The sequence below is a fragment of the Triticum urartu genome, chromosome 5, assembly GCF_003073215.2.
Source record: "Triticum urartu cultivar G1812 chromosome 5, Tu2.1, whole genome shotgun sequence".
Lineage (NCBI taxonomy): Eukaryota > Viridiplantae > Streptophyta > Magnoliopsida > Poales > Poaceae > Triticum > Triticum urartu.
The window spans coordinates 81491162-81563250 of record NC_053026.1 but is presented as its reverse complement, the minus strand read 5'-3'; positions in this window follow the sequence as shown (position 1 = coordinate 81563250).

The following is a 72089-nucleotide window of genomic DNA, read 5'->3' as shown; positions in this document are numbered from 1 at the left end:
GCACAAAACTCTTCTTAAAAGAAGTGACTTTTGTGCTGTTTAACTGGAATGTCAGAATGGAACAGTTGGTTCATTTTGGTAGAACTACACAAAGGGAGATCTGTGTTCCAATCCTCATCATCCATATTAGCGCCATAACCTTCCTTTAGGTAAGAATGATATTTAATGCATGTGTTCATCTCTATTTTCCGACTGCCATGAGAAAATAATGTTGTTTTTTACTAGTACACTTGTACTCCCTCACTAACAAAACCAATTCTGAATTAGAAGGCCAATCATGTACTTGGGTTCACCAAATGGTGAGGAGAAAGAGAAACAGAGCATGAAGAGGAAGAAGAAGAAGAATAAACAGTGTCAAGGCGATCTTGCTGAAGCCAGAGGCCTCAGTCGAGGCCATTCAAAGGCCCCGGCAGCGACTACCTTACATGTGAGACGATCCTCCAGGGAGACCTTCCACTTCTGCTATCTCACTTAATTAATTAGGAGTACTTAAGTACCACTAATTTATTACTACCTAATTTTCCTGTTGGAGTTAAAGAAATCTTTAGTAGGACCCTATGCTAAATCATGTACGTGTGTATGTTTGTCTATGGAGGTGAATCATGTGGTGGAGCAGGGAGGGAATATTATTAGTGTCATGACATAATAGTGCTATTATTTTGCATGTCAATTTATTGCCATTGGTTCAATGAGGCAATGTTTTGCGTATTGTCCATCATGAATTTGATGCTATTGGTTGAGTAATATGCTAATGTCTTCCTATCCTTTCTCACTAAGCTAATGAAGGTTTCACCTTGTTCCTACTTGTGCAAACAGGGACCATGTTGTTCCAATCATACATTAAATGGAACTACACAAGACAATACAATGAACTGTATCCCATCCAGTGCTTTAACTCTGTTGGAAGTTCTTGATAATCTTTCGATATAATCTCAGTACTGGTAAACAAGAGTGATTTCAACCATACATTTGAAGTGCACAAAAATATATACTATTGTGTGATTCCAGTGAGTGCTTTATCATCTCTTATGGGACTACATGAATAAGCTTTTTTCTCAGGTTGGTACGGGCCTAAGGCCTTCATCCATATGAGTTTGCTGTCATCTCTATTTGTATCGTGCTACTGTCATGAGAAACTCCTTTATCTTTGCACGTTAAAATTTTGCAACCTATGATAAATGGCAATGCTTTGAGTGTTGAGTTGAGCTAATTGGCACTGATTAAATAAACTAATACCTCTCTTTAAGCAAGACTACTATGTTGCTAACTTTACCCATTAAGATAATGAGGGTGCTTCTATTTGTTAGTGTATGTTTCATAAACTAGTCCCACTATTACAGTAATCTCACTCTCTCAATATATGTGCCAATAGGGATGCTCGATTTTGGTGGAACTGCACAAAAACTTTGGGTGCTTCATTGCCTCGACATCTTCCGTCCTTTCCTGTCAGTCGCTAAACTCCGCATGATTTCTTCCTTTGCTGTCAGTCGCTTGGCTTATCTCGGCTTCTAGTCAAAGGAAATAGTAATTGATATGCTACCTCACACAGGTTGGTACTGGTCTTTATCCTGATTATTGTGCCTGTCATATGTATTGGTAATTTGGTATTGTGCTACTGTTTGCCAATTTCATAAAGGAGTAATTTGGAGCCTGAACTCGCAGGAAAATCATTACATCGGGTGATTTCAGTAGAACTGCACAAAATGATCAGATGGACAGGTACTTATGCTGCTGCTATGTACTCCAAAGTTCACTCAGACAAGCATCGATGTTGACAAGAAGTGCCTATATTCATTCGAGTATCAACCGGCGTCAACCAATTGTCAAACACCAAGTGTTAGGAGAGTGAACGCCAAAAATATTGCTTGGTGCATATCCTAGAAAAACGCAGTCCAGTCTTTGGTCCCAACTTGTGCCTTTTGGTTATCGGCACATATGGTAGCGAACTATATGGCATGCAGTCTAAAGATTCCAGACAAGTTGGTTGACGCGTATATTCATCTGGCACTTAATCAGTCTGCATGCCAAGGATGCTCCATTTCAGTTGAACTACACAAAAATTTTGGGTGGTTCATTTTCTCAACCGCCTCCTTTCTCGTCTTGAATGTAGAATTTTGGCGAGATACAGGATCAAGATGACCCAGTAAACTGGTTGGATGAAAGTAGTGGCCAAGTTGCTCAAACCTCCCTGGGCATGAGGCCACTATTTGAGGATAAACCTACAAGCAAAGTTCAGATTGTCTGTGCTGCCTCTTATGTACTCGAAAGTTTTACTCATACAAGAACTAATTTTAGCAAGAAGTACCTCTGATTGAACACCATTTACCAGTTTGTATCCTAGGTAATTAAAGTTCGTCCATGGATCATATTGGCTGTGATCTCAATCATTTGGATGCATAAACATACTGAACATGCGTATATCTGAATCTTTTTGTAAATTATGTATGAATATTGTCGTGTGATCTATCAATCATTTGGATGCATAGATATGCTGAGCTTGTGTATATATGAATCTTTTGAGTTGTTGATTGTGAATGTTGGCTATGGATATGAACGTGTCCTGTGAACCTGAGTTTGATATGAATGTTTACCTTTTCTGTTGTATTTGTTTGTGAACTTGTTAGTATGCCTACTGTGGGGTATAAAACGCAGGTCTCTTATAAAAGTAATGCCGTGTCCAATTTATGTTTTCCCTTCTAACCACCGCGGCTGTGCTGCCGCGCACCCGAACCAGTGAAGTTTCCCACTCCTCTCCATCCGCGACTCCACTGCAGGATAATAAATAGTAACATCTTCGGTTTTAGCCCGGTTTTCCGTAGATTAACCAGGCAATTCTCTTCTTCTTAATTAATCGACGAGGCAATTCTTTTGCCTCTGTTTCGAAAAAAATAAATAGTAACGTCTAACTGAGCCAGTTAGTTAGATGCATACACTTGGTGTAGTAGGATCTTTATTTAGTTTGATGCATACACTTGTTCTTTTTTGGTAGCCCTTTTGTAATGATGGCTGATGTTTGGTTTGGAAGAGAGAGCTGCGTCTTCACTCTTCTGGCCTGCTTACTGCTTCTGTTGCACCCCCAGCCCTGGTTGCTGCTACTGCTGTTTTCAATGTACAATCAGTAGTATATTTCGTCTATTGGTTGAATAAATGTGTTGTTAGAACAACAAACACAATGTTTTGGAAGTCGTTGCACAGTTCGATCCATTAGTGCCCTGTACCGTACGTAGCGCATACTATTTATCGTACGAAACACATTTTTTTTCAAACTCGGAACACATTTTCCACTTGTTGATAACATGCAGCCCACTAATGAAGGCCCAATAGAGAAGCCCATAATTAACTGGAAGGGAGGCTCTCACATGAATCTGGCCCAGGTACATGCTCATGGTCCCCTAAACATAAATAAATAAAGCTAAATGCTCATGCACTAGTTCTTTGGGAAAATAGGTAGCCCAGTATTTCTTTTTGAAGAATACCCAAGCTAGGCCTATTTGTTTTCTCTGAATTACTGGGCTGCAAATCTTTCAAGACGAGGAGGGATGCATTCCGGCCTGGCTTAAGAGTATGGTCAATGTCTGTTAAAAGTAATATCAAAAGGGGTTGAAAATTCCAAAAAAATTATAGCAAATGGGATACAAGTTTCTTTTTTTGTTTTTATTCTTCATTGATATCTTATACGTATTTCATTGGATTTAACATGACATAGTACTAATTTATTTTTAAATTTGTTTTAGTATGTCTATTAATTTTTGGATTAAGAATATTTCGTTCCCCAACAAAAATTTGCGAATTTTCAAAATTTCCCACATATTTAGTTAATTTTTTGACCCTAGTACTGACCAGAAAATGGCCAGCAATTCTAAAAATGGAAAACGGGCTGCAATAAATTCCATATGAATTAGAAAATGAGTAAAAATTATAAAAATAATAGCAAATGGGCTGTACACGCCACAGATTTCGAGGCTGACTTGTTTACGCAAGGCTTTGTCAGTGAACACACGATTCTAGCAGCAGTTAGTGTTGGATGTCCATCCAACGGCCGATGTGCTTCTTCAATCTCTGATCTTCCTGCTCCAGGCGCCTAAACTAGCGCCGGCGGGACTGCCTGCTCCCTCCTCTTGTGGCCCGCTGTGATGCCGCGCAGGCTTCCCCGGCCCACCCTACTCCCTCCGCTGGCCTGGCCGCACGCAATCAACTGCCTCCTTATTACGCGAAAAAAATGATTCCTCCCACTGACATCTGGGGCGCACCGGTTGGGAGGCTGACCTGTGGGTCTACTAAGTTGACGCGTACGCAGGGCTTGTCAACTTAGTCAACAAACGATTCTAGCAACAGTAACCATTGGATTTGAATCGAACGGTCATGCTGCTTCTTCAATCGTTGCTCTTCTTGCACCAGCCGCCCAAACCAGCACCGGGGAGACAGCCTGCTCCTGCCTCCAATGGCCGGCTGTGCTGCCGATGAGGCCTCATCGCCCCCTACTACTCCCACCGCTAGCCAGGCCCTGCGGCGACGGCAGCCTCACACCGCAGCCAAACCAGTGAACCCTCGTACTCCTCTCCGCGTGGGCATCCACTGCCGCGTCTTCCCCGGCTCCACGTCGTCCCCTTCCTAGGCCTCGCCGTCGTCCACCGCCTTGGTGCTCTCGGCGCGGCGTGGTCAACATGGTCAACGACATTCCATCGGAAGAGTACTATACGTGGAGAAGCTGACAGCTGAGTCCACGGCCACATCCCAGTTTTTTGTGATTTGCCAAGTAAGTCGCTTTGTCAGGCCTGTTGGGCTGTAAATCTTTCAAGACGAGGAGAGCTTTCATTCGACTGGCTGAGAAAATGGCCCATCAGTAATGAGAAATGGGCTGTACATTTTTAAAACACATCAAACCGACAATTAGTTTCAAATATCTTTTCTTCATTTCGAGATTTGAAATTACATTAATTTTTATGCGTGGAGAATTTGTTGGATTTTATATTGATATACATTTATTTTTAAAATCAGTTTTAATGTGAGTCAAAATTTTGGGATTAAAAACAGTTCGGACCGCACCGAAATATGCAAAATTTCGTATAATTTTTTAACCGTGGCCACAATATGGGCTGTAATGCTAACAAAAAGAATATGGGCTACAAAAAAACCTTAATAATTAGCAAATGGGCTGTAAATTATTAGAAATAATGGCAGACGGGCTGTATGCTATTTTCCACAGATTTGAGGCTTTCCTAAAAAAATGTTGACGCACAAGCAGTGACTGTTGGATGGCCATCCAACGGCCATCGTGCTTCTTCAATCTCTGCTCTTCCTGCTCCAGCCGCTCAAACAGGTGCCGGCGGGACTGCCTGCTCTGTCCTCCCCGCGGCCGGCTCTGCTGCCGCACAGGCCTCACTGCCCCATCATACTCCCATCGCTGGCCTAGCCATCCCTCTACTCACCCACACCTGCTGTTATTATCCGGCGACGGCAGACGAACCAGTAAACCCTCGTACAGTCGTACTCCCCTCCGCGTGGGAAACAACTGCCAAGTCTTCCCTGCCTCCGTGTCGGTACCTTCCTAGGCCTCGCCGTCGTCCACCGTCCTGGTGCTCTCGGCGCGGCCTGGTCAACGTGGTCAACGACCGACATGCATCTGAAGTGGATTTTACGTGGAGAGGCCGACAGCTAGGTCCACGGCCGCACGCAAGGAAATGCCTCCTTATTACGCACAAAATAATGATTCCTCCACCTGACATCAGGGACCCACCGAAAGGGCCTCAGTATTTCGTGAAAAAACGTTACCGCCGCTGACAGCTCGGACCCACCAGCTATATCTTCGCACGCAAGGAAGTGCCTTCTTATTACGCACAAAAAAAATGAATACTCCCCCTATTAGCTGGGACCCAGTATAGTGGCAGGCGGACTTGTGGGCCTACTAAGTTGACGGGGATGGAGGGCTTTGTCAACTTAGTCAATATGCACGATTCTAGCTCCAGTGATCGTATGATGTCCATCCAACGGCCATAGTGCTTCTTCAACCTCTGGTCTTCTTGCTCCAGCCGCCCAAACCAGCGCCGGTCGTGCCTCATGCTCCTGCCTCTCGTGGCCGGCTGCGATGCGGTGGGGGCCTCACCGCCCCCTACTACTCCTACCGCTGGCCAGGCCATCCCTCTACTCTCCCACACCCCCTATTATTAAGCGGCGATGGCAGCCTCACACCGCAGCGAACCAGTGAACCCTCGTACTCCTCTACGTGTGGGCATCCAATGCCGCGTCTTCCCCGGCTCCGCGTCGTCCCCTTCCTAGGCCTCGCCGTCATCCACCGCCCTGGTGCTCTCGGCGCGGCGTGGTCAACGTGGTCAAGGAACAGCTTCCATCGAACGTGGACTATACGTGGAGAGTCTGACAGCTAGGTCCATGGCCGCAGCAAGGAAGTGCCTCCTTATTACGTGCAAAATAATTATTCCTCCACCCGACAGCAGGACCCATCGGACGGGCCACCGTATTTCGTGAAAAAACGTTTCCCCTTGACTGCTGGGACCCACCAGCTACATCTTCGCACGCAAGGAAGTGCGTCCGGGCAAAAAAAATGATTCACCCCCTGACTGCTAGGACTGACCAGCTACATCTTCGCAGGCAAGGAAGTGCCTGACAGTCGGGACCCACCTGGTCGAAGCGTACGTAGCGTTGTCATTCTGGTCGCGAATGTGTACATACATACTGGTCGATGTAGAGGCGCGCACGTGTCGTAGTAGAGGCACGCACGTGTCATAGTAGAGGCGCACACATAGCATGTACACGTACGTACAACGGCCAGGGTGCAAGAAAGAAAATACGGCCACGTATGTGTACATACGGGCGGGGTCTTGAACACCTACTCGCGCATACGCACGGCCAGCGCTCGTGTACAAGGCTGGGTCAGAACGGAGAAATAGCGTCGTCGTCGTGTTCATGGGAGGCAACAGAATGCGTCGTGTTCATGGGGAGGCAACGGAATGCGTCGTGTTCATCGGGAGGGCTTGCACGGAACATGTGATGGAAACGAGGACTGGCGTACCGCAGAACGGAGGAAACGACCTTGTGTTTGACCAGCCACGTTCGAAATGGGATCCTATTCATCGGGAGGGGTCTGGCGTACCGCAAAACGGAGGAAACGGACCTCCTACGGTCGAAACGGGGGTCCTGTTGATCGGGAGGGGTGTGGCGTACTGCAAAACGGAGGAAACAAACTTGTGTTGGAGCGCTACGGTCGAAACAGGGGTCCTGTTCATCAGGAGGGGTGTGGCGTACCGCAAAATGGGACTCCACGAGATACTGTTCATCTCCACCGTCGACCTCCTCCAGCCTCCACGGGCTCCTGTTCATCCAGCCTCCACCGCGCGCTACTCCACCGGCTACTGTTCAACCACCCCTCCACCGTCTACTGTTCATCCAGCCCTCCACACCATGGGGTCCTGTTCAACCACCCCTCCACAGGCACCCTCCACCGTCTACTGTTCATCCAGCCCTCCACACCACGGGGTCCTGTTCAACCACCCCTTCACCGTCTACTGTTCATCCAGCCCTCCACACCACGGGGTCCTGTTCATCCACCCACTACAAAAAATACACTTCCGTGATGATACGTGTTTATCACAGTAGGTCGCTTTTTTGTCATGCATGTACATCCATGGAAAATTTATGACAGAATCAAGATAGTCATACCTGTGCTGTCGTAGAAGTGTTCCATGACATTACCAAAATTATCATCACGGAAGTGTCCACTTCCATGACGATAAATCGTGTGTCAAAGAAGTGCTTTCGTCAAGGGTGAACGACACGTGGTATCCACCATAATGGAACGCCATTAAGCTATCGGGTCGGGTTTTGGATCCGATAACCCGTTAACAGCCCCGACCAATGGGGATTTTCCACGTGTAAAATCATCATTGGCTAGAGGAAACACGTGTTGGCTCATCGTCGGGACGGATGTCATCCACTCACTGGACAGAAGGCGCCTATGATACGTCGACACGTGGCACAGCCCAACAAGTTTAAATGGGCCGGCCCAACTAAAGGCCAACAAGATTTTGCAGACCATAATGGGCCGGCCCAGCTAAAGGCCCACGAGATTTTGCGGACCATAATGGGCTGGCCCAGCTAAAGGCCCACAAGATTTCGCGGGCCATAATGGGCCGGCCCAGGTAAAGGCCCACAAGATTTTCGTGTGCCATAATAGGCCGGCCCAGGTAAAGGCACACGGTGACTCTAGCCCATAATGAACAGTAATTTTCTTTATACCCGTTAACGGCCCGTGATTTACATGGGCCGTTTCCAGCCCGTGTTAGCTTTCGGCCTATTGACGGCCCATACGTTCTTGGGCTCCTTTTCGGCCCTCGATTACTTCCGGCCCGTTACTGGCCTGTTCCCCTAATGGGCCAAATTCGGCCCATGGCAAGAGTCGGCCCGTTACTGGCCTGTTCCACTAATGGGCCAAATTTGGCCCATGGCAAGAGTCGGCCCGTTACTGGCCTGTTACCCTAACGGGCCAAATTCGGCCCATGGCAAGAGTCGGCCCATTTCTGGCCTGTTAACCCGTTGCGCCATTTCCAGCCCGTCCTATATTCTGGCCCATTAATGACCCGTTATGCCTGTGACAGAATTAAGCCTTTGTTGTCCTACTGCCTGTTAACGGCCTGTTACCGTGTTGGGCCGATACCAATTACGCCCGATTATGGCCCATGTAGACCCATTTATCCGACGGCCCGAGGCCCACCGATTACAGGCCCATTTATCGACAGCCCGTAGGAGACCCATGGATCCTACGGCTCGTATATGGCCCATGGTAGTTGCGGCCACTAGCAAACTAGGGAAAAAGAAGACTAGGAAATAAATAAGGCCGAAACTAACGCTAGGCTATTAAGGCGATTACACAGATTACATCCACTTGGCATCAAAGATCGCCACCAGTGCAAATATAGGGAACGCCCTACACTATACGACAATGGCTTGCTGTTTTCTTCAGGCGGTGGCTGCACGTTAAGAATAAATTGTGTATCGCACCAAAACAAATTACAACTATATAACAAAAGGAAGGTTGGCATAAAACTTAATAGTCTAGCAGATAAATGCACCACCAGAAGTTCAGAAGCTCAGTTCATTTGACTTGACTGTTACGTTTTCATGCTGTATTGTCCGATGGAGCACCATAACCCTCGCCTTCATTTCTCCTAGGCTCCTGAACAACATAGCAAATGTCTGATAGTCTGGTTTCAAAACCATGCATATCTTGACGACATTGAGCAATGTTTCTCCTTGTTTCACAAAGGGTCTCTGTTAGGGAATGGACTTGTGTCTAGAGCGCAGATACAACATTGCTTTGAGCTTGCATATCTTGATCATGAGGCAGTTTGGACGATATTGCCTTAACAACCAACCCAGTATTACGCAGGAACATGCTTTTGGCACTGTTAGTGGACAGGTACTGACCCACTGCAGCAAGAGCTAACATTGCGGTTATAGTTGCCTCGCCACCTTCAGAAGGTGGCGGTTCCACCATTTTTCCATAGCTGAAAAGTTGAGGTTTTACATTAGTAGTACCAGAACAGAAGATATTAAGGAGGGAGCAAAACCAAACAAAATAGCTTTGGTCTATATACAGAACTTATTTTGGTGAACCCATGTAAAATATTAGTTGTATTTTATTGCAAAGTACATAATAAAACCAGGTTCCAAACATATGACCATAAAACCAGGTTCCAAACATATGACCATGTACCATCGCTAATGTATTGTCTATTTCTTCACATTGTATTGAGGGCTAAGGATAAAGAGACGAAGTTTATAATACGGTAAGCATAGTATGACGTCATTCATATCACAAAACAACTGAGAACAGACAAAAAGGCAATTGTAACGTTGTGTGGGCAAGTCGAGCACGGAACTAGATTACGGGTCAAGACCAAAGGAACATCACTCCTCTCTTTTAAACCTTGTAAGGTGCAATGATACGCTAAGACAATTGTGTATAAAATTGAAAAGAGTAATAGACATTGGCTGCAAACCATGCAGTTCAAGGTACAAGTCAGAGTAAGTAGTAGTTAAAAGGCATGAGGATTAAGGACTTACAACAGCGGCTTTGACTGGTGTAGTCATGCCCTTCTTCTCGCTGGTGTGACAGTCCTTGAAGATTTCCACAGCATTTGGTTCAGGTACTTTTTGGTCCTTGCGGGCTTTCCTCTGCATTTGGAACAAGTCAATACAGATCTGATAATATGGTACAGCGAAAAGAGTGAAACGGCAGCTAATTACAAGAGCCTTGTAGTGTGCAATATAGCTATGAGATCCTGTTGTCTGTTTGTATTTCACTTTTGTACGGTTGGCCTTGTTCTTTGAACAGTTCACCTACAAGAAGATAGATTTGTGTGGCACATGCGTAAATAGGACTTCAACATGTGATCTGATGACATATATATAACGTACCTGATACTTCGGATCGGACCAGTGTTTAACGAGGCCTCTCCAGTCTTCATCAGATATATTTTCCACTGGAGATGTTTGGGCAAGTTCACTGTTAGCCTTGCTGTCAAAGTGAGTTTTCCTCAGGTTATACCGATACTATCGCAGAGCAGACTTGAAAACATGGGTGCAAGCTTGTCTGGTTGCATCATCTTGGCTACCCAACTTGAACCTCATCTATTGAAAATTATGGGAGTCTCATTATTAGCAACCTAGAAAGTATTGGACAGAGCAAGACGATATTACTAGTTTCCTTACATAACCATACTTCCAGATAAATTGTCGAGGAAGATGTTGAACTGGGTTTCATCTTTGTCATTCATGTACTGAATCCATGTTGGGAGGATACGTACATGACACCTAACAGCAACCGCTGCCTCTGATACTAACTTGGCTGACTCTGTAGCATCACGTGGCCTTTTTAAACCTACCTCAAAACGGATCTCCATTCTTCCTCTAGATTTAGTTAACCTATCAAGCATTATCCCTGATGTTTGTTTCCTCTTGCGCCTAGGCGCTAGTCCAACAACAAACATAGGAAGTGTTAGTGTACATCAAACTGTGACACTACATATAAAGAAACATGCAACTGTAACTTGACTCCAGCAACTACCTTCTTGCTATTGAAGCTCACAAGGTTCATCTGATATTGCCAACTCTTCTTGTGTCAAGAGTGCTTGGGAAGTAGTGTCAGGTGGAAAGGGAGCTTGGGAACGTGCTGCTAGCTCAGTTGACGCACGAGTACGCCGTGCAACTGGTAGTACTGTGGTAGGTGTTGCAAGAACTAGGGCTGTCTCTGCTTGTTTGGTGGCAGCTATTTGTTTCTGTTTGTCTTTTTTTGCAACTCGTGTAGCATGGGATGCCGTATTTGTCGAATTTTCTGCTGGACTTTAACCTTCTATTGCATCATCAGTACCAGCAGAATCTGCAGGATTCATCCGCTTCTCGTTCCCTGCCATTCTGTGTTTCTTCCTCTTTCTCTGTGCCATGTTAAGTCAAGCCGACAATAAAAATGAATAACAATTTAGTTCTTCAGAACAAATTGATGCGTGATGCAGACGAACTGAACTTTGATGTTAGACAACCACATGATAGGAGGATGTAATATGTATGAAAAACAGGATGGAAGAGATAACCAGAACTATGATGTGTAAACTAAGAAGAAGACATTTCACCAAATTAGAAGCAATGCAATGGAAGGTAGACACCATATGAAAGATGCTACAAATATCGCTCTGCCAAGTTAAATAGTTTCTCATCATAAATGGCGTTTAAACAAATGTGAAGTAGTACAAGAAATAAATCATATGCAAGATGCAAACAACATCACACTACCATGTTAGAGGTCTCTCATCATTAGTGCCATTGCATATTCACAACATTGCATATTCACAGCTTATGATGTGTAAACTAAGGAGAAGGCATTTCAACAAATTAGAAGCAATGAAAGCTAGACACCATATGAAAGATGCAACGAATATCACTCTACCAAGTTAAAACTGTCTCGTCATAAGTGCCATTTCAACAAATTAGTAATACAAGCTCGAAAAGAATGTGAGATGTAACCTATATCACACTCCAAAGTCAAACGTGTCTTATGATAAGTGATTGTTGCAGGTTACACAACAGTAGTAATTTGATGTAAGAACATGGTGTGATAGACAGATATTGTATGTTCTAGAAACAGGAACACGTGTCTTATTCAAGTATAATGTGTAAAGTAAGCAGATGGAATTCAACAATATTAGAAGCAATACAAGTTAGACATCACACATAACATGCAACCACATATAACACTGGTGATGCTGCACTAGAGGAGACGTGCTCATCATAAACACAGCTTTGTTGAGTGTCTATGCATGTGTTGTCTTGGAAATCATCTTGGGGGTGTGGAGGAGTAGAAACTGTAGAGGCCCTCTGTTCGGAAGGATCACCTTTATCCGTTGCCTTGCTATCTTCCTTCCGCTTTATTGATTTTGAATTGTCAAGTAAAACCGACAAGAAAAAGCAATAAAATTCTCTCTCCAGAACTCATTCATGCATGATACTGACAATCACTACTTTGATGTAAGGCAAACACATGATACCAGGATGGAATATGTACGAAAAACAGGACGACATGGCATTTTCACAACTGTTTGTGTAAACTAAGCAGAAACCATTCCAGCAAATAAGAAGCAATGCAAGCTAGACACCACATGAAAGATGCAACCAATATGACTCTGCCAAGTTAAAAGCGTCCCATCATAAATGGAATTTCAACAAATTAGAAGTAGCGCATGCTATAAATCATATGAAATATGCAACTAATATCGCACTGCATATACTAAAGGTGTCTCGTCATGTTGATTGATGTGGGATACAAAAAAAACAATAGTTTTATGTAAGGACATGCTTAATAGACAGATGTACTATGTACTAAATACAGGAAGGCATGTCACATTAATAGGTATAATGTATAAGCTAAGCAGACTAGCACATGCAGTTTAACCAGATTGGAAGAATTACAATCTAGACACCATATGCAACATGCAACCACATATCACGCTGCCAAGTTAGAGCAAGCACCTGCGATGCTAGTGTAGGGGAAATGCTGTAATCAACTACAGAGCTACATTCACTATCTTCATCTAGCATTTTTGTTTCTTGAGAATCATGTCTGGAGGCTGACGCTGCATTCTTTAAATGAGGAGTAGTCCCCTTGCCTGCCTGCCTCGTCATAAGTGATTGATGAGGGATACACAAGAACATTAGTTTGATGTAAGAACATGGTTAATACACAGATGTACTAGTATGTACCAAAAACAGAAAGGCATGTCATATTCAAAGGTATAATGTGTAAGCTAAGAGGATGCAATTTAACCAAATTGGAAGCAATACAAGCTAGACATCCGGCTGGAGAGGTGAGCATGATCATCTAGGACCTGAGAGCCTGGTGGGAGGCGGGATGCTTCGCCACCATCGCAGCTTTTTAGTTGGCTTCCAGGTGATGCCTATCTTTGCTGGGCTTGTCACTGGCTCGGCCAGTGCCCTGACTAGCTATTTGTCTTCTAGTGCTCACGAGATGGTGGTTCATGTAAAAAAATATCTTTCCTTATCTTACCGACTTCGGCCTTTCGAATACAAGCTAGACACCATATGGAACATGCAACCACATATGACACCGCGAAGTTAAAGCAAGCACCTGGGATGGTGGTTCATTGCGAGCGAGGTCATCAACTCCAGAGCTACGTTTACCGTCTCCATCTACTGACACTTCACCCATTATAGCCCTGAAACGTGTCTTGCCTACCCGCAGACCAAACTGGAGCGACTTCTCTCTTTTCTTTTTGGCTTCTCTCATGGCAGCAGAGTCTGAAATACCCTTGCATAAAAACACAACAGTGAGAGAAAGGGTGAAGTGTGTGCAGAACTAGTGCACTGTAAAAGTAACAGATAGCAGGTGGCTGAAAAATAAATGACAGGAGACATATGATAGCTCTACAACATTGCATGGCAAACAAAATTAGATTCTACTATGTATGATTTTGTAATATATGAGCACAGGAAATGCAGGAACTCCTCCAGCACACCACCACATGTGGTCATATCTAAGATAACAGTCGATTGAAAATAAATAGGTCAGTCGATTTTTTTAATGAACCGTCCGATCTATAAGGAACGGGCAGATGGCCTTCGTCTACCTTGCGCCAGTCAGTGTTGACGATCTTTCTCGAACCGCCAGCGACCATCGGCCCAAACCCCTGCCTCCGCCGCCCCGCCCTCCCATCGACCCCACACCACCGCCGTGCTTGGCAGCGCCCCCAGGCCATCCCTTTAATCCCGACCGACCTCCAGATCGGGCGCCAGTAGCTCTAGGCCGCACACGCCCCTAAGATAAACACCAAGGCGCTGCTTCCCCGGCGTAATAGGCGTACTAGCGCCTGTTACGCCGGGGAATGCTTCCGTTAATTGGGAATCAAGTGGCCAGAAATTGAAATTCAGGGGGGCGACGGACCTCTAGCTAAGGTGAAATAGTATATGAGGAGAAACCTTGTGCATCGCGAGTTACTAGGAACATCTAGTATCAAGAAGAAGCGGTCAACTAGTGTCTTCTGTGGGATGAATATCGTGCAAGCAGAGACATAAGATTTGCACGAATAAGGGAAGAGGAGTACCTTTTTCGGTTGCCGGTGTGGTCACCTCCACAAGTCGCGCCTATTTTCTTCTTTTCACAGGGGAAACCGATGTTCTGGAGGGTGCAGGCTTGGACAAACCCATGGCCAAATTGTTGACTATGTTGCCGTGGCCGTATGTCGGCGGAGGGGAAGCAGATCCGAGGCGGCGAAGGACGGCGTAGCAGGAACAACTCCGGTGTGGTGGAGGGTGGCGAAGTTGGAGCGGCAGCGGTGAGGCACAGGACGGCGTGGTTGAACTGGCTCGGGTACGGACGGCTCGGCCTCAGCTTCAACTACTAGCCGTGGAGGGCGTTGCGGTTGAGGTTGCGGTGGACGACGACGTCGGGGTATCGGCTCCGGCTTGATGGAGGAGGGCGGCAGTTGATGGGTGGGATGGGGTGGCGGACGGAGGACGCCGGGGTTTCGCGGCTGGTGGAGAGGTAGTTTTGGCGCCCACGGAGTACGAATGGGGAATCGGACGGGTGGGAGGAACCATGTTTCGGTCTGGGACGCGCTTGTTTTTTGCTTTTTTGAACAGAAATGGGACGCGCTTGTTTGAAATTTGGGGAAAGTACAAACTTTGCCCCCCTCTTAAATTTCGGACCTACTGCGGGTCGGGGGTAGGATGGTAATCCCAGGTGTCCCAAATAGTGGGCGGGAGCAATTTCGGCCGCGCGCATGTGTGCTTAGGCGGCCATTGTGTATAAATGTTTTTCGGATGCGGTTGCGTGGCGTCTAGATGAAGCTACAAACCTACCCCGGTTTAGACCTTTGGACGTCGGGTCGGTAGGTTTCACGGGTCAGAGTTATTAGAAAAGTAATTTCCTTGTAATACCAAACATTGGTCTCACGCGGTTTCGGGCGAGTAGAGGCTCTTTTGGCGCTTCGTTCGAAATTTTGAAACACAAGCATTCACGTTTAGAGTACTCCTGAACTATGAGGATTGACCTAAATATACAACGTTATATTTGACCTTGTATGTTTGAAAACCTCATTAAATTATCCGCTTCTTTTTGAAATTTTCACACTTGAAAATCCTATAACTACAATTATTTTGGAAGGGAGGAGCTAAATTTGAATCTATTTTTTACACGACTACATATGCTATTATGTACGAAATCAGAGCAAAGATTGGTGCCCTCATAATTTAGGTATGGTTTACAAATGCCATGATATCAAATTCAAATAATTGAATGGACTTCATGTTGAATTCGATTTTTTTAAACCACCTTAAGTTGAATTCAAATGTATGCTAGTTCATAGGTAGTAGCTATTTATAATGTCCATTGTGTAACTTTCGTTTGTATAATGTGCTTTACACACACAACATGAACTATACTCACGTTTATATTCGATTGCTAAAGCGATGCATTGTCTGGAGTTCAAAATACTAACTATGTGGATCAATTGTGTCGAATAATAACATAGACATGCTCAAATTCGATAGAATCTAGATGTCTGATGGATCAATGACCACTCCTTACGCGAATTGCAAATACCATGATCCCATCCTAATATTTGGATACAATTTATATCTTTAATCAATGTGTAGAGAAGTCTTTTACGTGTAGTTTCACTCTCCATCGGTGGTCTCTCACACATGCTCACACACTCTCTCCCGAGGTGTCTTTCTCGCACACATGCTCTAGATATAACCCTCCCTCCCTCTCGTAACCATTTACAACTGTTTTCACTAACCTTTATCACAAGCACTCTTCCTCTCGCAAACATACACACGCACAATCCTCATCGACCCTTTCTATATACATGGACCTGCCTACGTGTCTCATGTACGCACATTATCTTTACGCCTATCTCTCACGCATTATCTCACACCTCTCTTCCTAATCAACGAGTATGATTCTAGCAGAGCATTCTGTAGGATGCCCCTTAAAGTTAGGTTGGATGAATAGGAATATCAGAGATGAAGGGGTTACCTTAGTCCGAGAACCTAGGGTTACAAATCCTAGCCGTCTTTGTCTGTGGACACAGAGTCCTTCACAATTCTGCTATCTTTGTCTTGTACGACTAGTCATCCATGGGTCTTCCTAAATGCATCACGGGCCGACCAATGTGGCGCAGGACGGAACAGAACGAAGGGTCTCACCTCGACCCACCGGACATCACGCGGTGACACACCCTCTGCCCCCACGCCTCATTATCTTCTCACACCCACACATACCAACACAAACACCACACACATAGAAAATTTCTCCTGGTGCCTCTATTCCCTCCCCCTTGCATATACACACTCAAGGGAATGGAATCTCTTGTCGTGACATCATATTCGTCTCTCTCTCTCTAGACCACTCTCATTTCTCGTGCTATCTCTCCCACGCCCCCCCGTCGGCCCCTCTATCCATGCCTCTCTCGAATACGTAATACACACACATACCTCTCTAGGCCCCGCCAAATGCATCAACTACACATTCACACATGTTACATCACGTACCCCATTGATCTAAAAAGCCCTCTCTTCACATTTATTTCGCATACAAAATTCCTTTTGAATAAAGTGTGGCCAAAAAATTATTTTAGAGTTTCTACATATATACAACATTACAAAATTATATGGAGGAGTACAAACGCTAATTTGCATTGCATGGTGCCCACAATGATATTTATTCTGCACTGTGAATTTGTATATTTTTATACTATACACAAGGTTAGTCATAATAAAGAGAAATGAAGAGCATCTCTCTCCATCGCATACCCCCCTGTACGCCCCTTTCACGAATGCACACAAAACTATCTCCAGGTCCTCTAAAAGTAAGCCCCCAGAAAATTCATGCATGTTTCATCTTTCTCTCGCGATATATGCAATGACGATCATTGTATTTGAAGAGAAAGCACGATACGTACATTGGACTTCAGAATCCACTCATTACGGTCACCATTTACGTTTAGTGGTTATTATGCAGTCACGGGCTGACCGTACAACTCTGTATTTGCTCATGACATGACTAGTTGGCCAGTTAAACGCTCCACGTCGCACCTCTAGGTGTGCATCACATTATCTCACTACCATCGTGCCCACCTGTCGACTTGTATCTACTCTACATCTACACTCTTATAAAATGCATAAAATACACTCTTATAAAAAACAGAGTTGGTGATGATGGTGTGCCTGCCATCCTGTAATATAGGCCGTCCGATTTATATCTGACGGATAGGAAAGAAACTATGGCAATTTTGCAAAAAGGTACCCACACACCTCTCCACATTTGCAAATAAGGCCTTCCCTCGTTCATCCTTTTCTCTCACAAGATAAACAAGTCATACAAATGCATCTTGATGTTACATGCAACGCACGGGCATCTTGCTAGTAAGAATGAAAACAAATGGCAAAAAAATATTTGGACGGTGGTTCGAAGTCATGACCGCGGGCACAGCGGACAAGGTGGCCTTGTATTGGTATGCTGAGCCGTCTGTTTTAAAACACAGGAGCTGGTGTGGTGATTATACACACACGCACGCATGCACACGAACTGCATCCACACAACACTCACACAAACACATGCACCCACGCACGCACGCAACACTCACGCGTACACACGCAGCCATGCATGCACGCACGCAACACTCACACGCACACACGCACGCATGCATGCACACACCAGTACACCACACGACCAACACACACTCTCATGCTCAAGTGCTCAACCTACACGTGCATGCGCACACATCAGGCCCTGACAGACACATACACAACTAGGTGATTCCCGCGCACGGGTTGGAGCCTTGTCACGCCTGCGTAAATTTGTGTTTATCTGACCTTTTGCCTATGCGAACTGACAGGTGGGAACCACAACGAACGTGGTCAATTTAACTAGTCAACATGGCGCCATGCAGACTATTTGGCCAGTCAACAGAGTGCAATCCGATGCTGAGCTGTGAGCAAGTGACCGTATAATCACCGCAAAACGTATATAGTGACCGTAATCAGCTTATTCTGAAGTTCAGTGACCGTATTACGCTTTTCTCTCTATAGGCCCTCCAGAACTACATCTCTACACGTTCTCGCATGTTACATATAACAACTATGCAATACAGCACTACTACTACACTCTAACACAATAAATCATATGTGTTTTTAGTTTTACTAGATATCATATTGTTACTTATAATTATTCAGTTTGCATACATTAAAATTGCCTTTGACATGTATGGCCAGTATCATCTACCACGCGGGAAAAATCCCGCCCTTTCCTGTTTAATCGGGTTTGTATCGATGGATCGTGCGAAACAGTAAAATTATAGTACTATACAGTACAAGTGACAGTTCACTGGGCCGTCGTGTCGTCTACTCCTCCGTCGTAAGAGTGGAGCGCTCGCTTTCATAAATCTTCTAGTCCCTTTCGCCGACATGTGGGACATCAAGCTACCGGGTCCACGTGCCATACCGGAATATAGTGCAGAGCAGCCGAGGTGAAGCACCCCAGTCATGGAGCCGGCGTAGTAATGAGCAATGAGGCATCAAATCACAAAGCTGCACCTTTCCCGCAGTTAAGTTGGAGGGACGAAGCAACCATCATTTCACTCGTTGCTAAATCCTCTTCTCCCTCATCTTCTTCAACTTAACCATGTGTTGCTTCTGCCGTTGTTCTACCTCATGTGGGCCGCGGATCGGCTTGGTAAAGCACTGACACGTGGGACCGCATGTTAGCAAACCGCCAGGACAACGTCCTCCGAAAATAAGAAACCTCCCCCGCCATCCGCGCGGCAAAATCACCTCCTTTTTACTAATCTCGATTCTATAATTTTTTAGATCAATATAATTGAGATTTGTATAGATAGCACACAAGAGCAAAACCAAGTGGTATGGTTAAGGGCATCCACAATGTGTAGCCAAATGTGAAAATAGCTTTTGGCATCATGGGAACCATTGTGGACGGTGTTGCCAAAGCCAAAAAGATGGAACCGAAGCTCCCTTATTGATTGATTGAAGGAATAGAAAAATGCAACGTCTCTCCTCTTTCTCCCATGCTTGGACGCATGTAGTACAGTATAGAGCACAGAGTCTACTCCCCTGTCCCTTCTATCACAAATCACAAAGCAGTGAGGCGTCAAATTACAAAAGCACAGATGAAGCAACCATCATTTCACTCTTCGCTGACTCCGCTTCTCCCTTGTCTTCTTCGAGAAGCCATCTCACCGCATTAGTTATAGTAGTACTAGTAAAGGACTTCTGAAAGTGCAACTATCCCTAGGTGGTTTTGGTAATTCATAACAACATATAGCTCATTGAGCTAATGCTATTCCAAGATGACTATTTCAGGAAAGCTCAATGATTGGCATGGCATGGATGTGAAAGTGGAACCCTCAAAATGCTAAGGACAAAGGATTGGCTCAAGCTCAAAAGCTCAAGACTCTTCATTTTATATTTTAGTGATCCAAGATCACACTAAGTCTTTAGGAAAAGCCAATACTATCAAGGAGGGATGAGGTGTTACTTAATGAGCCTCTTGCTTCATGTGCTTAGTGATATGCTCCAAAACCCTCAACTACTTTCCCATATCCACATATGACCTAAACCCTAAGCCAAACTCGGTCCTACCGATTCTTTCTATCCGGCGCCACCGAGTTTCACTTGTCATAAGCCACTGCCAAACCCTAGCAATTCGGTTATACCGATAGGGATCTCGGTCTCACCGAGATGGGATTGCAAACTCTCTGTTTCCTTTTCGTAACTTTTTGGTCTCACCGAAAGAGCGGATCGGTCCCACCGAGGTTGCAATGTAAACTCAGCGTTTCCTTTTTGTAACTTTTCGGTCTCACCGAAAGAGCAAATCGGTCCCACCGAGTTTGCCTGACCAACTCTCTGGTTAGCTAATTACCAAAATCGGTATCACCGAGTTTGTGTAATCGGTCTCACCAAGATTACGTTATGCCCAAACCCTAACCATATCGGTCCTACCGAGTTGCATGTCAGTCCCACCGAAAATCTCTAACGGTCACTAGGTTTACCTTTTCGGTCCGACCGAGCTTGTTGATTCGGTCCCACCGAGATTGGAAAACTGTGTGTAACGGTTGGATTTTGTGTGGAGGCTATATATATCCCTCCACCTCCTCTTCATTCGCAGAGAGAGCCATTAGAACACATACACAATTCCCACACATATGTTCTGAGAGAGAACCACCTACTCATGTGTTGAGACCAAGATATTCCATTCCTACCATATGAATCTTGATCTCTAGCCTTCCCCAAGTTGCTTTCCACTCAAATCTTCTTTCCACAAAATCCAAATCCTATGAGAGAGAGTTGAGTGTTGGGGAGACTATCATTTGAAGCACAAGAGCAAGGAGTTCATTACCTACACACCATTTGTTACTTCTTGAAGAGTGGTGTCTCCTAGATTGGCTAGGTGTCACTTGGGAGCCTCCGACAAGATTGTGGAGTTGAACCAAGGAGTTTGTAAGGGCAAGGAGATCGCCTACTTCGTGAAGATCTACCGCTAGTGAGGCAAGTCCTTCGTGGGCGATGGCCATGGTGGGATAGACAAGGTTGCTTCTTCATGGACCCTTCGTAGGTGGTTGCTTCTTCGTGGACCCTTCGTGGTTGGAGCCCTCCGTGGACTCGCGCAACCATTACCCTTTGTGGGTGGAGCCCTCCGTGGACTCACGCAACCGTTACCCTTCGTGGGTTGAAGTCTCATCAACGTGGATGTAGGATAGCACCACTATCCGAACCAGGGAAAACATCCGTGTCTCCAATTGTTGAATTCTCAAACCCTTCCCCTTTTACATTCTTGCAAGTTGCATGCTTTACTTTCGCTGCCAATACTCTTTGCATGCTTGCTGAATTTGATGTGATGATTGCTTGACTTGTCCTACAATTATCTAAATCTGCCAGAACTAAAATTGGGAAAAGGTTAAGTTTTTATTTGGTCAAGTAGTCTAATCACCCCTCTAGACATACTTTCGTCTACAAGTGGTATCAGAGGCTTTGGTCTCCATTTGCTTGATCTCCATAGCTTTTGGTGGTCATAGCCTTGGTTTCACAACCTAGGAGAGTATGGCGTCTAGCGAGGGAAATTATCACCGTAGAGGTCCTTACTTTGATGGTACTAATTTTGCTAGTTGGAAGCATAAAATGAAAATGCATATTCTTGGACATAACCCCGCCGTTTGGGCTATTGTGTGTGTTGGTTTGCAAGGTGACTTCTTTGATGGGAGAGAACCAAACCGTGAAGCTACCGCGGATGAGTTGAAGATGTTGCAATACAATGCTCAAGCTTGTGATATTCTCTTCAACGGATTGTGCCCCGAAGAATTCAACAAAATCAGCCGTCTTGAGAATGCAAAGGAAATTTGGGACACTTTGATTGATATGCACGAAGGTACCGACTCCGTCAAGGAATCCAAGTTGGATGTGCTTCAAAGTCAACTTGACAAGTTCAAAATGAAGGATGGTGAAAGGTGTCGCTGAAATGTACTCTAGGCTTGCTCTCATCACAAATGAGATTGCCGGCTTAGGAAGTGAAGAGATGACCGATAGATTCATCATCAAGAAGATTCTAAGAGCCTTGGATGGAAAATATGATACCGTGTGCACATTGATCCAAATGATGCCCAATTACAAAGATCTCAAGCCAACGGAGGTGATTGGAAGAATTGTTGCTCATGAGATGTCACTTAAGGATAAAGAGGAACTTCACAACAAATCAAGTGGTGCCTATAAAGCCTCATGTGAAGCCCCTACATCATCAAGTGAGAAACAAAACTTCAATGAAGAATTGAGCTTAATGGTGAAGAACTTCAACAAGTTCTACAAGAGTAGAAGCAAAGATAGAAGCTTCAAGTCAAGGTCCTATAATGACAAAAGATCTTCTAGTCGAGAGCGAAACTGCTACAGTTGTGGAAGACCCGAACACTATTCCAATGAGTGTACGGCTCCCTACAAGAGAAGAGAAGATTCTCCAAAAAGAAGAAGCAAAGAATCACCACCAAGAGAGAGAAGGAGTAGAGATGATCGTTATGAACGAAGATACTCACGGAGAAGCAAGGATTCGGAAAGGAAGGAAAAATCATAAAGGAGCTACACAAAACAAAGACATCAAGCTCATGTTGGTGAATGGGTATCCGGCTCCGACTCTAACAGCCACTCCGAGAGAAGTTATCACTCCGACTCCGAAGATACTCAAGATGAAGGTGTTGCCGGTCTAGCACTTGTGTCAACCAACTCCTACGACATATTTGACTCACCAAATGAAGGAATTGGAAGATGCTTCATGGCCAAAGATCCTAAGGTAACACACCCCGAGTATGTTGATTTCAATAGTGATGAAGATAACTTGTTAGGTGATGATTTGCTTATTGACAACTCTAGTGATGAATACTATGATGAAACGTCAATTAATCATGCTAATGAAGATAAAACGAATGACAATGATAAGGAGAAGATTGAGGCTCTAACTAAAGAACTAAACACTCTTAAGTTAGCTCATGAAACTATCTTCGAAGATCATCGAGAACTTTTAAGAGCTCATGAGAAATTACGCTTTGAAAAGCTCAATCTTGAGCAAGAGCATGAGTTCTTAAAAGCAATCAATGATGATCTCCGCAAGAAAAGTTCTTCTTACATTGCCAAGCGCTTACTCTTATCCACTTACATGCCTCAAGTCAAGTCTAGTAACAAGAACAAGAAAGATTCCTCCTCTAGCAGTAACAATGATCATGCTAAATCCAATATTGTTGCTTCTAGTAGTTCTCTTGATTCCACTAATGATTCTCTTAGCCAAGTTACACTTGAGCAAGAAAATAGCTTATTGAAGGGAATTATAGAGAAAGGAGTGTACAAAAGCCTTGCCGGGAGTAAGCAATTCGAGGAAATTGTGCGCAAGCAAGGAATGCACCGGAAGAATCAAGGTGTTGGTTTTGAACGAAAGTTCAATGCCAATGGAGTTGAGTGGGAAGAAGATCAATACCCCAAGACAAAGTTTGTTCCTCAACAAGAGAAGTATGATACTTCTTTCAAGGGGACACAAGCTCAAGATGATCTTCCACCACAAGACTACAAGCAAAAAGGCAAGGACAAGCTTCAAGAGGAAATTGATGCATTTGAAGAAGCTCCTGAGACCTTAGTCAAGTGGATTCCCAAGACTACTTCAAGTTCCACTTCATCAAGTACGACTACAACTCCAAGGATTCCCATCAAGATGGTGTGGATCCAAAAGAAGAAGAACTAGAGAGTTCTTGAGGGTGACTCCGCCAACATACTTCACTCTTATCATTTTGGCAAGAACAAGTGCAATCAACTTCCACATCTTGCACTAGTTCAAGGAGTCACAAACCCTCTTGTTGGTAAGACAAGGAACAAGGTAACCTAAAAGTTTTCATGGACATCATCTTGTGTGTGCATCACTCTATGTCTATGGATATCCTTGTTTGTTCCTTGTGGGACTAACCCATGTAGGTATTGAAAGTGCAATTCACTCAAATGGATAGCTCCAAGTGATCTACATCAACATTGAGCATCCACATCTTCAACATCTACATGAAGTCATCATCGACAAAACCCGAGGTTAGTTCATCCCTCTAAGGGGGGATATCACATCTAGGGGGAGCTTTACTCTAAGACTTGAGCTAAAGCAACTCTAAAGGTGTGAACACAACAATGCTTTATTTAAAAGTGGTAACCCCACTTGAGCTTAAACGATGAGTATGACCTATGATCAAGTGTTCTCACTTGACCCCTAAGTCAATATACTCATATATAGATGACCTTGTCATCGCAAATTGCTTGATAGATGCTAGAATTGGTTGTGCATGCCTTGTCACATATTTCATTTGCCATCTTATTGTGTGAGCATGCTGGTTGCATATTTTACTCATTCGAGGACATCCACTTGTTGTTTTGACTGTTTGGTTTTATTTCCTTTTGCCAAGTGGATGGACAAGAATGCCTAAGAACCTCCTCTAGCTATCTATGCTTTTCTCGTCTCAAACTCTATTCATGCTACATCACAAAATTTGATCAAGTCAGATTCGAACCACTCTGTGTGAGGAGCGCTCGGAGTCCCCGATTCATCATAGACTTAAACTTCCAAAACCTCTTTATGATTCTCGGTCTGACCGATACCCTACTTTCGGTCCTACCGAGATCATTAAGTTAATCTAGGTTTTTGATCTCGGTGCAACCGATTTGAACCATTCGGTCACACCGAGTTCTTCCACTCGGTCACACCGACAGGGTCGGGCTATATATAGTCACGGGCAAAAATTTGGAAATTTCTCCGAACCCCTTCGCCCGCGCGATAGCCTGCTCTGCCAACTTGGTCTCCGGATCGTCTCCTCGCCGCCAGCCGCCTCCAGTCGCTGGTCTCCGTCACCGTCAACGGAAATTCAACCCTGCCGTTGCCGCCGTAGCGAGTCTCCGCCGAACTAGGGTATGGACTCGATCTTTGTGCTATTCCCCAATCCGATTCTTAGCACATTGTGATCATCATGATTCTTGCCACGTTTGTTAAACTTCTATCCAGTCAATGAACTCGTAGATTAGGTTTAATTCGAAAATTTTAGGGTTAGGTTTCCGCCGAAACCATCTCAGACCCATCGACTTGAAAAACTCGGTCCCACCGATTTGGCTTATGCCATTGCACAAGTGAGACTCGGTCTGACCGAGAATTACTTATCGGTGTGACCGATTTTGGAACTCTGTGAAACCCTAGCAGTCTCGGTGCCACCGAACTGTGACTCGGTCTAACCGAGTTCACTAGTTTAGGTGCCAAAACTGCTTCGGTATCACCGAGTTTAGAAATCGGTAGATCCGAGATGCTTTCAGTGGGAAACTAAAACTAAGTTTTTGAATTATTCTTTTGCAAAAATCTCTGCATTTTGTGATGCTTATCCACTCTATCTCATCTATAACCTATTCACAGGGTCAGCAGTTAGAGTTTGCATCATGTCAGACCAAAGTGATAGCCAGAGCATGTCAGAACATCCAGTGCAGATGAGTGAGGGCACTAGTCCCTCAAGTTCTTCAGATGAAGGCAGCAGGAGCGCCCCTAGCAATCTGCCAAAAGCTGCCACAAGACAAAGGAAGAAGAGAACCTCAGAATCAGAGGATGAGGACTATGTGGCAGAAGAGGAAGCAACTTCAAAGAGAGTAGTGCTCGAGAAGGAACATGGCTCAGCTCAAGGCATAAAGCCAGGATTGAAAATCAAAAGGCCAGTAGGTAGGCAGCCTATGCCAAAGGCCAGAGCCTGAACTCAGATTCCTGAAAAGCCTGCAACCATAGAGCCATTTGCTGCTGAAGGAAAGAAAAGGAAGGAAAGGGTCAAGAAGACCGTAGCCAGAGTGCTTGGAAAGGCGTCCATCATGGAAGAAGAGGAAGAAGAAGAGGTTGCTGCACCAGCACCTAAGGCACCCAAGCTAATGGGTGATGCTATCAAATCAGGGGCTACTGCATCTAAGCCCAAGGAAGCACCCAAGGCTGCATCAAAGGTCAAGACAGCTCCAAAGAAAAATACGAGGAGCATACCTGCAACTAAAAAGAACAAGGCCCCAGTGCCTGAAGCTGCTAAAGAAGATGATGAAGAGCATGTTCTGAGAAAGCTCAAGCCCAAGATCCCAGACCACAATGATGCTCATCCTGTGGCTGAGGACATGAAGCTCAGAAGAGACTCAGGGCTGACGAAGTGGAGAGAAGCAGATCCGTATGCTTCAAGGAGAAGAACTGCTGTTGATTGCAGGTTTCACACTAAGGAACATCAGGACTTCTATGAGACAGTTTTGTTGGACAAGAAGCCCATAGTTTGTGACATGAGATGGGTTGATTGGGAGTACATCAAGGACAATGAAGAGCACTATCCTGGAGTGCAAGACAGCTTCAATGCTTGTGGAGTAGCAGACTTTGTTGGGCAGAAGCTCACAAAGTGGAACGAGGAACTTATTATGCAATTCTACTCCACGGCACACTTCTATCCAGATGGTAGGATAACTTGGATGTCTGAAGGTACGAGGTACCAATCTACAGTTGCTGAATGGGCTCAGCTGATCAATGCCCCAGAAGAGCAGGAAGATGACTTGGATGTATATGCCAATAAGAAGATGGACCACAACTCTATGTCCAACATGTACAAGGAAATTCCAAATGAAGCACTTGATACTTTCAAGTTTGGCTCAGTGCATTATCTTCTGTCAGGGCTGCCAACTATCAACTGGATCCTTAGGCACACCTTGTTGCCTAAGTCAGGTGATCACAAGATGATCAGAGGCCATGCGATCAATTTGCTTCATATATTTGATGTGCCACAGAAGTTCAAAGTGATGAGCCTCATGGTAGAGACCATTAAGAGGACAACAGCTGATCAAAAGAGGAGCTGTGGATATGCCCCACAAATTCAGGAGTTAATCAACTCCAAGATGGGCACAGACATATACTTATTGGACAAGGAACACCTGCCCATCCGTCCAGATTTTGAAGATAATCAAGTTGTCATGAATGAGAATGAACCATCATCTGCACAAGCACAAGCAAAGAAGGAGAAGGCAAGGAAGGAGAAAGCTGCCAAGATGCCAACTCAAGAGGAGGCATCTGAGTATTTCTTGAAAACCAAACAAGAGCAGCTTGGTTACTTGATTGCATCCACCCTGCGGATTGAGCAAGGACTAGCCACCCTAACTCAGAACCAGGCAAGCTTAGAGAGGATCATGGAACAAAAGTTCTATGACTTGGATGTCAAAGTGACAGAGATTCAGACTGCAGTGGAGCAGCTCCAGGATGACATGCAGGAGAGGAGAGGCAAGACTACAACTGATGCCTTTGCTAGGGTGCCACGAGGTCCGAGGTCGTCTGCAGTGCTAGTTGCTGACCCCAGAGCCACCACGTCTGCACCAGCTACAGCCTCAGTTCCACCAGCTCCAGCGTCCACTTCAGCCTCGACTCCAACCATGTCTACAGAAGGCTTCGTCCTTGGAGTGCTCCGGACTCCACCACCACCTGAAGATCAAGCCTGAGTGTCGACTTAGCACTATGCATTTTCTAGGAACTTTTTGGTAACTTGTTGCCAAAGGGGGAGAAAATGTATAGATCATAGGCTTCGAGAGAGAGTGTTGCTTTTATTCTCTCTTGTTTTATTTGGTGGTTTTTCGAACTTTGTTTGCTTTTGTGTGAGATACTATGTCATTGCTCGTGAGACATTGATGATCATGTGTTTGATCATAAGCTACACTTAATGTTTGCTTAATATTATCATCTTATCTATCTTATGTGATCATTCACTATTCTTGGTGATGAGTGCATGTATTTCATTCTTATCATTTTAAGCGCTCCACCAAGATGTATGTGACATGGAAGAGTAACCCATGACTCTAACTCTTTGTGCATTTGTAGTCCAAAGCAAATTTTAAATATGCACAAATTTAGGGGGAGCTCTTACTTATCACATACTTCTCAAAGCGACGATATATTTCATGCTTATTATCATTTGTCGAAGCTTTGATCTATATGTTGTCATCAATTACCAAAAAGGGGAGATTGAAAGTGCAACTATCCCTAGGTGGTTTTGGTAATTCATAACAACATATAGCTCATTGAGCTAATGCTATTCCAAGATGATTATTTCAGGAAAGCTCAATGATTGGCATGGCATGGATGTGAAAGTGGAACCCTCAAAATGCTAAGGACAAAGGATTGGCTCAAGCTCAAAAGCTCAAGACTCTTCATTTTATATTTTAGTGATCCAAGATCACATTGAGTCTTTAGGAAAAGCCAATACTATCAAGGAGGGATGAGGTGTTGCTTAATGAGCCTCTTGCTTCATGTGCTTAGTGATATGCTCCAAAACCCTCAACTACTTTCCCATATCCACATATGACCTAAACCCTAAGCCAAACTCGGTCCTACCGATTCTTTCTATCCGGCGCCACCGAGTTTCACTTGTCATAAGCCACTGCCAAACCCTAAGCCGAATTCGGTCTCTACCGATAGGGATCTCGGTCTCACCGGAGATGGGATTGCAAACTCTCTGTTTCCCTTTCGTAACTTTTCGGTCTCACCGAAAGAGCGGATCGGTCCCACCGAGATTGCAATGTAAATTCAGTGTTTCCTTTTTGTAACTTTTCGGTCTCACCGGAAAGAGCAAATCGGGCCACCGAGTTTGCCTGACCAACTCTCTGGTTAGCTAAACCAAAATCTCTCACCGAGTTTGTGTAATCTCTCACCGACATTACGTTATGCCCAAACCCTAACATATCGGTTACCGGTTGCATGTCAGTCCCACCGAAATCTCTAACGGTCACTAGGTTTACCTTTTCGGTCCGACCGAGTTTGTTGATTCGGTCCCACCGAGATTGGAAAACTGTGTGTACGGTTGGATTTTGTGTGGAGGCTATATATACCCCTCCACCTCCTCTTCATTCAGTGGAGAGAGCCATCAGAACACATACACAATTCCAACTCATATGTTCTGAGAGAGAACTACCTACTCATGTGTTGAGGACAAGATATTCCATTCCTACCATATGAATCTTGATCCTCTAGCTTTCCCCAAGTTGCTTTCCACTCAAACCTTCTTTCCACCAAATCCAAATCCTATGAGAGAGAGTTGAGTGTTGGGGAGACTATCATTTGAAGCACAAGAGCAAGGAGTTCATTACCTACACACCATTTGTTACTTCTTGGAGAGTGGTGTCTCCTAGATTGGCTAGGTGTCACTTGGGAGCCTCCGACAAGATTGTGGAGTTGAACCAAGGAGTTTGTAAGGGCAAGGAGATCGCCTGCTTCGTGAAGATCTACCGCTAGTGAGGCAAGTCCTTCGTGGGCGATGGCCATGGTGGGATAGACAAGGTTGCTTCTTCGTGGACCCTTCGTGGGTGGTTGCTTCTTCGTGGACCCTTCGTGGGTGGAGCCCTCCGTGGACTCGCGCAACCATTACCCTTCGTGGGTGGAGCCCTCCGTGGACTCGCGCAACCGTTACCCTTCATGGGTTGAAGTCTCCATCAACTTGGATGTAGGATAGCACCACCTATCCGAACCACGGGAAAAACATCCGTGTCTCCAATTGCATTTGAATTCTCCAAACCCTTCCCTTTACATTCTTGCAAGTTGCATGCTTTACTTTTTGCTACCAATATACTCTTTGCATGCTTGCTTGAATTGTGTGATGATTGCTTGACTTGTCCTACAATAGCTAAAATCTGCCAAGAACTAAAATTGGGAAAAGGTTAAGTTTTTATTTGGTCAAGTAGTCTAATCACCCCCCGTCTAGACATACTTTCGATCCTACAACTTCCTGGATGCAAATAAGGCAGTTGTCTCGGCTTGCAGGCGGCACTTGCGAACGACTTACCGTGGTCTCCCTCAATGGTGTTCTCCGTCGAATGCACTTCGCCAAACCACCAAAAAAAATATCGTTGACGTCACCGCAATGGGGAAGGAAGTCAAATATAGTTACTCGTACTACCTACATTTTTTTGTACACAAGGCCAGTATATCAAAATTACAATTTGCAAAGGGCCACTAACAATAATTGAGGCAAAATTGATGGGGTTAGCAACCAAGGACATTAATATCCCGTGCATGCATGCGGAAGTGAGAAGGTTGGTTTGCATGGCCGTGCATTAATCAAGCGATGAGGAGTGAGATGGTTAGCTCTTTGGTCTTTGGAGAAAAAAATACGCATTAATTGACACATGAAACGAGGATTTGTATTAATTAAATCCCGCGAAGGAAAACCCCGCCTTTCTTTTTTAACACTAGTACTCCTAGTACGTACGTACTTATCCTGTTTGGGTCTAGGCCTTGCATTGCCAAACTTCGCCACAAATTTTTTCCAAGCTTGCCTAAAGTTTTCAAAATGAGGAGGTACACTTGCGCACGGCTATCGTGGTTGCACCGCACCCTCACACGGTCGCTCCTGCACGCCGCGGTCGCACCGCACCCTCACACGGTCGCTCCTGCACGCCGCAAACCCAACCAAGGGAACGCACCCTCACTGACACGTGCTGTCGCATGGGAACACACTAAACTCAGCCATCCTATCACTGACACATAATTTTCGTTCATAGAGTATGTTTATCCAACCGCATGTTGGGGAGTATCCGTACGGCCCGTGCGGTGGTCTGTTGGGGAAGAAGAAGAGGTGAGGAAGAAGGAAAGGAGGGTTAGGAGACGTAGGATATTCATCCAACCGCCTGAAATGGTAGACTGACCCAAGTCAGGCGACTTGCATAACAAATATATGTTTTTACACAGCAAAAGATCCATAAAAACAACAACATAAAGAAAAACTATCACTGCTCGCGGAAAGAGACGACCTCGTCATCTTTTGCTGCCGGCGCGAACCAGCTGTCGCTGCCGACGTGTGTCTCCGCACCATGGTTGTCCTCGGCCTCCAGCTACTCGTTCAAGCGGAGCGTGCGGGCGCTCTGCACGGACGAGAGCACAACCCGGTTCAAGTAGAGGACCTCCGGTTCCGCCTGCAGGAGGGCCTCGATGGCAGCGACATCCGCGCGCTCCACGTCGAGTCGAGCCACCGCCGCTCGGTTCAAGTCCAGGACGTCCGGTTCCACCTGCAGGAGGGCGTCGATGAGAGTGGCATCCGCGCGCTCTGCGTCGAGTCGAGCCTCTGCCGCCCGGTTCCGCCTGCAGGAGGGCCTCGATGGCAGCGGCATCCGCGCGCTCCGCCTCAAGTTGAGCCTCCGCCGCCCGGTTCACATCCACGACATCCGGTTCCGCCTACAGGAGAGCCTCGATGGCAGCGGCATGCGCGCGCTCCACGTCGAGTTGAGCCTCTGCCTCCCGGTCCTCCTTTAGTATCGCCATGTTGAACCGCTGGTCCGCCTGCACCATGGGGGACTCGGACGCCGGCACGAAGTCGACGTCCATCGTCTCATACCCATCGGGGGCCTTCTGCGCCGCGACCTCCACCATGAACATTGGATTGGCTTCCTCCTCCTCGTAGCTTGGCTCCAGAGAACTCGGGGATTGGCCCGCCGCAAAGCGAGCTTGCGAATGGAGGTCTGTGGCGCCGACCGCCGCCGCGATTTCTGCGCGGCGCTCTGGCGTCAGCATCTTGTAGTAAGTGATCTTGAGGCGCACCATGGCTTTCCGGCGAACTAGGGGACGCTTGATGCGGGCTAGGGGATCGAAAGGTGGGGGAATGGGCTGGAGATTTGGTGTGGTTTTAGGGCAGTGGCTGGCGTAGGCCGAGCAGCGAAGGTTCTGGTGTGAATAGTGGTTCCGGTGACGACCGGTCAATCGGTTTTGACTGTACATCGCTCTTGTCACGTTCACGTTGCAGCCCGGCATGCTGGACCCTCCATGTCGCTCACCGAATGGAACGCGCTTCGTCTTGCGTTTTCGCTCGCTTGTGGGACCGCAGTTGAGAGCAAACCGACGTCCCTCCCCCTCCCCTGCCCGCGTCATTTATTATACCACCACTCCCTCCGTTTTATGCAGAGTAAATAAAAACAAAGGGAGTATACTACGGATGAGGATTCCCTGACGTGGCCGAACCCATTGACTAACTGACATGCAGGGCCTAGCAAGCATGGGGTCCGCCTGTAAGTGACCGAAAGGGAGGGTAAGGCAGGGATACCTACGTCATAGGATCCACTTCCACTATACTACTTTGACCAAATGTTAGAGTAATAATATATGACATGCAACTTACACAAATGTTAGAGTAATAATACTCCTATATGACATGCAACTTACACAAAGCATACAGGGTCTAATGCGTTTTTCAAGGCTAACTTTGACCAAATGTTAGAGTAATAATATATGACGTGCAACTTACACAAAGGATACGGTCAAATTCGTATGTGAAAGGAGTTTCCAATGATATATTTTTCACATTATACGTGTCATGTACTATTAATCTTGTCAGTAGTCAAATTGGAAACCATCTCGAGTACAAATCTAGGACTACGTACGAATCTAACAATATTGATTGGCATTGTTGAATGTTGATTCCTTTTTGATCAAAGTAGATATACTTTGACTACACATAAAACTTATATGTAAACTAGAAAGGATAGGAGGGAGTATATTGTACGTTCAAAAACGAAACGAACATTGAATACCCTTTATATATGATTTGCTGATGCTATGATCACCGGTTCAAAATTTTGAATCCGCCTTAGGTATCACGTGCCCCCACTCGTTCCCTCTCGATTTCATCTCGGGGTATGAAGATCTATTGAAAGAGGACTAGGGTGGGTACATGCGAATGATACTCGGCGGAATGTTGAAATGAGGCATGCGGGAGGATGGACTCGACTGGAGGGCGACATGATCGATGGAGAAGAGGGTTGGAGAGGAATGAGAAATAAGCAAACGCCACATGATTATACTTGAACGACTCAAATAAACAATAAGTTGTCTAGCTTGTCCTACACAGTGAAAGGCCAAATGCGCAACGCAGAGCACTGATGCTCGAATATGGCCGGGAAAACAGGGAAACCGACATGTGGGGCACACCCGTCGGGACGATGTAGCGCAGACTAGTCCAATGGAGGAGCTGGCCCACGACCTCCTTGCCACCGACAACCGTTCATGTGGGTCGTTGGGGCCAACAACAGGGCATAGCTCCAGCACCACCTCTGGACACGGCGACCTCAGTGAGCGACACGCTCATATCATCGCTAGACACGGTTGGTTTCAGTTTGCCAAGGGTGGCGTTAGTGTTGTGGCACGACCAATAGTATGTTTGGTTTGTGCCCAAGGTTGCCCCATCAAAGGATTGGGTAGCCAAAATTTTGGTTGAGGTATTAGTTGCCCATGATTTGGCCGACATTGGCAAGAAAAATGAACTTGAGTTGGCTAGAGTTCTTTGGCATGCCAAAGAAATGGCAACCGTCCAAACAAAGACCAATCTTTGGGTCATGACCAAAATTTTGGTTGAGGTATTGGTTGCCCATGATTTGGCCGACATTGGCAAGAAAAATGAACTAGAGTTTTCTAGAGTTCATTGGCATGCCAAAAAAATGGCAACCATCCAAACAAAGACCAATCTTTTGGTCATGACCAAAATTTTGGCAAGGTGCACTTTGACCACAATCCAAACACACCCCAACACCCAGCTCGTCGAGGATGCACGGGGCGCTGTGACGCGTCCGCGGAGTGGTGTAGCGCGGCCAACTACATCCTCTGGACCCGAGACCATGCCGGGTCGTCTTGCTTTTCCAATGACATGCGGGGATCGCATGTGAGCAAAGGGCATCTCCAACGTTGCCACGACCGTAGCTGACTACCCTGGCACACCAAAACCCTCGTCCCTCGTGCCGTCGCGCGGTGTGTTCCCAGCCGGCGCCAGCTGCCTGCATTCATGCCGTCCGTTCGTATGTTATCATTAAGAGGCTCGGTGCCCGCGGAACCAACTCCGACGACTTAATGACGCACCCGGACGCTTGGCCTCACCGAAATGCGCTACTTAAAGTGGCAATGCCCAGCTAACCTCCACACCATAGCGCATCGTCCTCCTACCTGGAACCACATCCGCCGTGACCGCAAGCGCGAACGCTCTGCGGGAGAGCTTGTCATCGGGGATGGAGCTCGAGGTCGCCGCCCTCGCTCAAGTCGCCGCACAAGCGGTGGCCACGCTGGCGGCCGACGACGGGAGCACTGTCAGCCACGCGTCCTACTTGCCGCCATCCAACGTCCGGCACCGCTGAGGTCGAGGACTCCTCCGAGGATGAGTAGGGCATGGGAGGCGACAGGGCATGGTGTGCCAACTGGCCGGTCCGTCTCCCGTGTTCTACTTTTCCTCGCCGGAGACCGCACCTTCACTTCACGGGTCTTGAACCCTGCCCCCGTACATGGAGATCACAGATGGAGGACGTCGGTCGCCGCCGTAGAATAGGTTTAGGGTCGGGTTTCTTTTATTTTTTGTCCTATAAAATTTCGAAATGTAATGAAAATCTGCCGTGTTTGCATTAATCTCGGCCGGTGTATATGAACTTTCACAATAATATACATATTGTAGGAGTACTAGCAAGATGCCCGTGCGTTGCATGGAAGATCAAGATCTTGTGGGAGAAAAGGATGAACGAGGGAAAGCCTTATCTGCAAACGTGGAGAGGAGTGCGGGTAAATTGTCATAGTTTCCTTCCTATCCGTTAGATATAGATCCGACGACCTATATTGCAGGATCGGACACATCTTTCTACATCTACGGGAACATACGAAAGGGTTAACGTAAATTGCCTCTCTCTCTCCTCCCCTGATTTTCATGGTGGTGGGCCCCTCCCTCCCCCCAATCTACAATCAACAGCTCACACGTTTCACATTGCGTTAATTACGTAACTGGGATTACGTAGGTGTAGCATTACTCGTCCTAAAATACCCAACTAAGACAACCTCCCAGCATATCGCGCGGGAAAAGACCCGGCCGCGCCGTTTTAGTCGGGATTACCGGATTACTAGTAGTAGTATCGATGGATCGCGCGAAGCAACATATTTTTTTAGGGGGCAAAGCACCTAGTTTAAAAGGAAAAAATGCGGTACACTCATAGCTCTCCTGTCGCGGTCGCATAGCAACCCACACACGTTCGGTCCTGCACACGGCTCACGCAAACGGAAAATGCTTCAGCTTGCCTCTTCACTGACACATGGGACTACACTTGGAGAAACTGACCATGCGCCAAACTCCCCCCGCCCACCGCGCGAAAATCCTCCCCCCACACACCCAAAAATTCCCCCCAAATCCGATTCAACTGCCCTTCGACCAACTAGCCAATAATATTCCCCAAACCCCCTCCCCCCTGTCCCCCTCCACTCCATTCGCTCCGCCAAAGATGCCCTCCCCGCCGTGCCGATACGTCGGCGCCGCGGTTCGGCGATCCTCTCGCTCCCACAGTACGCTCTCGTAGACTGCCGTCCTCTAGCCGCGCTGCCACCTCTGGCTACATTCTTGTCGAGGCGCATGGCGGTCAGCGCCGCCACCGCTGGCGACGTTCGTGTGGAGAAGCATGGCGGACAGCTTCTCCCACGGTACACGCATTCTAGACTGAGGCCCCGTTCATGTCGGTGTAGCGCTGAATGTTAGCTGATAGACGCTGTTAATCTCACTGTTTGCCGAAGTAGTTTACTGTCAATATGCTCTGCTTAAGAAGCTTCCTTGCCCTATTCTGCACTCAATCTGCTTAGCTGAGATGGCATGCCAAGGCCGATTAGTTGCTAAAATATCCTGCCATATATTTATTGTGACGTAGATTGCCATGGTCTAGTAGCCAATCTGTTAGCTGAAATAGCTCTACACCGTTTTATACTCGATCTTTGTTGCTGCGATGGCCTTCGATAGTTCGATGGCTGTGTGCTCGGCCTCATTGACTGCTGAAACAGCCTGCCATAATTTGGCACTCAAATATGTTGGCTGAATTAGCTTTACATATATTTTGTTACTTAGATCTGCTCGTCCAAATATCTTGCCATAGGTTTAGACATCGACCTAGGTATTTTTTTCTGGACTTCATAAAAAAGCACATATGTTTTTCCTGTAATATCTAGTAGAAGAACTAATTTGAATGTCTAACAGATGGACAGGACTTGGATAACTTCAGCTCGAAGATTCTCCACCGCATATGTCGAGGGGGTTGAAAACTTCATGCACTTTATCAAAGCTGAGTACGGTGGTCCGAAATCAGATTTGCTCTGCCCGTGTAGCAGTTGTATGAATTCAGTTACAAGACCCCAGTCAACTGTGCAAAATCATCTACACTTGTATGGGATGTCGTTCACATATACTAGGTGGGTTCATCATGGTGAAGCTGTGAACGTCAATGTTATTGACTACGTGGAAGCAGCAGATCACCATCTTGATCTGCCTGATGTTCAGGTGGAAGAGGAGGAGGAGGTGGTGGTGGCGGAGCCAGTGAGTTTGACCAACATTGAAACAATGCTACGAAATGCTTGTGCATTCCATGAACTTTCACCTGCGGAAGAAAAACGATGGGCCCGCATGTTGGAACAATGCAACGTTGCTGTCACTCCAGGAAATAAGCTGTCAGTATTCTCAGCTATGGTCACCTTTTTTCAGGTGAAGACATCTGAGCGGATGACTAAAAAATCATTTGATGCGATGTTGGCTGCTTTCCGTGAATCTTTCCCAGATGCGTTTGAGCTGCCACGCACCTACTGTAAAATGAAGAATTTCCTTCGTGTAGTTGGAATTGGATATGATATGATCCATGTTTGTAAGCATAATTGTGTTTTGTTCCGGAAGGATTATGCCAACTTAAGTGAATGCCCGAAATGCAAATCATCAAGATGGAAAGATGGCGATGCTGTGAAGAGGATTCCTCATAATGTTTTGAGACATTTTCCAATTACACCAAGATTGCAGAGGTTGTTTCATGATGCTGAAACAAGAGAGGATGTACTGTGGCATTCTAGGAACGAGCAGTATAGAGATTAGAATGTAATGAGCCATCCATCTCATGGTAGTGAGTGGAAAAGCTTCAATGATAAACACAAAGAGTTTGCTGCTGACCCGAGAAACATTAGACTTGGCTTAGCTTCAGATGGATTTAACCCATTTGGCCACCAGAGCGCCACATATAGCATGTGGCCAGTGGTTGTTATCCCTTACAACATGCCTCCAAATGTCTGCACCGAAGAATCAAACTACATGATGGCCTTGCTCATCCCAGGTCCAAAAAGTCCTAGAAAGGATTTTGATTTGTTCATGGAGCCTCTTGTGGAGGAACTTCAACAGCTATGGAAGGGTGTTCTCACTCGAGACCTATATAGCAGCCCACCAGCTGATTTCTTTCTGCGTGCTGTTATAATTTGGTGCATCCATGATTATCCGGCTTTGGGCACTATGTCAGGGCGAACGACACATGGTTACAATGCATGTGTTCGTTGTGACAGGAATCCGCTGTCATACGCAATACTTAGCAAGATCTGTTACATTGGACACCGCCGTTTCCTTGCCAAGGACAAGCCGCATCCTAGAAAATACCGAAGACATGTGTTCAATGCAAAGCATGAAAACCGTGATACGCCAAAGAGGCTCACCGCCGATGAGTTGCAAGTGGAATTAGAGAAGGTCAGGCATATTACACCAGGAAACCATCCTGGTAATGGTAGCGGGAAAAGGAAGCGTGGCAGGGTGGAAGAGAGATTATTCTTTACCCGCAGGTCCACTTTGTGGGACTTGGAGTATTGGAAAGATTTGGATCTAAGGCATAATCTTGATGTGATGCACATCGAGAAAAATATATGTGACAGCATTATCGGCACACTTCTTAATATTGAAGGCAAGACAAAAGATACCTTAAAATCTAGGATTGATTTGACACACCTGGGTATCAGAAAGGATTTGCAGGTGCAAGATGAAGGTAAACCACGGGATATGGTACCAGCTGTGTACGTCTTGGACAAGGTAAAAAGAAAAGAATTCTGCGAGGTCCTGTCATGTGTGAGATTCCCACATGGATTTGCTTCCAACCCTGAAAGGAGAGTCAGTGCAGATGGAAACAAGGTACAAGGGTTGAAAACTCATGACTGCCACGTCCTACTTCAAAGGGTTTTACCTATTATCCTTAGAGGATTGGGCTGCCCTGACTTATACAGAGCAGTTGCAGAGTTGGGACAATTCTTCAGGGAAATCTACAGTAGGAATATCAGGATAGATGCTTTGGAGCATCTTAGAGACAAGATACCAACTATCCTATGCGACCTTGAGAAGATATATCCTCCAGCCTTCTTTGATGTGATGGTGCATTTGGCTGTTCATCTACCTGATGAGGCACTACTTAGAGGTCCAGTACAGTATGGCTGGATGTACCCTATTGAAAGGCGGCTAGGCACTTTCAAGGGCTATGTTAGGAATAGAGCTAGACCCGAGGGTTCCATTGCAGAGGCCCACATTGCTATAGAAGCGTTGACATTATGCTCAAAATACATTGAAATAGCTGATCAGCTTAGCAAAGAGGTGGGTGAAGACAATTCCGGGCTCAATGTTTTCGATTATTCTGTGCGAGTTACAGGGAAGAGTCGACAAGAGGACAAACCTAAAGATTTGGACAAAATGGTTTGGTATGTGTTGAATAACTCTCCTCAGATACTACCTTATATCAAGTAAGTGCAGTACTGCAGCTTATACATCGTAATCTACTAAACTTGCAGCACATTCTTATATATTTAGATGTCTGACGTGATCATTATGTTGTGCAGCATCTACAAAGAGGAGTTACCGCCGCAAAATCCAAGAAACATTGACAAACTGGTTATGGCAGGATTTGCGAAATGGTTCAAGAACCATGTAAGCTTTTGAAGTGCATTGTCAGTTTTTTTAATATATTGAGTACATAAGATGATCAGCTTGTCTATTTTATAACCATAGGTTAAGAAGATGCGGGAGGATGGGTAGGCAGTTGATGATGCCCTTTACTCACTAGCAATGGGTCCTGATACTCGGGTAAGACATTATGAATCTTGCGTTGTTGGAGATGTGCGCTACAACACCCTTGCACGAGACGAAGGCAGGAAGACACAAAACAGTGCCATCATGAGCACGGATACGTATGACAAAGAGACAAATGAAATGTATGCTAACATAACAGACATTATTCAGTTGCAGTATATCTCCAGTTTCGAGGATCATCGGTGTGTGGTTCTGTTGTGCTGTCGTTGGTATAACCTGTTTTCCAGGATCGCAAAACCCAGAGCTGATGATTATTTCAAATCCATCAATGTCAAGGCAGCGTACCAGACCAACGAGCCTTTTATTTTGGCAAATCAAGCAACACAGATATTTTTCTTGGAAGACACATTTGCACGTAGTGATGACTAGAGAGTATTGCAAAGGTTTGAGCAGAGGAATTCGTTTAATGAAGTTGCACAAGAAGATGATGCTTACACTGCTCCTGCTGTACAAGATAACATAGATGTTCCTAATATCATTGAGAACCATCACGTCAATGACGCTAGCGAAAAGGTTGCCTGTCGTGCTGTGGACATACAAGAGTTGATCAAGAAGAAGCCAACGTTCGAGGACGTTGAGGACGAAGAAGAAGAAGACACCATGGGGAATTACGATTCAGACTGATACACATGGCGAAGATGTTGACGCTGCTGCTGCAGATGATGATTACATTGCTTTTGTCGTATTTGCCTGTCAGAAGACGTTTTTATCTACTATGTGAAATTGTGTTTGCTATGACAACTGAAACCTAATGAACATGTTGTTTAGTATTTTGCTCTAAGAACATCACTTGTTATGTATGCTGATTTGTGTTTGGTGATTGTATGACAACTAAAACATGATGACATTGTTGTTTAGTTGTACTCATATTTGGTTGTGAAACTTGAATTTGATGATATAGTTTGCTGTTGGACTGCAATTTGCTCGACGTCTTCGAATGAGAATAAAGCTGACCCGACAAGGCCTCTGCTATTTATTTATTTATATGACCAAAAGGGGATACCCCCTGATTTCCGTTAATAGAAATCATTAGATGTTCACAACACTACGCCCAGCCTGCTACACAGGTTTCATTCATTACTAGTTTCAGCAAAGTGCTCATGTCGTAGCCACTGAATACATCATGAGTGCTACATACACTGCAAATAAAGAGACAATCATCCTACAGAGCACATCGATTTTGCCCATTATCTTCACAAGCTCTTTCATCTCCTCATTGCTGTCAGGGCCATTCAGCAGCTGTTGCTTGGCCATGATCAGAGGAACTGCATCTTTAAGCTTCTGCTCTGCATCTTCCTCTTCTGCCGTTCCTTCAGTTACTTGTCCAACACCCCAACCTGCTGGTATTGGGATTCCTCGGCTAACCAAATAATCAGCGTAGTTGCATTCCCCCACATCAGCAACTTCCCAGAAATACAAATCACACGAATCTTCCCTTTTCTGCACGAATCAAATTGGTAGATCATCAACCAAACTATTAAAAAAAATCAGCAACTGAAAGCAGCAGAACAACACTTAAACATATTATTACCCCATGATTCGGGCATTTGTAGAAGACTTGGCCAGGGTTGCGGATTGTGGTTGAGACACGACGGATGAATCTACGTGATTTGCAGCAGTGGCACCACACCAACGGCAACGGGTTGCGATGAGCAATCGGCTGCGGTGCGCGTGCCGGCGAGGGTGTGATGAGACCCACAGGCGATGGTACGGGTTGCGACTTGTCGCATATCTGGTTGTTGCCTGCTGAAGAGCAGGTGGACGAGCAGCCCGCGGACATGGTTGCTGCGGCCAGAGCTTCTGATGCTAGGTAGAGTAAGTAGAGAAGAGGAGAAGCGAACGTTGGATATGTCAGTTTCATTACTTGCAGAGTAGCATAGCACCATATATAGTCATAGTCTATGTTTGGATTCGAACCATCTACAGGAGCACATCTTTATTTTTTCTAAAACTCGGCAACGTCTCATTACTGGTACACTAGCTTGTTCTATACGCCTTCCCAAGTCTTTGATTTTCTTTCCCTTTTTTTGCGAGGAAGGAAGGAGGACAAAATTGAGAGTTCCTGGGACTCGAACCCAAGACCTCTCGGTTGAAAACCAAGGGTGCTAGTCACTTATGTGGCGAACAGTCCCTGTGAGGAGGACGGTAGACGAACGCATTTTCCTCGCAGTTTTCTTCCTATATATAAAAAAGTATGCTACTTGGTGTCCACTTAGTCAACAAAACGATTGTGCCAACCTTGACCTTCGGATTGACATTCAACGTCTGTCGCGTTTCTTCAGTCTCTTCTTCCTCGAGCCGCCAAAGCCAAACCAGCGCTGGCGGGACCGCCTGCTCCCGCCTCCCACGGCTGGCTGTGATCTGCCCCGGCTCCTATTAGATCCCGTCCTAGGCCTCACCATCATCCTCCACCTTGGTTCGCTCGCCGCGGCGCCGCCCTCCGGTGTTGTCAACATGGTCAACAACCGAGAGGAATAAGGAGATGACTATACATGGTTTGGCTGACAGTAGGGACCCAGCAGCGCGCGCAGTAATTTTGTTTTTTCGGGACGCAGAAAGGTATCAACTGGGTTGTGCGGGACCCGTGGCCCGTCTAGCACAGGCTTTTATTTCATATGTTTAGCACATGGTCAGCCCAGTTTGTTTTTTTCCTTTCTGAAAATTGCTAGCAAGCTATTTTGTTTTTTTGCAGAATAACCAACGTAGGCCTACTTGCTTTTCTACGCCCTGGTGGGCCGGAAATCTTTCAAGACAAGGAGGGATGCATTTTGCACAGAAAATGGGCTATAAGTAATAAGAAATGGGCTATAAGTAATAATAAATGGGCTGTAAAATGAAAAAATACAGCAAACAGACAATTTGTTCCAAAATACTGTTTTCTTTCGGATTTTGATATTTTAAATTAAGGTATATTGGATTTAAAATTAATTTGAATCTGGCTAGAAATTTCGGGATGTATGCTGTTTGGGACAGATTTGGAGGCTGACTTGTGGGTCTACTAGGTTGACGTGTACTTTGGCTTTGTCAACTTAGTCCACAAACGATTCTAGCAGCAGTGACCGTTGGATGTTAATCCAACGGCCGTGCTGCTTCTTCAATATCTGATCTTCTTGCTCCAGCTGCCCAAACCAGCTCTGGTGGGACTGCCTACTCTCGCCTCCCGTGGCCGGCTGTGCTGCCGCACAGGCCGCAGCGCCCCGCCCTACTTCATTGCTGGCCTGGCCATTCCTCTACTCACCCACACCTCCTGTTATTTTCCGGCAACGGCAGCCGAACCAATAAACCCTCGCTCTCCCCACCGCGTGGGCAACCATTGCCGAGTCTTCCCCGGCTCCGTGTCGTTCCCTTCCTAGGCTTTGATGTCGTCCACCGCCATGGTGCTCTCGGCGCGGCCTGGTCAAGTTGGTCAACGAACGACATCCATCGGCCGTGGACTGTATGCGCAAAATAATGATTCCTCCACCTGACAGCTGGGACCCACCAGAAGGGCCTCTGTATTTTGCGAAAAAAACGTTCCCCCCATTACATGTCGGACCCACCAGCTATATCATCGCACGCCAGGAAGTGCCTCCTTATTACGCACAAAAAAAGAATACCCCCTGCTAGCTGGGACCCACCATAGTGGGAGGATGACTTGTGGGCCAACAAAGTTGACGGGGACGGAGGGCTTTCTCAACTTAGTCAATATGAACGATTCTAGCTCCAGTGACCGTACGATGTCCATCCAACAGCCGTAGTGCTTCTTCAACCTCTGGTCTTCTTGCTCCAGCCGCCCAAAGCAGCGCCGGTCGTGCCGCATGCTCCTGCCTCCCGTTGCCGGCTATGTTGCCGTGGAGGCCTCACCGCCCCCTACTATTCCCACCGCTGGCCAGGCCCTGTGGCGACGGCAGCCTCACACCGCAGCCGAACCAGTGAACCCACGTACTCCTCTCCACGTGGGCATCCACTGCCGCGTCTTCCCCGGCTCCGCGTCGTCCCCTTCCTAGGCCTCGCCGTCGTCCACCGCCGTGGTGCTCTCCACGCGGCGTGGTCAACATGGTCAAGGAACAACTTCCATCGGAGGAGTACTGTACATGGAGAGGCTGACAGCTGGGTCCATGGCCACAACCCAATTTTTTTGTGATTTGCCAAGTAAGTCGCTTTGTCAGGCATGTTGGGCTGCAAATCTTTCAAGACGAGGAGAGCTTTCATTCGGCTGGCCGAGAAAATGGCCCATCAGTAATGAGAAATGGGTTGTACATTTTTAAAACACATCAAACCGGCAATTAGTTTCAAATATCTTTTTTTTTTCATTTCAAGATTTTAAATTACATTAATTTTTATGCGTGGAGAATTTGTTGGATTTTATATTGATATACATTTATTTTTAAAATCAGTTTGAATGAGAGTCGAAATTTCGGGATTAAAAACAGTTCAGACCGCACCGAAATATGCAAAATTTTGTATAATTTTTTAACCGTGGCCACAATTTGGTCTGTAATGCTAACAAAAAGAATATGGGCTCAAAAAAAACCTTAAGAATTAGCAAATGGGCTGAAAATTATTAGAAATAATGGCAGATGGGCTATATGCTGTTTTCCACAGATTTGAGGCTTTCCTAAAAAAAGGTTGATGCACAAGCACTGACTGTTGGATGTCCATCCAACGGCCGTCGTGCTTCTTCAATCTCTGCTCTTCCTGCTCCAGCCGCTCAAACAAGCGCCGGCGGGACTGCCTGCTCCCTCCTCCCCGCGGCCGACTGTGCTGCCGCGCAGGCCTCACAGCCCCACCGTACTCCCATCGCTGGCCTAGCCATCCCTCTACTCACCCACACCTGCTGTTATTCTTCGGCGACGGCAGACGAACCAGTAAACCCTCGTACAGTCGTACTCCCCTCCGCGTGGGAAACAACTGCCGAGTCTTCCGTGCCTCCATGTCGTTCCCTTCCTAGGCCTTGCCGTCGTCCACCGCCCTGGTGCTCTCGGCGTGGCCTGGTCAACGTGGTCAACGATCAACATGCATCTGAAGTGGACTGTACGTGGAGAGGCCGACAGCTGGGTCCACGGCCGCACGCAAGGAAATGCCTCCTTATTACGCGCAAAATAATGATTCCTCCACCATACATTAGGGACCCACCGAAAGGGCTTCTGTATTTCGCGAAAAAACGTTACCGCCGCTGACAGCTCGGACCCACCAACTATATCTTCGCATGCAAGGAACTGCCTTCTTATTACGCACAAAAAAATGAATACTCCCCTTGTTAGCTGGGACCCAGTATAGTGGCAGGCTGACTTGTGGGCCTACTAAGTTGACGGGGACGGAGGGCTTTGTCAACTTAGTCAATATGCTAGATTCTAGCTCCAGTGACCGTATGATGTCCATCCAATTGCCGTAGGGCTTCTTCAACCTCTAGTCTTCTTGTACCAGCCGCCCAAACCAGCGCCGGTCGTGCCTCATGCTCCTGCCTCCCGTGGCCGGCTGTGATGCGGCAGAGGCCTCACCACACCCTACTACTCCCACCGCTGGCCAGGCCATACCTCTACTCACCCACACCCCTTGTTACTCTGCGGCGACGGCAGCCTCACACCGCAGTGAACCAGTGCCCTCGTACTCCTCTACGCGTGGGCATCCACTACCGCGTCTTCCCAGGCTCCGCATCGTCCCCTTCCTAGGCCTCGCCGTCGTCCACCGCCCTGGTGCTCTCGGCGCGGCGTGGTCAACGTGGTCAAGGAACAGCTTCCATCGGACATGGACTATACGTGGAGAGGCTGACAGCTGGGTCCACGGCCGCAGCAAGGAAGTGCCTCCTTATTACGTGCAAAATAATTATTCCTCCACCTGACAGCGGGGACCCACCGAACGGGCCACCGTATTTAGCCCCCCTGACTGCTGGGACCCACCAGCTGTTGGGGAACGTAGCAGAATTTAAAATTTTCTAAGCATCACCAAGATCAATCTATGGAGTCATCTGGCAACGAGGGAGAGGAGAGTGCATCTACATACCCTTGTAGATTGCGAGCGGAAGCGTTCAAGAGAACAGGGTTGATGGAGTCGTACTCGTTGTGATCCAAATCACCGATGACCTAGCGCCAAATGGACGGCACCTCCGCGTTCAACACACGTACGGTTGGGAAGACCTCTCCTCCAACTTGATCCAGCAAGGGGGAAGGAGAGGTTGATGGAGATCCAGCAGCATGACGGCGTGGTGGTGGAAGCAACGGCGACCTCGGCAGGGCTTCGCCAAGCTTAGCGAGAGGGAGAGGTGTCACGAGAGGGAGAGGAAGGCGCCAGGGGCCAAGGGGGTAGCTTGCCCCCCAAGCCAAGTGGGCCGCCCCCACCCCTAGGGTTTCCAACCCTAGGCATAGGGGGGGCCCAAGGGGGGTGCACCAGCCCATCAAGGGCTGGTTCCCTTCCCCACTTCAGCCCATGGGGCCCTCCGGGATAGGTGGCCCCGCCCGGTGGACCCCCGGGCCCCTTCTGGTGGTCCCGGTACTATACCGGTGACCCCGAAACTTTCCCGATGGCCGAAACTGGACTTCCTATACATAATTCTTCACCTCCGGACCATTCCAAAACTCCTCGTGACATCCGGGATCTCATCCGGGGCTCCGAACAACTTTCGGGTTACCATATACTAATGTCTCAACAACCCTAGCGTCACCGAACCTTAAGTGTGTAGACCCTACGGGTTCGGGAGACACGCAGACATGACCAAGACGACTCTCTGGTCAATAACCAACAGCAGGATCTGGATACCCATGTTGGATCCCACATGCTCCATGATGATCTCATCGGATGAACCACGATGTCGAGGATTCGATCAATCCCGTATACAATTCCCTTTGTCAATCGGTACGTTACTTGCCCCAGACTCGATCGTCGGTATCCCAATACCTTGTTCAATCTTGTTACCGGCAAGTCACTTTACTCGTACCGTAATGCATGATCCCGTGATCAAGCACTTGATCACATTGATCTCATTATGATGATGCATTACCGATTGGGCCCAGAGATACCTCTCCGTCATACGGAGTGACAAATCCCAGTCTCGATTCGTGCCAACCCAACAGACACTTTCGGAGATACTCGTAGTGTACCTTTATAGTCACCCAGTTACGTTGTGACGTTTGGCACACCCAAAGCACTCCTACGGTATCCGAGAGTTGCACAATCTCATGGTCTAAGGAAATGATACTTGACATTCGGAAAAGCTATAGCAAACGAACTACACAATCGTTGAGCTATGCTTAGGATTGGGTCTTGTCCATCACATCATTCTCCTAATGATGTGATCGCGTTATCAATGACATCCAATGTCCATAGTCAGGAAACCATGACTATCTTTTGATCAACGAGCTAGTCAACTAGAGGCTCACTAGGGACGTGTTGTGGTCTATGTATTCACACATGTATTACGATTTCCAGATAACACAATTATAGCATGAACAATAGACAATTATTATGAACAAAGAAATATAATAATAACCATTTTATTATTGCCTCTAGGGTATATTTCCAACAGTCTCCCACTTGCACTAGAGTCAATAATCTAGTTACATTGTGATGAATCGAACACCCATGCCGTTCTAGTGTTGATCATGTTTTGCTCTAGGGAGAGGTTTAGTCAATGGATCTGCACATTCAGGTCCGTATGTACTTTACAAATATCTATGTCTCCATTTTGAACATTTACGAATGGAGTTGAAGCGACGCTTGATATGCCTGGTCTTCCTATGAAACCTGGGCTCCTTGGCAAGGGCAATAGCTCCAGTGTTGTCATAGAAGAGAGTCATTGGGCCCGACGCATTGGGTATGACTCCTAGGTCGGTAATGAACTCCTTCACCCGGATTGCCTCTTGTGCTGCCTCCGAGGCAGCCATGTACTCCGCTTCACATGTAGATCCCGCCACAACGCTTTGCTTGCAACTGCACCAGCTTACTGCCCCACCATTCAAAACATACACGTATCCGGTTTGTGACTTAGAGTCATCCAGATCAGTGTCGAAGCTAGCATCGACGTAACCCTTTACGAGGAGCTCTTCGTCACCTCCATAAACGAGAAACATATCCTTAGTCCTCTTCAGGTACTTCAGGATATTCTTGACCGCTGTCCAGTGCTCCATGCCGGGATTATTTGGTACCTTCCTACCAAACTTACGGCAAGGTTTACATCAGGTGTGGTACACAGCATAGCATACATGATAGACCCTATGGCCGAGGCATAGGGGATGACACTCATCTTTTCTCTATCTTCTGCTGTGGTCAGGCATTGAGCCGTGATCAATCTCGTACCTTGCAATATAGGCAAGAACCCCTTCTTTGACTGATCCATATTGAACTTCTTCAATATCTTGTTAAGGTACGTACTCTATGAAAGACCAATGAGGCGTCTCGATCTATCTCTATAGATCTTGATGCCTAATATGTAAGCAGCTTCTCCAATATCCTTCATTGAAAAACACTTGTTCAAGTAGGCCTTTTTGCTTTCCAAGAATTCTATATCATTTCCCATCAACAATATGTCATCCACATACAATATGAGAAATGCTACAGAGCTCCCACTCACTTTCTCGTAAATGCAGGCTTCTCCATAAGTCTGCGTAAACCCAAACGCTTTGATCATCTCATCAAAACGAATGTTCCAACTCCGAGATGCTTGCACCAGCCCATAAAATCGAGCGTTGGAGCTTGCACACCTTGTCAGCATTCTTAGGATCGACAAAACCTTCCGGCTGCATCATATGCAATTCTTCCTTAAGGAAACCATTAAGGAATGCCGTTTTGACGTCCATTTGCCATATCTTATAATCATAGAATGCGGCAATTGCTAACATGATTCGGACGGACTTCAGCTTCGCTACGGGTGAGAAAGTCTCATCGTAGTCAACCCCTTGAACTTGTCGATAACCCTTAGCGACAAGGCGAGCTTTATAGATGGTTACATTACCATCCACGTCTGTCTTCTACTTAAAGATCCATTTATTTTCTATGGCTCGCCGATCATCGGGCAAGTCAGTCAAAGTCCATACTTCATTTTCATACATGGATCCTATCTCGGATTTCATGGCTTCCAGCCATTTGTCGGAATCTGGGCCCGCCATCGCTTCTTCATAGTTTGAAGGTTCACCATTATCGAACAACATGATTTCCAAGACAGGGTTGCCGTACCACTCTGGTGCGGAACGTGTCCTTGTGGACCTACGAAGTTCAATAGCAACTTGATCTGAAGTTTCATGATCATCATCATTAACTTCCTCTCTAGTCGGTGCAGGCACCTCAGGAACATTTTCTTGAGCTGTGCCACATACCGGTTCAAAAGGTAATACTTCATCGAGTTCTACTTTCCTCCCACTTATTTCTTTCGAGAGCAACTCTTTCTCTAGAAAGGATCCATTCTTGGCAACAAAGATCTTTCCTTCGGATCTGAGGTAGAAGGTATACCCAATAGTTTCTTTAGGGTATCCTATGAAGACACATTTTTCTGACTTGGGTTCGAGCTTTTCAGGTTGAAGTTTCTTGACATAAGCATCGCATCCCCAAACTTTTAGAAACGACAGCTTAGGTTTCTTCCCAAACCATAATTCATACGGTGTCGTCTCAATGGATTTCGACGGAGCCCTATTTAAAGTAATGCGGCAGTCTCTAAAGCATAGCCCCAAAATGACAGCGGTAAATCGGTAAGAGACATCATAGATCGCACCATATCCAATAGAGTGCGATTACGACGTTCGGACACACCATTACGCTGAGGTGTTCCAGGCGGCGTGAGTTGTGAAACTATTCCACATTTCCTTAAGTGTGTGCCAAATTCGTGACTCAAGTATTCTCCTCCATGATCTGATCGTAAGAACTTGATTTTCCTGTCACGTTGATTCTCAACCTCACTCTGAAATTCCTTGAACTTTTCAAAGGTCTCAGACTTGTGTTTCATTAAGTAGACATACCCATATCTACTCAAGTCATCAGTGAGTGTGAGAACATAACGATAGCCACCGCGAGCCTCAACACTCATTGGACCGCACACATCAGTATGTATGATTTCCAATAAGTTGGTTGCTCGCTCCATTGTTCCTGAGAGCGGAGTCTTGGTCATTTTACCCATGAGGCATGGTTCGCACGTGTCAAATGATTCATAATCAAGAGACTCCAAAAGTCCATTTGCATCGAGCTTCTTCATGCGTTTGACACCTATGTGACCAAGGCGGCCGTGCCACAAGTATGTGGGACTATCATTATCAACCTTACATCTTTTGGTATTCACACTATGAATATGTGTAACATCACGCTCGAGATTCATTAAGAATAAACCATTCACCAGCGGAGCATGACCATAAAACATATCTCTCATATAAATAGAACAACCATTATTCTCGGATTTAAATGAGTAGCCATCTCGAATTAAACAAGATCCTAATACAATGTTCGTGCTCAAAGCTGGCACTAAATAACAATTATTGAGGTTTAAAACTAATCCCGTAGATAAATGTAGAGGCAGCGTGCCGACGGCGATCACATCGACCTTGGAACCATTCCCGATGCGCATCGTCACCTCGTCCTTCGCCAGTCTCCGCTTATTCCGCAGCACCTGCTTTGAGTTACAAATGTGAGCAACCGCACCGGTATCAAATACCTAGGAGCTACTACAAGTACTGGTAAGGTACACATCAATTACATGTATATCACATATACCTTTAGTTTTGCCGGCCTTCTTGTCCGCTAAGTATTTCGGGCAGTTCCGTTTCTAGTGACCACTTCCCTTGCCATAAAAACACTCAGTCTCAGGCTTGGGTCCATTCTTTGACTTCTTCCCAGCAGCTTGCTTACCAGGCACGTCAACCCCCTTGCCGTCCTTCTTGAAGTTCTTCTTACCCTTGCCTTTCTTGAACTTAGTGGTTTTATTCACCATCAACACTTTATGTTCCTTTTTGATTTCCACCTCCGCTGATTTCAGCATTGAATATACCTCAGGAATGGTCTTTTCCATCCCCTGCATATTGAAGTTCATCACAAAGCTCTTGTAGCTCGGTGGAAGCAACTGAGGGATTCTGTCAATGACCGCGTCATCCGAGAGATTAACTCCCAGTTGAGTCAAGCGGTTATGCAACCCAGACATTTTGAGTATGTGCTCACTGACAGAACTATTTTCCTCCATCTTACAACTGAAGAACTTGTCGGAGACTTCATATCTCTCGACCCGGGCATGAGCTTGGAAAACCATTTTCAGCTCTCCGAACATCTCATATGTTCCGTGTCGCTCAAAACGCTTTTGGAGCTCCGGTTCTAAGCTGTAAAGCATGCTGCACTGAACGAGGGAGTAATCATCAGCACGTGACTACCAAGCGTTCATAACGTCTTGGTTCTCTGGGATGGGTGCGTCACCTAGCGGTGCTTCTAGGACATAATCTTTCTTGGCATCTATAAGGATGGTCCTCAGGTTCCAGACCCAGTCCGTATAGTTGCTGCCATCATCTTTCAGCTTGGTTTTCTCTAGGAACGCGTTGAAGTTGAGGGCAATATTAGCGTGCGCCATTTGATCTACAAGACATAGTGTAAAGATTTTAGACTAAGTTCATGATAATTAAGTTCATCTAATCAAATTATTCAATGAACTCCCACTCAAATAGACATCCCTCTAGTCATCTAAGTGAAACATGATCTAAGTCAACTAGGCCGTGTCCGATCATCACGTGAGATGGACTAGTCAACATCGGTGAACACCTTCATGTTGATCGTATCTTCTATACGAATCATGCTTGACCTTTCGGTCTTCCGTGTTCTGAGGCCATGTCTGTACATGCTAGGCTCATCAAGTCAACCTAAGTGTATTGCGTGTGTAAATCTGGCTTACACCCGTTGTATTCGAACGTTAGAATCTATCACACTCGATCATCACGTGGTGCTTCGAAACAACGAACCTTCGCAACGGTGCACAGTTAGGGGGAACACTTTCTTGAAATTATTACGAGGGATCATCTTATTTAAGCTACCATCGTTCTAAGCAAATAAGATGCAAAATATGATAAACATCACATGCAATCAAATAGTGATATGATATGGCCAATATCATTTGCTCCTTTTGATCTCCATCTTCGGGGCTCCATGATCATCGTTGTCACCGGCATGACACCATGATCTCCATCATCATGTCTTCTTGAAGTTGTCTCGTCATCTATTACTTCTAGTACTATGGCTAACGCTTTAGCAATAAAGTAAAGTAATTACATGATGTTTATGTTGACACGCAGGTCATAAATAAATTAAGACAACTCCTATGGCTCCTTCCGGTTGTCATCCTCATTGACATGCAAGTCGTGATTCCTATTACAAGAACATGATCAATCTCATACATCACATATATCATTCATCACATCCTTTTGGCCATATCACATCACATGGCACATGCTGCAAAAACAAGTTAGACGTCCTCTAATTGTTGTTGCAAGTTTTTACGTGTCTGCTATAGGTTTCTAGCAAGAACGTTACTTACCTACGCCAAAACCACAACGTCATATGCCAATTTCTATTTACCCTTCATAAGGACCCTTTTCATCGAATCTGATCCGACTAAAGTGGGAGAGACAGACACCCGCAAGCCACCTTACGCAACTAGTGCATGTCAGTCAGTGGAACCAGTCTCACGTAAGCGTACGTGTAAGGTCGGTCCGGGCCGCTTCATCCCACGATGCCGCCGAATCAAGATAAGACTAGTAACGGCAAGCAAATTGACAATATCCACGCCCACAAATTCTTTGTGTTCTACTCGTGCATAGAAACTACGCATAGACCTAGCTCATGATGCCACTGTTGGGGAACGTAGCAGAATTTAAAATTTTCTACGCATCACCAAGATCAATCTATGGAGTCATCTAGCAATGAGCGAGAGGAGAGTGCATCTACATACCCTTGTAGATCGCGAGCGGAAGCGTTCAAGAGAACGGGGTTGATGGAGTCGTACTCGTCATGATCCAAATCACCGATGACCTAGCACTGAACGGACGGCACCTCCGCGTTCAACACACGTACGGTTCGGAAGACGTCTCCTCCAACTTGATCCTACAAGGGGGAAGGAGAGGTTGATGGAGATCCAGCAGCACGACGGTGTGGTGGTGGAAGCAACGGCGATCTCGGCAGGGCTTCGCCAAGCTTAGCGAGAGGGAGAGGTGTCACGGGAGGGAGAGGGAGGCGCCAGGGGCTAGGGTGCGGCTGCCCTCCCTCCCCCCACTATATATAGGGTCCCTAGGGGGGGCGCCGGCCCTAGGAGATCCAATCTCCAAGGGGGGGCGGCGGCCAAGGGGGTGGCTTGCCCCCCAAGCCAAGTGGGGCGCCCCCACCCCTAGGGTTTCCAACCCTAGGCGCAGGAGGAGGCCCAAGGGGGGCGCACCAGCCCATTGGGGGCTGGTTCCCTTCCCCACTTCAGCCCATGGGGCCCTCCAGGATAGGTGGCCCCACCCGGTGGACCCCCGGGACCCTTCCGGTGGTCCCGGTACTATACCGGTGACCCCGAAACTTTCTCGATGGCCGAAACTGGACTTCCTATACATAATTCTTCACCTACGGACCATTCCGGAACTCCTCGTGACGTCCGGGATCTCATCAGGGACTCCGAACAACTTTCGGGTCACCGTATACTAATGTCTCAACAACCCTAGCATCACCGAACCTTAAGTGTGTAGACCCTACGGGTTCGGGAGACACACAGACATGACCGAGATGACTCTCCGGTCAATAACCAACAGCGGGATCTGGATACCCATGTTGGCTCCCACATGCTCCTCGATGATCTCATCGGATGAACCACGATGTCGAGGATTCGATCAATCCCGTATACAATTCCCTTTGTCAATCGGTACGTTACTTGCCCGAGACTCGATCGTCGGTATCCCAATACCTTGTTCAATCTCGTTACCGGGAAGTCACTTTACTCGTACCGTAATGCATGATCCCGTGATCAACCACTTCCTCACATTGAGCTCATTATGATGATGCATTACCGAGTGGGCCTAGAGATACCTCTCCGTCATACGGAGTGACAAATCCCAGTCTCGATTCGTGCCAACCCAACAGACACTTTTGGAGATACCCGTAGTGTACCTTTATAGTCACCCAGTTACGTTGTGACGTTTGGCACACCCAAAGCACTTCTATGGTATCCGGGAGTTGCACAATCTCATGGTCTAAGGAAATGATACTTGACATTCGAAAAAGCTATAGCAAACGAATTACACGATCTTTGAGCTATGCTTAGGATTGGGTCTTGCCCATCACATCATTCTCCTAATGATGTGATCCCGTTATCAATGACATCCAATGTCCATAGTCAGGAAACCATGACTATCTTTTGATCAACGAGCTAGTCAACTAGAGGCTCACTAGGGATGTGTTGTGGGCTATGTATTCACACATGTATTACGATTTCCGGATAACACAATTATAGCATGAACAATAGACAATTATCATGAACAAATAAATATAATAATAACCATTTTATTATTTCCTCTAGGGCATATTTCCAACACCAGCTACATCTTCGCTGGCAAGGAAGTGCCTGACAGTCGGGACCCACCTAGTCGAAGCGTACGTAGCGTTGTCATTCTGGTCGCGAACGTGTACGTACATACTGGTCGATGTAGAGGCGCGCATGTGTCATAGTAGAGGCGCGCACGTAGCATGTACACGTACGTATAGAGGCCAGGGTGCAAGAAAGAAAATACGGCCACGTATGTGTACATACGGGCGGGGTCTCGAACGCCTACTCGCGCATACGTACGGCCAGGGCTCGTGTACATGGCTGGGTCGGAACGGAGAAACAACGTCATCATCGTGTTCATGGGGAGGCAACAGAATGCGTCGTGTTCATGGGGAGGCAACATAATGCGTCGTGTTCATCGGGAGGGCTTGGACGGAACAGTCGATGGAAACGAGGCCTGGCGTACCGCAGAAAGGAGGAAACGGCCTTGTGTTCGACCGGCCATGTTCGAAACGGGATCCTGTTCATCGGGAGGGGTCTGGCGTACCGCAAAATGGAGGAAACGGACCTCCTACGGTCGAAACGGGGTCCTGTTGATCGGGAGGGGTGTGGCGTACCGCAAAACAGAGGAAACAGACTTGTGTTGGAGCGCTACGGTCGAAATGGGGGTCCTGTTCATCGGGAGGGGTGTGGCGTACTGCAAAACGGGACTCCATGGGATACTATTCATCTCCACCGTCGACCTCCTCCAGCCTCCACGGGCTCCTGTTCATCCAGCCTCCACCGCGCGCTACTCCACCAGCTACTGTTCAACCACCCCTCCACCGTCTACTGTTCATCCAGCCCTCCACACCACGGGGGTCCTGTTCAACCACCCTTCCACGGGCACCCCTCCACCGTCTACTGTTCATCCAGCCCTCCACACCACGGGGTCCTGTTCAACCACCCCTCCACCGTCTACTGTTCATCTAGCCCTCCACACCACGGGGTCCTGCTCATCCACCCCTCCACGGGCACCCCTCCACCGTCTACTGTTCATCCAGCCCTCCACCACACCACGGGTTCCTGTTCATCCAGAGGCAACGCCATCGCTCACTGTTCATCCAAACCCCCCGCAATGCTCACTGTTCATCCAATCGATCGGCTTCAGTTAGCAGCAGTAGCGAAGGAATCGCTCGATCGGGTTCAGTTAACAGCCATCGATCGATCGCTCGGGTTTAGTAACGCGTAGCCTGCAGTGCAATCGCTCGGGTTCAGTTAAAGCCCAACGCCTCGCTCGGGTTCAGTTAGAGCCAACGCCTCGCACACACGCGTGTACGTGTACGAGAGAAACGCACATCGCTCGGCCCCCGACCTCCCATCGTAACCGAGAACTCCCCGAAATTTTCACCCCCCTCGCTTCTACCACGGTTTTTTCCGTCATGGACGGCCCAAAGAATGTCATGCAGCTGCGTCTCCGGCCCTCCCAGGACGAAAAGCCCATTTTTTGTCATGACTTTTTGTCATAGAAGTAGGAGCCGACACATCTATGATGATACCAGGTTTTGTTACAATTATCGTCATAGAAGTGTCATATGTATGCCAAAAAAAAATTTCGTTCGGCCCAAAATGTCACGGATGTGTCTTTTTTTTGTAGTGACCCCTCCACGGGCACCCCTCCACCGTCTACTATTCATCCAGCCCTCCACCACACCACGGGGTCCTGTTCATCCAGAGGCAACGCCACCGCTCACTGTTCATCCAAAACCCCCCGCAACACTCACTGTTCATCCCATCGATCGGCTTCAGTTAGCAGCAGTAGCGAAGGAATCGCTCGATCGGGTTCAGTTAACAGCCATCGATCGATCGCTCAGGTTCAGTAACGCGTAGCCTGCAGTGCAATCGCTCGGGTTCAGTTAGAGCCCAACGCCTGGCTCGGGTTCAGTTAGAGCCAATGCCTCACACACGCGCGCGTACGTGTACGAGAGAAACGCGCATCGCTCGGCCCCCGACCTCCCACCGTAACCGGGAACTCCCCGAAATTTTCCTCCTGCTTGCTTCTACCATGGTTTTTTTCCATCATGGACGGCCCAAAGAATGTCATGCAGCTGCGTCTCCGACCCGCCAAGGACAAAAAGCCCATTTTCTGTCATGATTTTTTGTCATAGAAGTAGGAGCCCACCACATCTATGATGATACCGGGTTTTGTCACAATTATCGTCATAGAAGTGTCATATGTATGACAGAATTTTTTTTCGTTCGGCCCAAAATGTCACGGATGTGTCTTTTTTTTGTAGTGAGCAATGCTCTGATTAGGGATGGATAAGTTGAATAGCCTTAGGGGTATAATCGATGGCAAAATTTAATTGGTCGAGATCCAGCTCATGTTTAAAATGACGTCTGAGCCAGAAGGACAAATCGAAGGACCTGATTAAGGAATGTGAGCATTCACAACATATTGATTCAACAGACTCAAACTGATAATTACTAAGGATGCCAATAAGATTACGTGACTTATGAGGTTAATCATAATGCAAGCAAGCAAGAATTTCAAGAGCAATAGGCCGTTGAGGATTTTCGAGGATCGAATAGTATTTCGAAGACTTTTGTGAAATACATGAATCAACCGGGGATGAGCGGATACTCGATAAGTGCGAGAAATTATCCGTAAGGGTATGTCTGCGGCAAAGAGCTGCAAAGCGGTGGGCACAAAGGATTCTTGAATTATCAAAGAAATTTTCAGGGTATCAAGTAATAACAGGGGCAACTAGGAACAAAGGTAAGAGCGACAAGTGTAAGCAATTATCCATAAGGATTTATCGGTGGTCGGGAATAGCAAAAGTGGTGGGCACAGCGTCTCGAGAGAATAACAGAGAGTATCTTCGGAATCTTCTAGTGAAGCAGGTCATCATCTGGAATGAAGGGGCTCTTCGGGAGAAAGTATTTACGAGAACCTAGTGTCAGAGTTAGAAAAATCATTTAACCCGAATAGAAGAGAGATCAGAGTTCCGGAGTAAAGATCGAGGAGTAAAGTATCCTAATACCACCCAAATGGCGACGTGGGCCCATAAGGCACACAGCCATGTTAGTAAAAGTTTTGTAATGTCTAGACTCAACTTCGGCCAAGGAGTTGGAAGGGGGATTCCTACTGGCAGTTGGCTCTGATACCAACTTCTGACGACCCTCATTTGACTGTACACTAATCATACATGCAAACATGTACGATCAAGATCAGGGACTCACGGGAAGATATCACAACACAACTCTACAAATAAAATAAGTCATACAAGCATCATATTACAAGCCAGGGGCCTCGAAGGCTCGAATACAAGAGCTCGATCATAGACGAGTCAGCGGAAGCAACAATATCTTAGTACAGACATAAGTTAAACAAGTTTGCCTTAAGAAGGCTAGCACAAACTGGGATACAATCGAAAGAGGCGCAGGCCTCCTGCCTGGGATCCTCCTAACTACAACTGGTCGTCGTCAGCGGGCTGCATGTAGTAGTAGGCACCTCTGGTATAGTAGGAGTCGTTGTCAACAGTGGCGTCTGGATCCTGGGCTCCAACATCTGGTTACGACAACTAGGTAGAAGGGATAGGGGGAAAAGAAGGAGAAAGCAACCGTGAGTACTCATCCAAAGTACTCGCAAGCAAGGAGCTACACTACATATGCATGGGTATATGTGTAAAGGGGCCATATCGGTGGACTGAACTGCAGAATGCCAGAATAAGAGGGGGATAGCTAATCTTGCTGAAGACTACGCTTCTGGCAGCCTCCATCTTGCAGCATGTAGAAGAGAGTAGATTGAAGTCCTCCATGTAGCATCGCATAGCATAAACCTACCCGACGATCCTCTCCTCGTCGCCCTATTAGAGAGCGATCACCGGGTTGTATCTGGCACATGGAAAGGTGTGTTTTACTAAGTATTTGGTTATAGTTGTCATAAGGTCAAGGTACAACTCCAAGTCGTCCTGTTACCGAAGATCACGGCTATTCGAATAGATTAACTTCCCTGCAGGGGTGCACCACATTTCCCAACACGCTCGATCCCTTTTGTCCGGACACACTTTTCGGGGTCATGCCCGGCCCCGGAAGAACAACACGTCGCAGCCCTACCTACCTACCTAGGCACAACAGAGAGGTCAGCTCGCCGGTCTAAATCCTATGGCGCAGGGGTCTGGGCCCATCGCCCATTGCACACCTGCACGTTGCGAGGGCGCCCGAAAGCAGAACTAGCCACCTTAATACAAGAGCAGGCTTACGTTCCAATCCGGCGCGCGCCGCTCAGTCGCTTGACATCACGAAAGTGCTTTGGCTGATACCACGAACGTCGAGTGCCATAACTGTCCCCGCGTAGTTGTTTAGTGCGTATAGGCCAGTGCCAGACTTAGATCAAATACCAAGATCTCGTTAAGCGTGTTAAGTATCGCGAACGCCGACCAGGGCCAGGCCCACCTCTCTCCTAGCGGTCTCAACCTGCCCTGTCGCTCTGCCACAAATGTAACAGTCGGGGCTGTCGGGAACCCAGGCCCACCTCTACCGGGATGGAGCCACCTGCCCCTTCAGCCCCCATCTCCGAACAGTATCATAAGTAATATAGGTATAAGTATATATATATGCCCGTGATCACCTCCCGAAGTGAACACGGCCCAGTAGTATAGCATGGTAGACGGACAAGAAGTGTAGGCCACTATGGAACACTAGCATCCTATACTAAGCAGTAGGATAGCAGGTAAGGGTAACAACGTAGCAACAATGACAGGCTATGTAGTAGAATAGGATTAATCGAAAGCAGCAACATGCTACACTACTCTAATGCAAAGTAGAGAAGAATAGGCGATATCTGGTTGCTCTGGCAAGAAGGACAGGTCGTCAACACCGTAGTCGTACTGGGTAGCAGCGGCGTCGGTCTCGGTGTCTAGCGAGAGAAGAGGGGGAAGAAACAATAAATACAATGCAAACAAATGCATGACGATGCATGACATGACAAAGCGTGATGCTAGGTGTGCCCAATCGCGGTAGTAGGTGAGTCTAGCGAGACAAGAGGGGGAAGAAACAATAAATACAATGCGAACAAATGCATGACGATGCATGACATGACAAAGCGTGATGCTAGGTGTGCCCAATCGCGGTAGTAGGTGATATCGGCGAAGGGGGGAGAACATCCAGGAATGTATTCCCGGTGTTCTGCGTTTTTGGACAGAGGAACCGGAGGGGGAAAGTTGCGAGTTTGATATGCTAGGGGCGTGTGGTGGACGAACGGGCTGCGTATCCGGATTCATCTCATCGTTCTGAGCAACTTTCATCTACAAAGTATTTTCATCTGAGCTACGGTTTGTTTTATATGATTTTTTAAAAGATTTAAATCATTTTTAGAATCTAATTAATTATTTAATTTAATTCAAAATTGGATTTATGGCATCAGCATGATGTCATGCTGACGTCAGGAGTCAGCAAGGGTTGACTAGTCAACCTGACCAGTGGGTCCCACTGGTCAGTGACACATTTTAATTAAACCTATTAATTAACCTAATCAGGATTAATTAGGGGGGGTGGGCCGCACTATCATTGACTGATTAACTAATTACCTAACAGTTTAATTAGTTTAGTTATTTGACTAGTTTAATTAATCAAAATTAATTAAGTTAATTAATTCTCTAATTAATTAATTATTTTATCATTATTATATATATTTTTTCTTTATTATTTTTTAATAAAAATGTTCTCTGGGTGGGGGCGATGCGGGTTACGGGTGCTGGGTGCGGGCGTCGCCCGAACGGGCGCTGGGCGTGCTGGCGCCCAACTCGGGGGGAGGGGGGCGAGCAGGCGTAGCTGCAGCGCGGGAGCCGGCAACAAGTGAGGGGCGGCGCCGGCGCGGCCTGGCACGGCGGAGCCAAGGCGGGAGGCGAGGCGACAGGAGGGACGCGGCGCGATGGGGCGGAGGTGGCGCGGTTCAGGCGACAACGCGGGGCAAGCAGCTGCAGTAGCAGGGGACGAGGCACGCGCGAGCAGGCAGCAGGGGGTCAGGCGGCGCGTGCGGTGAGCGCGCCCGAGCACGGCTAGGTGCCCGCAGGGGGGGGGGGGCGGCCGCGACGGTGAGCAGCATGGCAAGGGCGAGGCTGCACGGGACGCAACGCGTGCGCGTTCGATCTGTCAGGAGAGGAGAGGAAAGGGGGACGGCAGCTCACTGCGGGAGTAGGGTACGGGCAGTGGGGGTCGAGGAGGACGGAGTCGATGGTGAGGGAGCTCCGGCGAGGCCGTGGCGGTACGAGGCGGGGAGGTGACGGTGAAGAGGTCCTCGGGCGGCAGCGTGGTGATGGTAGGCGAGGCCGGTGGCGTGCGGCGAAGGAGAAGGGTTCGTCGCAGGCGGGTGGCGGCGCCAGGGGCGGTTGGAGTGCGGCGATGGGGTGGTGAGCCGGCGTCGGGGCGCGGTCGTCTGCCCGATCCCGATCCAGAACTGGATCGAGGGGAGGGGGAGAGAGCGAGTGGGGTGCGGGTGGTTGGTTAGGGTTTGGCTGGGAGCAGCGTGGCCTAAGTAGGCCAGTAGGTGGGCCGGCCTGGCTAGCCCAGTGGCCAGCTGGGCCGGTTGGCCCCGGGGGAGGGTTTGGTCTTTTTTCCCTTTAGTTTTACTTGTTGTTATTTTTCCTTTCTGTTTTATTTTAGTTACATATTAATTTTAGTTTAGTAAAATATGACTACAACGCCTAAAATAATGTTTTAGAACAATCCACTACTGTAAAAAGTTTTAGCCTGATATAAAATAGTTCAGTATTTTATAAAATACCAAAGGCGTTTAAATAGTTGTTTTTGCTACTATTTGAATCATTTTAGTGCATTTAATCCTTCTACAAAAATGTGGTTCCTCTACCATTATGACTTAGGATTTATTTGTCACATTTTGAACATTTTAGTTTTAACGTTTGAAAACTTTTGATGTTTTGCCTTCATTTTAAATTTCAATTTGAATGGGATTTGAATCTTCGCAAGTTTAACTACAGTAATAGTGGTGACATGGCAATGTTAGTAAAGGGTTACTATAGCTTAATTATCCGGGCGTCACAAACTTGATCTGAAGTTTCATGATCGTTATCATTAGCTTCCTCTCTAGTTGGTGTAGGCATCACGGGTAGGATTTTCTGTGATGAGCTAATTTCCAATTCGAGAGAAGGTACAATTACCTCATCAAGTTCTACTTTCCTCCCACTCACTTCTTTCGAGAGAAACTCCTTCCCTAGAAAGGATCCATTCTTAGCAACAAGGATCTTGCCTTCAGATCTGTGATAGAAGGTGTACCCAACAGTTTCTTTCGGGTATCCTATCAAGACACACTTCTCCGATTTGGGTTCGAGCTTATGAGGCTAAAACTTTTTCACATAAGCATCCCAACCCCAAACTTTAAGAAATGACAACTTAGGTTTCTTGCCAAACTTTAGTTCATATGGTGTCGTCTCAATGGATTTAGACGCCCTATTTAACGTGATGATACGTATCCGTCGTATCTATAATTTTGATTGTTTCATGCCAATATTATACAAGTTTTACTTACTTTTGGCAACTTTTTATATGATTTATTGGATTAACCTATTGATCCAGTGCCCAATGCCAGTTCCTGTTTTCCGCATGTTTTTTGTATCGCAGAGTATCCATATCAAACGAAGTCCAAATGCAATAACATTTTATGGATAATTATTTTAGAATATATGTGATTTTTGAGAGTTGGAATCACCGCAAACGGAGGCCCACACAGGGCACAAGACACCAGGGCGCGCTAGAGGCCCCTGGCGCGCGGTGGTGGGTTGTGCCCAGCTCGTACGTCGGTTGGACCTCTACTTCGGGCGCAAGGAAGCCTATATCAAAAAAATCATGTTAAAATCTCAGCGCAATCGGAGTTACGGATCTCCGGTGATATAAGAAACGGTTTTTGGCCAAATCTGGGGAACGTGAAACAGAAGAGAACAGAGAGGGAGATCCAATCTCGGAGGGGCTCTCGCCCCTCCCATGCCATGGAGACCATGGACCAGAGGGGGAACTCTCCTCCCATCTAGGGGGAGGCCAAGGGAGAAGAAGAAGGAGGGGGGCTCTCTCCCCCTCGCTTCCGGTGGCGCCGGAGTGGTGCCGGGGCAATGATCGGGACGGCGACCTACATCAACAATCTTGCTGCCGTCAACACCAACTTTCTCCCCCTTTATGCAGCGATGTAACACCTCTTCTCCCAGCTGTAATCTCTAATTAAACATGGTGCTCAACTCCATATATTATTTCCCAATGATCTATGGTTATCCTATGATGTTTGAGTAGATCCATTTTGTCTTGTGGGTTAATCGTGATCTTGGTTGGTATGATTGTATATTTTATTTATGGTGCTTTCCTACCGTGCCCTCCATTCTCAGGCAAACATGAGGGCCCTCTACTGTAGGGTGTTGCAATATGTTCATGATTTGCTTACGGTGGGTTGCGAGAGCGACAGAAACTTAAACCCGAGTTGGTGGGTTATGGCGTATGGGAGTAAAGAGGACTTGATACTTAATGCTATGGTTGGGTTTCACGACCTTAATGATCTTTAGTAGTTGCGGATGCTTGTTAGAGTTCCAATCATAAGTGCATATGCTCTAAGTAGAGAAAGTATGTTAGCTCATGCCTCTCCCATATATAAAGTTGCAAGAATGATTACCGGTACTTGTTATCGATTGCCTAGGGACAGGTGACTTTCTTATTGACAAAAGCTTCCCACTTTTATTACCTTGCAATTTATCCATAGTTTTATTCTCGCAAAGTACTCATAGTTTTATCCCTGCAAAATAGTTTCATACTTGTTTCTGGTAAAGCAAACGTCAAGCGTGCGTAGAGTTGTATCAATGGTCGATAGAACTTGAGGGAATATTTGTTCTACCTTTAGCTCCTCATTGGGTTCGACACTCTTATTTATTGAAAAAGGCTACAAACGATCCCCTATACTTGTGGGTTATCAAGACCTTTTTATGGCGCCGTTGCCAGGGAGCAATAGTGTGGGGTGAATATTCTCGTGTGTGCTTGTTTGCTTTATCACTATGTAATTTTTATTTCCTGTTCTAAGTTGTTCTCCATCTTTAGTTATGGATATGGAACACAAAACACCAAAAAATTATCGGTACTTGCTACTCATGGAGATGGGGAACCTCCTAAAACCCTCGATGCTTGTTATGTAAAAGATATTATGCACTACTTTGATAATCTTGAGAAAACCCCATTCAACTATATAATGGGAATAACGTTGGATCAACGTGAATACTTTAGGGATTATCACTTGGCTCATAAAGGGAAATTATTATGGGATCAAATTCATATGTTGCATTGGTATGCTTGGAATTTATGCCAGAGATATGATTATACTTGTTGCTCTAGGATGAATGCTCCGCATCTTCCCTTTTCATGTGAATTTAATGATAACGAAACATCGACTTCTTATGCTAATGGTATATATGATTACTATGATGTGGAACGAATAGAAGAATTTGTTGCTTTTAAGGTGCTTATGAAATTGAATCTTTGTTTGAAAAGTTTGAAGATTTTGACGATTCAGTTTATAGACCTGAAAATCTTGCTATCCTTAAATATTGCTATGATAATTACAAATACAATTATGATATTGATGTATTTATTGAGAATAACTCCGCTGTCCAAGAAAAGATTAATATTTTGCAGGAGTCTATGGAAGAAGAAATTGATGAAACTGTGAGCTCATTGGATGAAAAAGATGATGATGAGAGCGAAGAACAAATGGAGGAAGACCGGATTGATCACCTGTCTCCACCTTCTAGTGAGAGTAACTCTTCAACTCATACATTGTTTAATTTCCCTTCGTTCTTACTGAAGGATGAATCCCATGATAATTGCTATGATCCCGTTGATTCGTTTGAAATATCCCTTTTTGATGATGCTTGCTATGTTTGTGGCCATGATGCCAATTTAAATGATTCTTATGGAGATGAACTTGCTATTGTTCCTTATGTTAAACATGAAATTGTTGCTATTGCACCCACACATGATAGTCCTATTATCTTTTTGAATTCTCCCAACTACACTATATTGGAGAAGTTTGCTCCTGTTAAGGATTATATTGATGGGTTGCCTTTTACCATTGCACGTGATGATTTTGATGAATATAATATGCATGTTCTTGCTGCTCCTACTTGCAAATATTATGAGAGAGGAACTACATCTCCACCTCTTTATGTTTCCTACACGATAAAATTGCAAGAAAATACTTATGCTATGTATTGGCCTTTACTTGATGTGCATGAATTGTTCTTGTATGAAATGCCGATGCATAGGAAGAGAGTTAGACTTCGTCATTTCTTGATATATGTTTCTTTGTGCTCACTACTAAATGTCAAATCATCACTAATTAAAATTGGCTTTGATATACCTTGGGATCTGGGTGGATCCATTACTTGAGCACTTTATGCCTAGCTTAATGCCAGGGAGACAACCCGAAAGTTTTAGAGAGTCATTTATTTCTGTTGAGTTCTTTTATAAAGTTTAAAAACAAAAAATATAGAGGGGAACACAAAACTTTTCAGAAAGGAAAGTGAATGTGAAAGAGACAAGCATTGTTGAAGTGGGGGAGCTCCATGAACTTTTTGTTCATGCTCACGGAAACTTTGTGAATCTTAATTACAGAAACTTTTCAACAAAAATAATTATCCCCTTGTACAATTCCATTGTATTATAAAAATAATGTGCCAATATTTGCCTTAGGATGTTTAGATTGCTTGTTGGTTTGTGCGGTGCAAAACAGAAACTTTGGCTCTAGTGCTTGATTTTACGTTTTTTACTGGAATGCCAAATGGTTTTGAAACTTTCTGAACTGTATTTATATATAATTTTTTTATTTTTCCTATTTTTTTTCAAAAAAATTGGAATAACATAAGTATGGTGAATGTTCATATTACAACAGACTGTCCTGTTTAAGACAGATTCTATTTTTGATGCATTGTTTTGCTTGTTTTGATGAAACTATCGGTTTCTATCAGTGGATTAAGCCATGGAAAAGTTATATTACAGTAGCTACAATGCAAAAACAAAATATGAATTGGTTTTCAATAGTACTTAGAGTAGTGATTTGCTTTATTATACTGACGGATCTTACCAAACTTTCTGTTGAGTTTTGTCTGGATGAAGTGATCAAAGATCGAGGAGGTCTTGATATGAGGAGAAGGAGGAGAGCCAAGAGATCAAGCTTGGGGATTCCCAAGGCACCCCAAGTAAATATTCAAGGAGACTCAAGCATCTAAGCTTGGGGATGCCCTGGAAGGCATCCCATCTTTCTTTAACAAGTATCGCTATGTTCTCGGTTTCGTTTCGTTCACGTGATATGTGCAAATCTTGGAGCATCTTTTGCATTTAGTTTTCACTTTTATTTGATGCACCATGCTGGTATGAGATAGTCCATGGTTGATTTATAGAATGCTCATTCCACTTCACTTATATCTTTTGAGTATGGCTTTATAGAATGCTTCATGTGCTTCACTTATATCATTTGAAGTGTGGATTGCTTGTTTCTCTTCACATAGAAAACCGTTATTTGAGGAATGCTCTTTTGATTCACTTATATTTGTTAGAGCATGGTCTTTTGTAGAAAGAATTAAGCTCTCATGCTTCACTTATATCTATTTAGAGAGTCAAAAGGAATTGGTCAATTTCATGGTTAGTCATAAAATCCTACATAAAACTTATGGATCACTGAATATGATATGTTTGATTCCTTGCAATAGTTTTGCAATATGGAGATGGAATATGTGGGAGGTACTAGTAAACGGTTGTGTTTAGTAACAATATTGGTGTTAAGATTTGTGATTCCCGAAGCATGCATGTATAGTCTCTCGTTATGCCATGATGTTGTAGCATAATTTATTATTGATTGTCTTCCTTATTAGTGGCGGTCGGGGACGAGCGATGGTCTTTTCCTACCAATCTACCCCCCTAGGGGCATGCATAGTAATACTTTGCTTCGAGGGCTAATAAACTTTTGCAATAAGTATATGAGTTCTTTATGACTAATGTGAGTCCATGGATTATACGCACTCTTACCTTTCCGCAATTTTCTAGCCTCTACGGTACCATTCATTGCCCTTTCTCACATCGAGACGTGGTGCAAGCTTCGCAGGTGCATCGTAACCCCGTGATATGATACGCTCTATCACACATAAGCCTTATTATATCTTCCTCAAAACAACCACCATACCTACCTATTATGGCTTTTCCATGGCCATTCCGAGATATATTGCCATGCAACTTCCACCACTTCCGTTTGATGACTTGAGCATTCATTGTCATATTGCTTTGCATGATCATATAGCTGACATAGTTGTTGTGGCTCAACCACCGTTCATTATTTTTCATACATGTTACGCTAGATCATTGCACATCCTGGTACATACCAGAGGCATTCATATAGAGTCATATTTTGTCATAGGTATCGAGTTGTAATTATTATTTCTTTTGAGTTATAAGTAAATAGAAGTGTGATGATCATTATTCATTTTTAGAGCTGTGCCCCAGCGAGGAAAGGATGATCGAGACTATGATTCCCCCACAAGTCGGGATGAGAATCCGGACAATGAGAGAAAAAAAGAAAAGAAAAAAGAAAAAAAGAAAGAAAAAGAAAAAAATAAGGAAAACAAAGAAAAAGAAATAATAATAATAATAAATAAACAAAGAGAGAAGGGGCATTGTTAGTATTCTTTACCACACTTGTGCTTCAAAGTAGCACCATGTTTTTCATATGGAGAGTCTCCTATGTTGTCACTTTCATATACTAGTGGGAATATCTCATTATAGGATTAGATGCACACCCACTTAGTTTTCATACACTTATATCTCTTAGTGCATCCGTTGCATGGAAATCCCTACTCCTCACATTGATATCAATTGATGGGCATCTCCAGAGCCGGTTGGTGAGCCGCATCGATGTGAGACTTTCTACTTTTTTGTCTTCTCTATATTTACACCTCTTATTATACTCTATTCCACCCGTAGTGCTATATCCATGTCTTGCGCACATGTATTGCGTGAGAGTTGAAAAAGCTGAAGCACGTTAAATAGTATGAACCAATTACTCGGCTTGTCATCGGGGTTGTGCATGATAAATACTTTGTGTTAAGAAGACAGAGCATGACAAGACTATATGATTTTGTAGGGATAGCTTTCTTTAGCATTGATATTTTGAAAGACATGATTGTTTGTTGGGCTGCCTGAGTATTGATATCTTTATGTCAAATTATAGACTATTGCTTTGAATCACTTATGTCTTAATATTCATGCCATGATTAGGTATATGATCAAGTTTATGCTAGGTAGCATTCCACATCAAAAATTATCTTTTTATCATTTACCTACTTGAGGACGAGCAAGAACTAAGCTTGGGGATGTTGATACGTATCCGTTGTATCTATAATTTTTGATTGTTTCATGCCAATATTATACAAGTTTTACATACTTTTGGCAACTTTTTATATGATTTATTGGACTAACCTATTGATCCAGTGCCCAGTGTCAGTTCCTGTTTTCTGCATGCTTTTTGTATCGCAGAGTATCCATATTAAACGAAGTCCAAATGCAATAAAAATTTATGGAGAATTGTTTTGGAATATATGTAATTTTTGAGAGTTGGAATCACCGCAAACGGAGGCCCACACAGGGCACAAGACACCAGGGCGCGCTAGAGGCCCCTGGCACGTGGTGGTGGGTTGTGCCCACCTCGTACGTCGGTTGGACCTCTACTTCGGGCGCAAGGAAGCTTATATTCAAAAAAATCGTGTTAAAATCTCAGCGCAATCGGAATTACGGATCTCCGAGAATATAATAAATGGTTTTCGGCCAGATCTGGGGAACGCGAAACAGAAGAGAACAGAGAGGGAGATCCAATCTCAGAGGGGCTCTCGCCCCTCCCATGCCATGGAGACCATGGACCAGAGGGGGAACTCTCCTCCCATCTAGGGGGTGTCGGTGTCAAAACAGGCGGATCTCGAGTAGGGGGTCCCAAACTGTGCGTCTGAGGTTGATGGTAACAGCAGACAGGGAACACAATGTTTACCCAGGTTCGGGCCCTCTCGATGGAGGTAAAACCCTACATCGTGCTAGATTAATATTGATGAGTATGGGGGTTACAAGAGTTGATCTACCAAGAGATTGTAATGGCTAAAACCCTAGAAGTCTAGCCTATCTGATTATGATTGTCTTTACAGACTAAACCCTCCAGTTTATATAGGCACCAGAGGGGACTACGGCTATACAAAGTCGGTTACATAGAAAGGAAATAGTATACCCGGCCTCCTGGCTTGCCGTCCACGCAAAGAAGAGTCCTATCCGGACAAGGGAGAAAGTCTTCCATCTTGTATCTTCACGGCCCAATAGTCCGGCTCATGTCCAAAAGGCCGGACGCCCGAGGACCCCTTAGTCCAGGACTCCCTCAGTAGCCCCCGAACCAGACTTCAATGACGAGGTGTCCGGCGCGCAGATTGTCTTCAGCATTGCAAGGCGGGTTCCCCCTCCGATTACTTCAAAGTCCCTGACTTAAAGAGTTGTATTCGGCTTTTCCATTTAATGTCGCGCTCATTGGCTTCCACGTGCTCCTAACTTTAGCTTCCATGTGGCGAGCGAATACGAGAGGTCGGGGCATTTTTGCACATACCACCCTGACCATACCAGAGAGGTGCCTATTTAAAGAGAATAGATCTCAGATCCACTCCACACCTTGCGAAAAAATCCCCAAAGCTCGCAAAGCGAAACCACCCCAACATGGCTAGCACTCCCAGCTCTTCCTCTCGTCCCCACGGCCCCGAAAAGGGTGATTGGGAGAGATGTTCCGTATCTCATGGTCAGCTGACGAAGCTGCAGAAACAGGGATTTCTTCCTCCCGCGGATCTAGTACCCGTCCGAGCAGGATTGACGCCCTTCAACGGCGGGGCTCAGGCGGAGAACATCCCCAATCCGTCCAGGGGGAACGAGTATGCTTCATTCCCTTCTTGCTAAGAGGCGTCGGATTTCCAATCCATCCCTTCCTCCGAGTACTTCTGGAGTATTATGGTATCCAACTGCGCAGTTTCACCCCCGCCTCCGTCCTGCACATCGCTGGTTATGTTGCTCTATGCGAGCTATTCCTAGGCTGTGAGGCCCATTTTGAATTATGGAGAAAACGGTTCTGCTTCGTCCCTCGTAATCAAGGGGGTCAATATTCGAAGTGTGAGGAGCCGAAGTGTGGCGTATCGCCGGGACCGAATACCTGTCCGGCACGCCCAAGAAGGCTTCCGAAGAGTGGCCTTCCGAATGGTTCTATATTGATGATTTCGCTCTTCCTGATCCAGTCCGAATGGGCCTCCCCAAATTTTCAAGTGCGCCGTTGAAGAAACGCCACAGCTGGCGTCCTCAGAGCCTTGAGGAGGAGGATAGCGTAGAAGTCAAACAGTTGATGGGAAAGATTAAGACGCTTGCCCAATCCAGATTGTCAATAATCGAGGTAATGGCGATCTCCATTTTGCGGGGGGCCCAACCACTCCAAATATAAGGCTTCCCATGTGGCACTACAACGGGGAAGATGACGCCTCACACTGAGGTCGGAAGGGTCCGAAAGCCCCAGCCGCTTTGGCCAAAATATTGGCTGAACTATACAAAGGGGAGAAGGAGGAGTTCACTAATCTCCAATACCGAGATGGATTTTCCATGTATAATCCTCCTAGCTGGGTAAGCTTCGATCCCACCATTTTACTCTTCTCCCTGAATCATTTTTGATGGACAATAACCTATCCCCTCGCAACAGAAATGGGGGAAGGCTATCGAGGGGATCCATAGCCCCCCCCAGCCAGAGGGTCACAACTGGGACCTTGACCCCGGATCCGAAGAAGATCCGGACATATTTGTGGAGCTCGAGGATGGAGTATTCCATCAGACGAGTTATGATGGTACAGAAGTACCCATCATCGTCGATTACCCTGGCCTCCTTCCTGCTTCGTATGTAAGTAATTTAAAAGACACCTTCTTTGAAAGAGGTTCCTTAGTATGCCTCGCCCACCGCACTATTTCGTGTTCCAAAGGGGAGGCGCTCAGCGTCACAACGTGCACCAGAAGCGTCTCCGAGGAGAGCGGAGCCCGCACTGAGCACATCTTCGAAAAGGAAGGCAAATAATAATATGGCAGAACCCTCGTCAAAGAGGTAAGGCTTTCTTTTGAAGAATCCATCTTCAGATCACCACATCATATCATGATGCCATTCACCGCATTCTATCAGGAAAAGTGTCTGCCATACTATGTCCGGGGATCCTGCCGGTCGTGCCTCCACTAGTCAGGTTCCGGATCCCGCCCTAAGGACGGGGGCTAACACGGGAGTGGCGCCGAACTGTCCTTCCACGGAGGATTCGGGCAATATGTCCGTCACGAACTCTGAAGTGGAGAGCGCCATGAATCATCATCGTCAGTGAAGGAAATATGCCCTAGAGGCAATAATAAAGTTATTATTTATTTCCTTATAAGCATGATAAATGTTTATTATTCATGCTAGAATTGTATTAACCGGAAACATAATACATGTGTGAATACATAGACAAACAAAGTGTCACTAGTATGCCTCTACTTGACTAGCTCGTTAATCAAAGATGGTTATGTTTCCTGACCATGAACAATGAGTTGTTATTTGATTAACGAGGTCACATCATTAGTTGAATGATCTGATTGACATGACCCATTCCATTAGCTTAGCACCCGATCGTTTAGTATGTTGCTATTGCTTTCTTCATGACTTATACATGTTCCTATGACTATGAGATTATGCAACTCCCGTTTACCGGAGGAACACTTTGGGTGCTACCAAACGTCACAACGTAACTAGGTGATTATAAAGGAGCATTACAGGTGTCTCCAAAGGTAGATGTTGGGTTGGCGTATTTCGAGATTAGGATTTGTCACTCCGATTGTCGGAGAGGTATCTCTGGGCCCTCTCGATAATACACATCACATAAGCCTTGCAAGCATTACAACTAATATGTTAGTTGTGAGATGATGTATTACGGAACGAGTAAAGAGACTTGCCGGTAACGAGATTGAACTAGGTATTGGATACCGACGATCGAATCTCGGGCAAGTAACATACCGATGACAAAGGGAACCACGTATGTTGTTATGCGGTCTGACCGATAAAGATCTTCGTAGAATATGTAGGAGCCCATATGGGCATCCAGGTCGCGCTATTGGTTATTGACCGGAGACGTGTCTCGGTCATGTCTACATTGTTCTCGAACCCGTAGGGTCCGCACGCTTAAGGTTACGATGACAGTTATATTATGAGTTTATGCATTTTGATGTACCGAAGGTTGTTCGGAGTCCCGGATGTGATCACGGACATGACGAGGAGTCTCGAAATGGTCGAGACGTAAAGATTGATATATTGGAAGCCTATGTTTGGATATCGGAAGTGTTCCGGGTGAAATCGGGATTTTACCGGAATACCGGGAGGGTTACCGGAACCCCCCGGGAGCTATATGGGCCATAGTGGGCCTTAGTGGAAAAGAGAAGGGGCTGCCCTAGATGGGCTGCGCGCCTCCCCCTTCCCCTAGTCCTATTAGGACTAGGAGAGGTGGCCGGCCCCCTCCTCCTCTTTTCCCCCTCCGCGAATCCTATTCCGACTAGGATTGGGGGGGGGAATCCTACTCCTAGAGGGAGTAGGACTCTCCTGCGCCCTCCTCCTTGGCCGGCCAGCCTCCCCCCTCTACTCCTTTATATACGGAGGCAGGGGGCACCTCTAGACACACAAGTTGATCCACGTGATCTATTCCTTAGCCGTGTGCGGTGCCCCCTGCCACCATATCCTCGATAATACTGTAGCGGAGTTTAGGCGAAGCCCTGCTGCTGTAGTACATCAAGATCGTCACCACGCCGTCGTGCTGACGGAACTCTTCCCCGACACTTTGCTGGATCGGAGTCCGGGGATCGTCATCGAGCTGAACGTGTGCTCGAACTCGGAGGTGCCGTAGTTTCGGTGCTTGATCGGTTGGATCGTGAAGACGTACGACTACTTCCTCTACGTCGTGTCAGCGCTTCCGCAGTCGGTCTCTGTTGGGTACGTAGACAACACTCTCCCCTCTCATTGCTATGCATCACATGATCTTGCGTGTGCGTAAGAAATTTTTTGAAATTACTACAAAACCCAACAGCGGCATCTGAGCCTAGGTTATTTATGTTGATTGTATATGCACGAGTAGAACACAAGTGAGTTGTGGACGATACAAGTCATACTGCCTACCAACATGTCATACTTTGGTTCGGCGGTATTGTTGGACGAGACGACCCAGACCAACCTTACGCGTACGCTTACGCGAGACCGGTTCCCTCGACGTGCTTTGCACATAGATGGCTTGCGGGCGACTGTCTCTCCGACTTTAGTTGAACCAAGTATGGCTACGCCCGGTCCTTCCGAAGGTTAAAACGGAGTCTATTTGACAAACTATCGTTGTGGTTTTGATGCGTAGGTGAGATTGGTTCTTACTTAAGCCCGTAGCAGCCACGTAAAACTTGCAACAACAAAGTAGAGGACGTCTAACTTGGTTTTGCAGGGCATGTTGTGATGTGATATGGTCAACGCATGATGCAGAATTTTATTGTATGAGATGATCATGTTTTGTAACCAAGTT